Source organism: Pinus tabuliformis, chromosome 5_2 (assembly GCF_031772625.1).
Source record: "Pinus tabuliformis cultivar Carrire ecotype Pingquan chromosome 5_2, CPIR1, whole genome shotgun sequence".
Taxonomy (NCBI): Eukaryota; Viridiplantae; Streptophyta; class Pinopsida; order Pinales; family Pinaceae; genus Pinus; species Pinus tabuliformis.
In genome coordinates this window covers 635767622-635839710 of record NC_142306.1, presented here as the reverse complement: position 1 = coordinate 635839710, position 72089 = coordinate 635767622, and the positions used below count along the sequence as shown (strand labels likewise).

Genomic DNA, 72089 nt, shown 5'->3' with positions numbered 1-72089 from the left:
ATTATTATCGGTAACTGATGCCCTGAGAAAAGAAAATGCAAACACCTAGTAAGGAACTTGAAATCTCTAGCATGACTCATGAAGAAGAGGAAGAAATGCTACATGATATATCAAAATTACAAGAACAAGTGCAACACATGTCACGCTCACAAAAGCTAACAGAAGCTAAGATAAGTGGCATGGAATCTAAGATAAATGGCATGGAATCTAAGATAAATGGCTTGGAAGATAAGATGGATGATTTGAAAATAGAAAAGAAAGATCCACGCCTTAGAATTCAGCCTCTTCGAGGGGGCAACCTCCTTTACATTACATAAATGAACAATTCTTGGATGATACAAATGACAAAACCTCCTTTCTATATATAGGAGTCTAAGCAGTCACAATATAATCCAGCCGACCTAATAATAATAATATAAATCCACAAAAATAACAATAGATGGATTCTATGGGGCACAGAAATAACAATATGGGGGTAATAGGGGCACAACAATATAAATAAGGGGTATAACTACAATAGTAATGGGGTAATCACTAGTATTATAGGGACCCAACATGCCCCTCTCCTTCAAAAAAGTGTTGTCCTCAACGCTTGAGTAGTTCTGGATACTTCTGCATAAAATTCTCATCCTCCCATGTGGAATCTTCAGCGGATAAGTTCTTCCACTTGATAAGATACTCTGAAATTCATCGATTTTGTAGCTGTCGAGTTCTTGTTTCTGTGACTGCTTCCAGTTCTAATATAATTTTTCCTTCCTCGTCAAGTTCTGGCAATATTGTTTGAATTGGGAGCTTGTCACCTATAACCTTCTTTAAACATGAAACATGGAAAACTGGGTGCAATCGAGAAGCTGTAGGAAGCTCTAATTTGTATGCCATAGTACCAATCTTTTGCAACACCTTGTACCTACCATAATACTTTGGTGATAATTTATTATCCTTCTTAGCTTGCTTGAGGGACATTTTCTTATATGGTTGTAGCCGTAGGAATACCCAATCACCTACACCAAAACTTCTTTCACTGCGATGTTGATCTGCCTATTGTTTCATTCTATTTTGTGCCAGCACGAGGTTATCCTTTAAGAGTTGGAGGACTTGTTGTTGATGTTCGATGTGATGTTCCACTGCCTGAACCTTAGAATTTTCTCTTAAATATGATGTGATGGATGGTGGTTGATACCCATAAAGTGCCATAAATGGGGTCATTTTTGTTGCTGTATGGAAGGAAGTGTTATACCACCATTCAGCGAGAGGCAACCATTTGACCCATTGTGTCTGTTTATCAGATACAAAGCAACGAAGATATCCTTCCAAACATTTGTTTACTATCTCAGTTTTCCCATCAGATTGAGGATGATAAGATGAGCTATGAGCTAACTGAGTACCAAGACAAGAAAATAATTTTGTCCAAAAATTTCCAGTGAAAATGGGATCTCTGTCACTTACAATAATCTTTGGGTTTCCATGTAGCTTTTGAACTGTTTCCATAAATGCAGTAGAAACTATACTGGCTTTAAATGGATGTGATAATGCACAAAAGTGTGCATACTTGGTAAGTGTGTCAACTACCACCATGACGACACTCTTTCCCTCAGACTTGGGTAAACCTTTGATAAAATCCATTGAAACCTCCTCCCAACGTTGGCTTGGAATGGATAAAGGTTGTAATAGACCCGGTGTCTTAATTGTTTCAACTTTATTTTGCTGGAAAACCAAACATTCCGCCACAAACTTTTGAATATCTGATTTAAGGCCATCCCAAAAAAATTCCTTCTTAACCCTGTGGTAAGTTTTTAAAAATCCTGAGTGCCCTCCTAAGGTAGAAGTGTGCAATTCGATAAGAATCTTTTGTTTTAGCTGGGAATTCTTACAGAGGTATAAGCGATCTTTGTACCATAACGAATCAATTTGCCAGCTAAATGTATCAGAAGTAATGGAATCTTGTTGTAGCTTTTGAATAAGTGCCCACACTTCTTCGTCATTCTTCCATTCCTCCCTTGCTTCGTTTATCCATTTAAAAAAAAAAAAATTATTAAATTATACATTTTATCTAATTATTAAAGTAAACCCCTTCTTAAATTATTTCATTTATATAATTATATATTTATATATAGGTATGGTCATTACTGTCTTCCTTGAAATAATCAATTTGACCTTTTTACTGTCCCTAAGTCAAAGCTAGCCATTAATCTAGATAGCTGTTGGAGGCCCTGCTCATACTATTTAACACGCAAAGCTGGATCTATTTCTTCAACTTGTCCTGACGATGAGCCACACTTGCTGTCTCGAAACGCGTCGACAAAGGTCTTTCTATATGTGATTTAAGCCGAAGCTCTTCTTATAACTATTATGGATCACAGAAGTATCAATTCAACAATTGATATGTTCTGTCAGTTCCATTTCATTAAGGTCACTAAGGAAGTTGAATCCCTTATAGTAGCCTCTCTCGTCGCATGTTTAACCCAGCTAGACAGTTTCTTGGGTGGACATGGGGGGGTGTTACACATATCTGATGGCATTGTACATGAAAGTCTTCTTTATTTTTATGGGAGATTTTACCAGATTCACATTTCTATGGGAAAAAGGGACAAGAAGGATCTATGAAGTTTTTTATTGTTTAGGTTTGTCATAAGAAGGAGTATGAGAAAAGCCCCTTTATTTTCGTGTGGCCAATGTGAGTATGACCAGTAGGGTCCCTAATGGTTTTCACATACCCTAAATATTTTTCTCTTTACAATTTAATAGATTGGAATTTTCCTGCTTGCATGGATATGGTGGATCCAAGGTCGATGGAGCTCCATTGAGACTGATTCAAAGTAGATTAGGCAACAAATATTATTAATATAAGTTTTTATGAATCAATGGGGTTTTTGTAATACCCACTTCTAATGGATAGATTTTCATTCTCTCCTGGGTAACGTATGGGTGTTGCCATTAACTTTAAGACTATAAAATATTACAAAGGTCATTGAATTAATCCTCCCTAGATCAAAATACCTCTGAATGAGAAATTGGATCCAGAGAATAATTTCCATATTTTTGTTAAAAACCTAAGTGGAAAATCAATCCTCATATGGTTCAGGGTTCAAATCTATTGGAATATTTTAAGAAGATCATTCAAAATAACCTAGGTATACTAGTGTTTTTGCAAAGCTTGATTTTTTATTGAAAATTACTACAAGAGGCCATATAGTTGAAATATTATGGTGTAAAGAGTAACTCCACCATATATTAAATATGCGACTAAGTGGTAGGGTTCCAAGTATCAAAATATCTAATGGAACAATCTTGTTCAAGGATGTAGAGAAAGGAAAATATGCCTCTCCTATATTTTGGATCCAAAATTTTCCAAGACCTTATATAGTTAAACAAGTGGAAAAGCATCAGTAATGGATGTTAAACCCTCATAGGAAAAATCTATTTTTACTGATCTACAATATAAGGAATTAATATGTAGGTTTAATGGCTTCTCGGCAAGGTCGGAAGACTTAGATCAATGGGTATTTTCTTCTTAAACACCCAACTGTGATCTCTACTTATGTTCCAAGGGTTTGTTCATAGTTCAATTTGCACCCAAAAATATATGGAGAATGTCATAAATGAGAAGCCATAGTTATGAGGTAGAGATGGGATTTGTATTACATCATAATTTCCAGAATTTGATGCTACAATCTCCCTCCCTTAAACATAGTCCTAATATCCATGTTTCCAACTAAATCCCTCAAGTTTCCCAGTCTAGAAGAAATACTTAGTTTTATTCATTGATGGATGAGAAGGGATCAATTAATCATTTTATTATTATTATTATTATTATTATATGTTTTATTTAATTGGTTGTTTTTGGCATTATCATGTATTTTATTTTTTGCAGAAAGGATCTAGTTTAAATATATAAGAGGATGTAGGAGCATCCCACTTCCAAGTCAAAATCCATTTTGACTAGAACTAGGGGTTTCCATTTACCAAGGGAGTTGGTTCCCTAATTGAGTGTAATGATTTATTTAATTGTATGTTTTCATGAGGAATGTACATATTAAGTGATGAGAATGAGGAATATTGTAACTATATCTCTCTTTTAGAAGAAAAATCTCGAGAATATTTTAGGGAGTTAGAGAAAAATGAGGGAAGTTATATTCTTGAAATATTTTTGGATCTAGGAATCCTAGAATAGGGGGTTTAGGTGAAGATTTTGTGGATCTGAACCAGAATATAGTTTAGAATCCTTATGTATAAATATGTAGCTAAAATAGGATTATGTAGAGGGGTATGTGTGAGAAAGAGATAGTGTCGAGAGTAAATTTCAGGGAAAGTAAGGCCACAAGGCTGAAAGGGATTTTACTGTAAATCTCGCTTAGAGGGCCTTTTGTAAATATCGTTTGCACTTTAATAGAGTTTAATCAGTTTAAGTAAATCATGTTATTGTATGAGATGATTCTTGTGATTTTGTTATTAGATGCATTGCGGGTATGATCAAAGCTCATGAGGGATCAACACACACACAAAGATATATATATATATATATATATATATATATATATATATATATATATATATATATATATACATATACATATTCTAATTGTTCCAGTATCAAAGTAGTGCACAGGAAGCATGGAGATTGCATAGGATCAAAGGATTCAATACATTTGAAGTGATATAAATTTTTTATAATGGGAGTGAGGTTGTTCATCATTGGTCAACTGTATGATCAATGATCATGAGTTAACTAGAATCAGCAAGGAAGAGTAATATTGACTAATGAATTTATTATAGTTTTACAATATAGGCATAAGAGAGGGCACACTAGAAGTGTATAAGATATGTAAGAATGCAAAAATATAGTAGAGGAAGTAGATAGAGAAATGATAATGGAGGAATACATAAAGGAGACACAGAGGAGCTAGAAGCTACAAAACTAAGTTAGAGGTGGAGTCAAACGTAGAGGAGCCCAACACTTAGTCAATTTTCATTTTTCGGCGAAAATCATTAATTAACGAAACTCGGGACTATCAATTGATGAAAAGCATAACTTATATTACTAGAGATAAGAATTCTTGTGAGGTTTATGAATTTCTATTTTTAAAAATCATCGAACACTAGGGATTCAACTGCTGATGGAAGCTGTAGGAGACAAGTAACTTTCGCCTTACCCTGTAATATCAAACCTGAAAGCGAATTAAATTGGATGTTGGGAGTGCAAGTGGGAACAAAAAGTGAAGGTTCATTACAAGTGGTTGACAGGTGGATAAGTGGGCCAGCTAGAAGGATAACAAGCGTAGAGGTTTTCAAAGCTTGAAGTCTTAAGGTCAATGGGTTCCACACCCAGAAGCCGAGAGGCCCAGAAGTCTAGAACCTATTTTAATTGTGTTGGGTATGAAAGGGACTTGACCAGGATGATGGAGCATAAGGTTATAAGGAAAGGTTCAAAGGCAGTGAAAGAGGAGAAAACATCAGGCTAGAGTGTTGGGAATTGATAACATCATCAGTCTCATCATATTGAAGTTGTGGCATTATCTTGGCTCTGGTGGCTGTTAGATAAAGGAAAAGGTCTTAGATAAACGTATGTGCACCTATTTAAAAAGCTAAGGGCTGAGGCTATGAGACTTGGATATATAGGAAGGGTTGATACCCTTCAGCTCCTCCCACTATTATCTAAATCCTTCAACTGTAATTTATATAAAGGGTTTTGTAATCCCATAAAGCGATGGTGAGTAAGGATTGAAGGAGTCTCCTTCGCAGAGTAGTTGGAAACTATGGGTTTTTAAAGAAGGCGGAAAATTGGGGGCATCATAAAACTAAAGTCATAAAATACATTTTATATTTTAAAGGTTGATTTATTTTTTTTATTTTATATTTAATATATAAAAAATAAAAAAATAAATTAAAAAAAAAAAATTATTAGAAGGACATTATTAATTTAATTGAATTATATTTTAAAATAAAATCATTATAATATGAAAAAAGAAAAAAGAAAAAATGTTGTAATATTAAAAATAAAAATAAAATATATATTTTTTAACAATATTTGCATCGAGAGGCACTCTTCAAATAAATATGGTATAAATGTTGTAATGTAATGTAAACATTTTGACTCAGTCAAATTACATTAAAAAATAAAAATAAAATATATAAATGTTGTAAAACATAAATTATTTGTGTTTGTACTTGATATTTTTTAGTGTTGTAATCAACTTATGAGAATTTGCATGATTCACATGTGTTTTCATATTAAATGAGCACAAATATTGTATGGTGTTTTTTTAATATAGTCATAAAATCATACTAATTCATTTATGTAGATTAATAATGAACACAAAGAAAATGAATATACAATGACTAAATTAGTTGTTTATAATGATTACTAATGAAAGCAAATGGAATGAAATGAAATACACTACTAAATTAGTCATTTATAGAATGATATGAAACCACAAAAATTAGATAAATGGCTATTGGAAATGATAAATTTGTGAATATGAAATATGACTACAATTTGCATATAAACAACTATTAGTGGCTAATTTACAATATTTTATCTCACGTCCAACATTTTGGTCATATTTATTTGGTCACTAATTAGTTGCAAATGATGACATAAATTTGCATGTAAAGGACTCTTAGTGGCTAATTTCTAGTATCTTCTCTCACGACTAACATTTTGGTCATATTTCTTTGGTCATTAATTGGTTTCATTGGGTAATCACGTAGTAATATATTTGGTTGTGTTTTTTCCATTAAAAGTGGCAATGAGTGACTAAATCAGCGTTGGGTGTGGAGCTTGATTATCTTCTTTATTCAAACGTATCGTCGCATTGGACCCCATTTAGTAATGGAGCGGCAACATTGCATGTTTGTTCACCGCCAAGGGGGTGACGATGATTTTTATGACCCCCCTGGTGGGGGTTCAGGAGCAGTATCCCGGAAGCTAAAAATAGATGTAAATTTTCCTTGTAAAATATTGTAATTTCATAGTCAATGTGGGTCGTTCATTAAGCAGATGATCTGACGGTAGAAGTTATGTCTAATTTAGGGTTTTTTCCCTAGAAGGCAACCCCTCACTACATATGAGGGAATTGTATTGTGTCTGAATATATGTGTATTCTGAGAGAGAAAGAGAGAGGAGACTTTGTGAGAGCGAAGAGGAAATTACAGCTGATCGGTTGTAGGTTGTATCTCTTCATTTTGCTAGATAATATAAAAGGAAGGATTGGTTGTTTCTCTATGAACGTAGCCCAATTAGGTGAACCACTTATATCAGTGTCTCTCTCTTGTCTTATGCATTTTCTTTGTTTGTGTTTTTGCAATATTTTATGTGTTCTATTACTTTGTAATATATCATTTTTGAGCAATCAATGACTAATTCAATGACCAAATTCATGACTAAATATACTAGTAGACGTTAAAATTGAGACATCAAATTAGCAACTAAGTCGAATATGGCTAAATTGGTCACAAGGATAAGATACTATATATCAAGCACTAATGGTCACATGACCAAACATAATCATTTATATGTGATTTTTATTAGTTTTTTTAGTCACTAATTTCTATTTTTCTACTAGCAATTGAAATTTTCCATGAACACAATTTTAGTTATTCAAGGCATCTTAGATTTACTACTAATTGTTTGTGATAAAACACCAAGAAAATAAATTGTTATAAATTCCTTAAGTTGAAAATCCTATTGATATAAATAGTAACAAACATAAGCATCACCTAACTTCTTCATTGATTACTCACTAAATTAATAAGAAAAAATAATCTACTAGCATAAAAAATTGAGAAAAAATAATAATGGGTGTGAGGGTGAATTAAGCATAAGTACCTGAGATCGTTGCGGAAAATAATGGGTGCCTAATGGATTCACAAAATATTGAATAGGAATAAAAAGAAGATGACCTATAGATGGGTATTTATAGTATTAAACTGAGATAATTCATGTGAATGGTGGCGTGTTTTACTAACATTGACCAATGCACTAAGAAAAGTACATAACTCAATACTTCAATGACATTGTGGTGGCACACTCCTACTATGGATTTAATTATGAGTGTGAACACATATTGACATCAATGGTTATTTCTACACTTCTCTTAGCATACCCAATGCCTCAAAAAATTCAAACATTAACTAAGGGAGATAATACCCAATAAGGAAATATATTTTTAGAGATAAATTACTATTATGTTGTGATAACAAACAAAATATTATGCAACCTTTATCCTACAATTTTCTAGTAACTTATGATGGACCATTACTTTTACTAGAACACAAATAATGATTCAATTTAATCAAGAATTCAAAGTAGTTGAACAAGATAGCTCAAATCCTCTCTTCCTATAGACTAACAAAAATATTCCGAACTACAAATCCAAGGCCTCGCCAATGAAAGCACAAGGTATGACCAATATGGGCCTATTTTATAATTGTTTTGATGCCATTAACATCACTTCTTCCAAGGATCATTGTAGGTAAATTTACATAATGGAAATAATTGAACCAAACATGATGAACTTACCAAAAATCCAATCTATATGCATGTCATCCAACCCATTGGGCCTTCCCTGTGAATTACCTTTTCAAAATCTTCTAGATATATCTTTTACCTTCCCTCTTCAACCCTTATACACCCACGTCAACTAGGGAAATAGGAATTCATAACACCACCCCTATATAGAAGAGAAATGTTGTAGCGAATATGAAAGATAAAGGGCCATTGACACGGCTTAACTATGATGATAGTAACAACAACCTTGAGCCAATTACTCTCGATGAGATATCACTAGTCTTCTCTATGTGTTGTGTATAACCTGATTCCCTCGGTTGTCTTAAAATATTTCAGAAAATATTATTTGACCCTAATCAAAATGAATATGAATGAAGGCATGAATGACACCATAGGAAAGAACCATTACATATACAATTACATCAGAAAAAATTAGGAACCTTATGGTGGTGTTTGTTTATCCCAAGGAATTCATTTGAAAATATTGTCACAAATAACTAGGATCAAAAGATCTTGTATATTAGATATGATGAGCATTTTAACCCATATAAATCGATAGTATAAATCCACTCCACCTTTTCCCCCCTTACAAAAGGAATCATTGATATTAAGCTACACATGTAGTATGTCACATAACTTATAGCTTAATGCATGCTCAGAGTTTGTCACAACTAGAAGTTAATTAATCAGTGGATTTATATTATTTAGTTTAATTAGTTTAGGATAAAATGTTACACAACATATTAATATGTAGTCTTTTATATTTCTCATGGCCTAACATGCAGTAAAACCCAACATTTGTCAATATTCTTTTGAGGTTCTAGTTTTGGAGTACTAGGGAAGGGATTAATTATCAATCAAACACCATGTTCTAGGTCCAAGTGTAATCATAAAATCATTAGAGATCATTTTAATGCATTTTCCTATATTGGGAGATCAGGAAGAGTCGAGCAACTTGTTGGTTAGATCTCCTTCATTGAATTGTTGTTGTCAACCTGACTACATCCACGGTTTCACAAATTTTATGGATCCATGGTGATCTAAGTTGCCATGAGTTAATGGTTTTTTCCATCTTATCACATTAATCAATTGGATTATAAGCTTACGACCATGGTTGTGCACACTGATCCAGGTGGATCTTTAAAAAGTACGAGTGGCATGGTAAAAGGCTCAAAAATTCAAAGTGGCAGAATTTGGATAAACCTAGAATCAGATCGAAGTGCTTGTCATCCTGATTCTAGCAATGCCAATGACACTCAAATCCGAGTTCATATGAAGAAGTTAGAGCAAGTTAAAGTTTATGTTTTACTTGTACATGTGGCAGGAGGAGATGACGTGGCAGATACTCTCAGCGAATGGGAAAGCGCCAAGTGGTAGGCTGCCACTGATTCTAGATATTGCAGATCGAAGAAGGAAGAGGTGGCAGCTTAAATAAAATCGGCCTAAGAAAGCCTTCATTGCGATGCGATATATCACAATTGCATAATTATGTTGATATTTGAGAATTGCGATATCTCAATCGTGTTTCACAAAGTGGATGCAATTACATGTTGTACTACTTTTGGTTTCCGCCGATTGCGATTTGCAATATGGACTCTCGAACCCAATATATTATATCTCACGATTAATAGTTCATCGGGTCTGTGGTTATTTGTTGGGTCCCTATAATACTAGTGATTACCCCATTACTATTGTAGTTATACCCCTTATTTATATTTTTGTGCCCCCATTGCCCCCATATTGTTATTAATGTGCCCATAGAATCCCTCTATTGTTATTTGTGTGGCTTTATATTATTATTGTTACGTCGGCTGGATTATATTGTGACTCCTTAGACTCCTATATGTAGAAAGGAGGTTTTGTCATTTGAATCATCAAAGAATTGTTCATTTATGTAATGTAAAGGAGGTTGCCCCCTCAAAGAGGCTTAATTCTAAGGCATTGATCTATCTTTTCTATCTTTTCTTAAGCTGGTTTCATAACATTTGGTATCAGAGCTTTGGATTCTAGGGTTTCGCTGCTCCAAATAGGTCATCGTGGCATTTTCGCTATAAATGTTTTTCTGTGACGTTTCAGAAGTCACAAAAAAAACCCATTTGAGAAGAAATCGTGCTGAACCTTGGGTCCGAATTTCAGAGCTTTTTGCGTGATATTGTCGGAGATATGATTTGAGGAAGTTGGTCTTTTTGAAGACTCCTGAATTACATTCAAAACAGGTGACTTGGGGAAAATCGTCATAACTTTCTCTCTAAGGATCGGATTGAAATTTCGTAAGAAGGTACAGAAAGAGGACGGACTGTAGTTTCTTTTATGCATTTTTTAGATCCATAGGTCGAAACAATGACTCGTGGCATGTCGTACAAGTTTGCTCTACTGAACTAGTCTATAAGCAAGTCACTGTGGGAGATTTCGTATGACTCTTCCTTGGAGAAACCAATTTGGATCAAACTTGTGGCATTGGAAATAGGACTCAGAAGGCTACTACAAGTCAAAATTTCAAAACTATATGATCTGAAATTACAGAGATACATCAGATTCAATATCAGGCTTCTACAAAGTGAAAAAAGGTGTGTAGTTTTTTTTTTAATTTTTGCATAAGCTTGGTTTGAAGGAATTCAAAGGGAATAGTAAAGCATTATTATCGGTAACTGATGCCTCGAGGAAAGAAAATGCAAACACCTAGTAAGGAACCTGAAAGCTCTAGCATGACTCATGAAGAAGAGGAAGAAATGCTACATGATATATCAAAATTACAAGAACAAGTGCAACAAATGTCTCGCTCACAAAAGCTAACAGAAGCTAAGATAAATGGCGTGGAATCTAAGATAAATGGCGTGGAATATAAGATAAAGGGCATGGAAGCTAAGATGGATGATTTGAAGACAGATTTGAGGACAGATTTGAAGACAAACATGGCAGATTTGAAGACAGATTTGACAAATTTTCTACAAGAAATACTTACTAATGGTGAAAAGGTTGTAAAGGAAACTCATGATGTGAACAAAAGAAATTTTAATCATGATTCCATAGACTCTAATGTTGGATGGAAGACCCACCATATTCCAAAAATTGATATGAGGAAGTTTGATGGCAAGGATCCCGCCACATGGATTTTACAGATGGAGCAGTTCTTCGATCTCAATAATGTGCAAAACACACAAAAGGTACGTATGGCAACTTTATATTTGGAACCAAATCAGTTTGTATGGTATCAATGGCTTTGCTCTCGTAAAAAATTTATCACTTGGGCAATTTTTACGGAATAATTGATAGCACATTATGAGGATACAAAAAGCAACACTTTTTTTAGCCAATTGATAAGTATCAAACAAAAGGGTTCAATAATGGAGCACATTGAGGAGTTCCAAAAATTAAACATAAGGGTACAAAAGATATTCCAGAGGAGCATAGGATTGATGTGTTCATAGGGTCTTTAAAGGATAATATCCAACATGATGTTCGCCTTTGGGAACCTGATTCATTAGAGAAGGAATTCAGGTTAGCAAGAAAAATGGAAAGCAAAATTATGGCAACCAGGAAGCATGCCACTCACAACTATAAAGACAGAAGTGCAGTTGCCCCTAGTCTTCCACAACCTATAAGGTTGACACCTCAACAATTGGAAGAAAAAAGAGCAAAAGGGCTTTGTTATAGTTGTGATAGCAAATACACTAAAGGTCATAAGTGTGTTGAGATGAAATTATTCTACATAGATTGTGAAGAGGAAGAAGAAAAGGAGAAAGAAAGGTCAAAAGAAGAGGATATGCTCCAGGAACAAAGCCTAGATGAAGAACAAATAAATCTGATCATATCTTGTAATGCATTGGCGGGAATTACCACTCAAACCATCAAGATAGAAGGACAAATCAAGAAGAAAAAGGTAATAGTGTTGATTGATTCAGGAAGCACCCACAATTTTATTCACTGTAGGGTAGCAAAAGAATTGAATTGCTTCCTATATCCAGCACCATAGTGTCAAGTGATGATTGCAAATGGAGGAACAATAAATTGCTCTGGAAAGTGCCATAATATCAAGCTATCCATGGGATAATATGTATTGACTAGCCCAATGCTTTCCATTCCAATGGGAGGTGTTGATGTTGTACTAGGAGTCCAATGGCTACAATCCTTGGGTACAATAGCTTTTAATTTTCAAGAACTTTTCATCAAATTTTCTACAGAAGGAAAGGAAGTTGAATTAAGGGGTATTGCAGGGAAACCAGGAAAAATAATCAGCTCTAATGGTATGACAAAGCTTCTAAAAAATGAGCAAAGGGGTGTAATTGCACAATTATGTTCGCTAGATGTTTCCACATTAGAATCATCTATTTCTCCAGATCTCCAAAAAGTCTTGGACAATCATTCCAAGGTATTTGAGACTCCCAAAGGTCTCCCACCTATGTGTGATCATGATCATGCTATTCATCTGATTCCAGGAAGTGTTCCTCCAAACATCAGGCCGTACAGATATCCCTATGTCCAAAAAAGTGAAATTGAACGTATGGTTGCAGAAATGCTAGAGGCTGGTATAATTCAACCGAGTCAAAGTTCTTTCTCTGCTCCAGTAGTATTGGTGCACAAGGAGGATGGATCATGGCGCATGTGTCCGGATTATAGGGAGCTCAACAAGCTCACTATTAAAGATAAGTTCCCCATTCCTGTCATTGATGAATTACTGGATGAATTGCATGGATCAATTTACTTCACCAAGTTGGATCTTCGTTCAGGATATCATCAAATCAGAATGAAGATTGAAGACATTCCGAAAACAGCATTTAGAACTCATGAGGGTCATTATGAATTTTTGGTCATGCCTTTTGGCCTTACTAATGCACCTTCAACATCTCAAGGTTTGATGAATTCAATTTTCAAACCATTCCTTAGAAAATTTGTGTTAGTATTTTTTGATGATATACTTATCTACAGCAAGTCTTGGAAGGATCATGTTGAACATGTTGACAGGGTGCTACAACTATTGGAGGAGAAACAATTATATGCAAAAAGATCCAAATGTTTCTTTGGAGTCCAGGAGGTGGAATATTTGGGTCATATTGTATCTCATGAAGGAGTTAAGGTAGACCCTAGCAAAATTAAAGCCATTAAGGAATGAAAATCCCCACATCCATAAAGCATCTGCACGGATTTCTTGGGTTGACAGGGTATTATCGCAAGTTTGTTAAGAATTATGGGAGAATAGCAGCACCTCTAATGACATTATTGAAGAAAGATGCATTTTCATGGACTCCGGAAGCAACAAAGGCCTTTGAACATCTTAAAGAGGCAATGTGCCAAGCACCGGTCTTAGCTACACCGGACTTCACAAAAACCTTTATTGTGGAATGTGATGCTTCAGGAAATGGAATTGGTGTTGTTCTAATGCAAGATGAAAGACCCATTGCTTTTGAAAGTCATCCAATCAAGGGAAAGTTTTTAAGCAAAGCTATTTATGAGAAGGAAATGTTGGCAATACTCCATGCACTTAAGAAATGGCGACCCTACCTAATGGGAAGACACTTCAAGGTAAAAACGGATCATGATAGCCTTAAATACTTTTTAGAACAAAGATTATCCTCTGAAGAGCAACAAAAGTGGGTCACAAAGATGTTGGGTTATGACTTTGAAATCATCTACAAAAAAGGGAAGCAAAATGTGGTGGCAGATGCACTCTCAAGAAAGGATGAGGATGTGGAAGCATTGTTGTGCGCTATTTCTATCATCCAACCAGATTGGATAAACGAAGCAAGGGAGGAATGGAAGAATGACGAAGAAGTGTGGGCACTTATTCGAAAGCTACAACAAGATTCCAGTACGTCTGATACATTTAGCTGGCAAAATGATTCGTTATGGTACAAAGATCGCTTATACCTCTGTAAGAATTCCCAGCTAAAACAAAAGATTCTTATGGAATTGCACACTTCTCCCTTAGGAGGGCACTCAGGATTTTTAAAAACTTACCACAGGGTTAAGAAGGAATTTTTTTGGGATGGCCTTAAATCAGATATTCAAAAGTTTGTGGCAGAATGTTTGGTTTGCCAACAAAATAAAGTTGAAACAATTAAGACACCGGGTCTATTACAACCTTTATCCATTCCAAGCCAACGTTGGGAGGAGGTATCAATGGATTGTATCACAGGTTTACCCAAGTCTGAGGGAAAGAGTGTCATTATGGTGGTAGTTGACAGACTTACCAAGTATGCACACTTTTGTGCATTATCACATCCATTTAAAGCCAGTATAGTTTCTACTGCATTTATGGAAACAATTCAAAAGCTACATGGAAACCCAAAGATTATTGTAAGTGACAGAGATCCCATTTTCACTGGAAATTTTTGGACAGAATTATTTTCTTGTCTTGGTACTCAGTTAGCTCATAGCTCATCTTATCATCCTCAATCTGATGGGCAAACTGAGATAGTAAACAAATGTTTGGAAGGATATCTTCGTTGCTTTGTATCTGATAAACAGACACAATGGGTCAAATGGTTGCCTCTGGCTGAATGGTGGTATAACACTTCCTTTCATACAGCAACAAAAATGACCCCATTTATGGCACTTTATGGGTATCAACCACCATCCATCACATCATATTTAAGAGAAAATTCTAAGGTTCAGGCAGTGGAACATCACATCGAACATCAACAACAAGTCCTCCAACTCTTAAAGGATAACCTTGTGTTGGCACAGAATAGAATGAAACAACAGGCAGATCAACATCGCAGTGAAAGAAGTTTTGATGTAGGTGATTGGGTATTCCTATGGCTACAACCATATAAGCAAATTTCCCTCAAGAAAGCTAAGAAGGATAATAAATTATCACCAAAATATTATGGTACGTACAAGGTGTTGCAAAAGATTGGTACTATGGCATACAAATTGGAGCTTCCTGCAGCTTCTCGATTGCACCCAGTTTTCCATGTTTCATTCTTAAAGAAGGTTATAGGCGAGAAGCTCCCAGTTCAAACAATATTGCCAGAACTTGACGAGGAAGGAAAAATTATATTGGAACTGGAAGCAGTTACAGAAACAAGAACTCGATAGCTACGAAATCGATCAATTTCATAGTACCTTATCAAGTGGAAGAATTTATCTGCTGAAGATTCCACATGGGAGGATGAGAATTTTATGCAGAAGTATCTAGAACTACTCAAGCGTTGAGTACAACACTGTTTTGAAGGCGAGGGGCATGTTGGGTCCCTATAATACTAGTGATTACCCCATTATTATTGTAGTTATACCCCTTATTTATATTGTTGTGCCCCCATTGCCCCCATATTGTTATTAATGTGCCCATAGAATCCCTCTATTGTTATTTTTGTGGCTTTATATTATTGTTACGTCGGCTGGATTATATTGTGACTCCTTAGACTCCTATATATAGAAAGGAGGTTTTGTCATTTGAATCATCAAAGAATTGTTCATTTATGTAATGTAAAGGAGGTTTCCCCCTCGAAGAGGCTGAATTCTAAGGCGTTGATCTATCTTTTCTATCTTTTCTTTAGCTGGTTTCATAACATTATCGCAGGGTGCCTGATGTATGGGCTTTTAGTGTGTCCGCCGATTGGAAACACCAATGGGAAAAATGCCAATAGTAAAATGTCGTCAGGTTAAATGCATGGTTAATATTTTTTCCATATTTATAAGGTTTTTTACCACATATTATGTGGAACCGAGACCCTCGATATTAAAGAAAATTGACCCACCTGCTAAACTTGTCATTCATTTAGAACTGCCTTGGAATTGAGAGATTTATCGCCATCATATATAAAGGATTATCTGATTCTGCATTGGAGAAAGGGAGAGGATTAGCAGAATAGTTCATAAAACATCATGAACAATAGTAACCTGACCTAGGAGCAGGTCAGGACCTCAACTTGAGCAGGAGAGAGATTCCGAGAGGGTGTAGAAAGCCCAATTATCCAAATTGGGTGTTCGGATAGGCATTTTTGCATGACTTCCTACCAGGATTTCGGTGATACTGACTATTTATGAAGACGAGCTCTCCATTATTCGTCCATCTTCCAGCTTGGAGGTATAAGGATTGTAGTTGAATGTTTCTTGTACTTTTATCCCTTTTTATGCCACTTAATGAAAGAAGGCCTCCCCACTACTGAGCAAGGCCCAGAGACGTAGTCCAAATTGGACAAACTCCATAGTCAAATCTTTGTGTCATGGTTTCTTTCTTATCATGTTATTCCCACATTGTTTTATGTGATTTTAAGCTCCATGGTTTATAATCTTTGTTTCATGTAATTATGATGCATCTATAAGTAAAAGATCTTGGGTCACACACATAAACAAATTCCATTGCACCATTTGACAACAATATCAAGAAATATTCTCCCCAACCAAAGAACTCAAGCACATTATCATTCGTTGGGTTGAATCGCCGCTTGAAGGTAAATTAATTGGCTTTGTTGTCGCTGACCATTCTGTAGCATAACTCTAATGGTATTTATAAGTTCCAAGGCTTCTCACTTTCATGTGCTTATATTCATATTTTATTTCTCCATCTTTAAAATTCACGGCAATATTTTGTTTCCATGAGATGTCACATAGTTATTTGTATTTCATCTAATCTCAACAAGTTTATCAAAGGATTTGAAGGAAATTTTTTCCTGCAAAACCTTGAAGTTTTAAATGCTCCACTATCTTCCAAACTTTAATAACTCATTAAATCCTATGAAAACCCTTTTCCGTGACTTCCCTAGCTATTTTGTCTTACAAGAACATTAAAGGTTTCCTTATAATTTAATTCGCTACTTCCATATCTTACCAACAAGTTCATTTGAAAAACTAGGGTTTCACTCAATATGCATGTTGTTTTTCCGCCCATTGAAACAACCTAGGTCATTACTACAACAAACACTCCAACCAGATGTTATACCATGGCTAGATGGATGATATATTTTAAGTCTTTTCACCGTAGTGATTAACATATTATTTTTATTTTATTGCCTCGAAAAGTGCAAATTCATTTATTAAATCGTCCCTGACCATTTAATAAGTTGATTCCCTTTAATCAATCGTCATCTCAAAACTATGTCGATACCAACCCATGCATCACTATGTCAATGCCAATCCATGCATCAATGTTGACTCACATGTGAAATGGTTTTCACTAATAGTTCTATTGTTTCTTATCTTTGTTGTGGTATTTCTATTAAATACTTTTATATTTGGGTCAGTTTGTGGACCAGTGGGATGTTAGGGTGCCTCACACAAAAATGATCTAGGTTCATTCCCTACTTGAAAAATGGTTGTATTGAAACATAGAAAGTGAAGGAACACGTGTTTTGGGGCTCTGCTAACAACATGTTCATAACTGAAATTCAACAATTAGGTTATGTTTTTTCAAATCTGATAAATCTAGAGATTTTTTTTTTCTCAGCAAATGCTAATTCTATTAACTGTAAAACAAAGTAAAAATACAAGGGGGCGAAGCCTCGGGAATCATCCTCCGAGAGCACTCAGAACAACATAAACTATCCCTTGTGAGGTAAAAACCAGATACATAAGCAAGAGAGCAGATATAGCCACCAGGAATCAACCAAGGAAACATGAGGACGAGGTGAAAACCGTCTGTCTAGAGCATATGACTAGAGCACGAGACCATTACATTGCTCAAAATTCCAGAGACCATTACAATGCTCAAAATTCCAGAAGAGTTTTACATTACTAAGCAACATAGAGAAAATTAAGTCCGCCTGTCTGAAGATTTCCGACCCGAGCTGCGTCCAAAACCGCTTGAGCTTGATCATGTTAGTCATCCTAAAACAAAAAAGGGAAGGGCCCAGATGGCCTCAAAATGCAGCATCCTCATGCTGAGGTTCCTCCACCACCAAACAAGCGTTATCCTTCCATGCATCCTCATGTCCAACATCTTCATCACCTAGATGCCTCATCAGGGGACGTGTGTCACTATCCATCTCTTCCTGAATCCTCGAGACAGCGGTTTCCAGAGGCCGAGAGGCACTGGGAGCCTCGCTCCTTTCAAGTCTCTCCCCCTGATCTTTCACTAGACTTTCCTCTGCAGTAACTTGTCTGTTGCTCTGACTACTGGCTCTTTTGAAAGCTTCCTGAGAAGGCTCAGACATCAGGCGCACCCGAATTGGAGGCGGAGCTTCTTCTTTAGAGAAGATAATGGTGATATTGGCAGTGATTACAGGTCTATTCAAATTGCTCTGAAAAGTGAAATGAGTTGTTTGGAACCCATGATACGGAATTGGATTGTGAGCAGGATCCACAGAGCTAGAAGTCGGTCGTTTTCCACGCCCTCCGCGACTTCCCTCGGAAAGACTCCTCTTGCTGTGGTGCAGCATGATGAGGAGAGTCCGCAGAGGCCAAGACCGGAGGGTGATGAAACAATCCAGAAAACTGAAAGCAGAACCCAGAGAGAGGTTACACAACACAAAAACCAACTTAAGACACAGACGGCAAGACTGTAAATGCAGGGAGAGCGACGTAGGAAAAGTAGCAAGGGAAGTTGAAAGCTTTCCAAAGTTTCCAGAGACCAGACCGCTATCTAAACTCCACACTTTCCCAAGCCAGAGGTGAACAAGAAACGAAATACACAAAGAAAACTCACCGTTGTTTGCAGAGAACAGCCAGCCTCCGAAACCCACTTCTAGCTTTAACCAGAGACACGAAGGCAGGGCGCTTACAGTGGTAATGAAATCCCTGAACGCCATGGATAAAATAACGAAAGCCATACCTTGGATGGGACGAGTAGTAAATGCAGAGAGCGTGCCAAATCTTTTGCTCTGCAAATGATCCCTCAAGAACCGAGTGAGCCGCTTGAATGTCACACCCATCAACCAAATAAGCTTCTGGAGAATCGCGCGGGTCTACATATGGAAGTACCAAGCGCCTCCATCTGTCCTGTGAAACATTATGACACATTGATTTCACCCGCATTCGGGTCTGATAAATCTAGAGATTGAATTTAATAGTTGGGTTTTATTATTTCAAATATGAAAAATCAACAATTTGTTTCCTTTTTTCACTACACTTTTCAATCAACATAAATTCAAGAAATAAGTTCTCTTATATCTCTCGTATGAAATTAATTGACATTTGAGTTGTATTATATTTATAGATGGATGCTAATCAACGACTCGATTTAACCAAAATTTGTGTTTTCTCTAATTTCTTGCAATCAATAAATACAAAAGAACGAGGAAGGGTTGTGGCTTCTTAACTAAAATATTGTCTAAAAGATCTTCTCATTTGAATTTGTACTAGTTCTTCAATAAAAATTATATAGAAACATTTACTAGACAATTCTTCCTCCCTGGAATAAGTTAATAGGGTGAATTCATCCTTCATTCTTTGGTGCGCTCCTTTGTTTTATGCTATAATATTATTATACATTGATGAATTATTAATATAATTGATGATGAAGTAGTGTATTTGTGAAGCAATGGATTAAAGGGAAAGCTATGAAGTAGGAGAAAAGATGTGGAGAACATGTGGCATCAGGGAAATGGAAGTGGAAACATGCTCGAATATGGGTAGGGATATAATTAAATACTTTGGATATGAAAAAATAATTAAATACGAAATATGTATTCACGAACATTGGATATGCTAAAAAGAAAAGAAGAAATATTCCTAAAACTTGAGATTATCTGAAGTATGCAATTTAAGGACATGGGAGATTTCTAATAAGACTCCAAATTTTAATGGGCCAATAAAAATCAACATAATAAATTATCTATAAATTATATAAATAAAATGCCAATAAAAATCAACATAAAAAATTATCTATAAATTATATAAATAAAATATCTTAGTTACCTATATCAAAGATTTAAAAAAAAAAAAAACATTTTTCCTTAAACAAATTATTAATATGACATATGCATTCACGAAGTTTAGATATACGGAAAAGAAAAGAAAAAATATTCCTAAAACTTGAGATTATCCGAAATATATGCAATTTAAAATAACAACAAAACTCCAAATTTTAATGAACCAATAAAAATCAACATAATATAATATTTATAAATCATATAATAAAATATATTAGTTACCTATATTAAAAAAAAAAAAACAAACAAACAAACAAACACATTTTTACTTAAACAAATTATTAATATTTACTTATAAAAATTGTATACCTTATTAATACAATTAAGAAATCTTAAACATATTTATTTTGACTCTTAAACATATCAACTTTCACTTTTGATTCAAGATCATCAAAATAGGACAGATATAAGGGCCACAATCTGCGCATAATGATGCTCACGAGAAGTGAAATGGGCAACTGAAATGTGGAAATATTTAGAGAAAGGCCCTTGACATGTTTATTAATAATAGAATATCCCTAATCTAACCAACATGACTAACCTTTGAAACTCCATTCGATAATTTAATTTCTCTTTATTAATATGGTCAAAATAAATGTTAAAAGTAATAACACTAATTTTAATTTCATTCATTTTGAAAAGAAACATGGAAAATAATATAAAATATAAATATGATCCAAAAAAATTAAAAATATGAACACTGCTTTTAATTGTATTTTACATTTTTATTTAGCAAAGGGGCAATATATGGTCTTTTCCCTCCTTCAATAATTATTACAATATATAGTTTTGGAATCACTTTTCCGCTTGATCACAAATTCTTGATATATTGAGAGAGTCATTTCTCATGCCATATATATTGGAAAATTATTTAAAACATGATTAAAACTATATCACTTAAAATATTTACTCATTTTAGTGTCTTCTTGAAAGTCTTTATCCAAACAAACCTAATCACTATAATAAGTTTTAAAATAATTATATTATTGATTAATTAATATTCTATAATATTTAATTAATAAAAAATATTATTATGAAATGTTTATTTATAATTATTATTAATTAAGTTTTATAATTAAAATTAATTTTAATATTATGAAAAAAAAACATTTCATCAGCCATAATAAAATTATAATTTATATTCTTTAAAATATAATTTATAAAGGAATTTAGACTTCTGTGATCCATAACATTTTTTAGATAATCTTCAGCAAAATCACATAACCAATCTTTTGTCGACGCGTTTCGAACCAACCAGTGTGGTTCATCGTCAGGACAAGTTGAAGAATTGATCTGGCTTAGCGAGATTAAATAGAGTGTGCAGAGACTCCAACAGCTAAATCCTAACGGCTAAATTTGACCTGGTCAAACCACTAAATTAGTTAATTAATATTTCTCGAAAAAAACTAAATTAAGTAAATCAAGGAATTCATAAATGTTAATATAAAAAATAGGTATATTAATATTATTATCCCAAATATTAAGAGAAATTAATATTTTAATTATAATGGTCATAATATATATTAATTAATCTATATTCAATTATTATTCCAATATAAATTACAAGTAAAGATAATCCATTACTAATATTTTTAGAATTTAGTTATCCTAGGTAATTGAGTCATAATTATTTAATGGTCCTTGGTAAGATAGATCTTGTTCTTTAGAATATATCATATTTATTGTTTAAATTAAATGGTCCATTAAAATGATAAGTTATATAAAAATAATAATAATAATATATGTTTATTAAATAATCTATATCTACTAATAATTAATAATATCAAACAAATTGTTAAACCATTATTAGTTACATTAGGTAAACCCATAATCTAGGGTCGTTAAAGCTAGGTCTATTAATAATAGTATAATAATTTAAACCTAATGGTCAAATCATCAATATTAGAACTATATTTATTATTCCAATAAAATATTAAAGTTAACTAAGACTATAGGTAAATATATTATTACTTATAAGATGAATATCATAATTTAGGGTTGATATATCATAATTTATCCTTTAAACTTAATGGTCAAAATTCTAATAATAATCATTATCTAATCAATATTTATTTATTCCAAAAATATTACAGTTAACTATGTCATTAATATATGTGAGGTTTAAAGCGGGTCTTTTCTAGTCATTAGATAAAGGGAAACTTAATTTTAAGGCTAAGAAATATATAAAGTATAAATAATGAAAATATGGAAAAAACAAATCTAATTATAATATGCCCACTAGTATCATAAACAAGTAACGTTAATACAATAATTAGCCCGAAACTCAATTATTGTATTAACCTTACCTGTTTATGATACTAGTGGGCATATTATAATTAGATTTGTTTTTTCCATATTTTCATTATTTATACTTTATATATTTCTTAGCCTTAAAATTAAGTTTCCCTTTATCTAATGACTAGAAAAGACCCGCTTTAAACCTTACATATATTAATGACATAGTTAACTGTAATATTTTTGGAATAAATAAATATTGATTAGATAATGATTATTATTAGAATTTTGACCATTAAGTTTAAAGGATAAATTATGATATATCAACCCTAAATTATGATATTCATCTTATAAGTAATAATATATTTACCTATAGTCTTAGTTAACTTTAATATTTTATTGGAATAATAAATATAGTTCTAATATTGATGATTTGACCATTAGGTTTAAATGATTATACTATTATTAATAGACCTAGCTTTAACGACCCTAGATTATGGGTTTACCTAATGTAACTAATAATGGTTTAACAATTTGTTTGATATTATTAATTATTAGTAGATATAGATTATTTAATAAACATATATTATTATTATTATTTTATATAACTTATCATTTTAATGGACCATTTAATTTAAACAATAAATATGATATATTCTAAAGAACAAGATCTATCTTACCAAGGACCATTAAATAATTATGACTCAATTACCTAGGATAACTAAATTCTAAAAATATTAGTAATGGATTATCTTTACTTGTAATTTATATTGGAATAATAATTGAATATAGATTAATTAATATATATTATGACCATTATAATTAAAATATTAATTTCTCTTAATATTTGGGATAATAATATTAATATACCTATTTTTTATATTAACAAATGAATTCCTTGATTTACCTAATTTAGCTTTTTTCGAGAAATATTAATTAACTAATTTAGTGGTTTGACCAGGTCAAATTTAGCCGTTAGGATTTAGCTGTTGGAGTCTCTGCACACTCTATTTAATCTCGCTAAGCCAGATCAGTTCTTCAACTTGTCCTGACGATGAACCACACTGGTTGGTTCGAAACGCGTCGACAAAAGATTGGTTATGTGATTTTGCCGAAGATTATCTAAAAAATATAATTTATAAATTAATAATTTTGATTTATTTAAATTTACAAAATAACACTATGAAATCACTATGTTTTATATATGTCTTAAAAAAATATAAATATATATGTATTAAAAAAATATGAATATTTAATGAATATTTGATATCATTATATTTTTATTTATTTTTATTATCACATTTACTTCACTGCATCTTTTTTTTTTTTGTTGATTTAAATGTTATTAGTGTGAGCGAGTTCCTTTTATATTGGGTTTGTATTTTTATAACTTGTATCACTTGTTTAATCAAATGCATACCTTTCTTTTAAGTGAAAGATTTGGGGGTGGGATTCAATCTACTTATATTTTTACAAGCCATCAATATAATTTCTATAGGTACAACTATGACTTTGACTAGTAATTCAAGGTTTCTCTATGGCTTTCCCCAAGTCTACCAGGGTAAGTGTCTCGCACGAGAATTAAACCTTTTCCAATGATTGTCTAACTCATGTGGTTTGGAAAATTTCTTATGATACTCGTCACCCAAGTTTTTTCTCTTGTAGAGTGACATATTGGCTTATTCTAATAAAGTTAGAAGAATAGACACCCCATGTGGGATGCCTCAACTCTTACCAAGTTGCAAATTTCTTATTAAGTGTCACCTTGCGAATTGTTGGAACTACTCTAGGGGTTATAGTGGTAGTCAAAATTGAAGTGATTAGTTACTGATTCCTCTCTATAAAAACTAAAATACAATAATACTCTAGGATCACTTGTTTTCTACGCTCCAAGGTATGTAGAGCAAAATTTTCTTTCTTTTCTATAAACTCATGCATGGCTTGACGAAAATACGCTGTCCTCTATGGTGACACATAACCCCCATATTTGCGTGTCGGCCTTTTGATTCAACCGCTTTCATACAAATGGATTTTCAGCTTATATAGGCATGCTACGGTTGCTTTTATTCTTTTCTCTCGATCCACTGTGGGCCTCAATCACTGTTTTACACCGTAATACTCATTTCCAAATGCGCCATAGCTCTATCGCCAAATTCTGTAGCAGTCGAAGGGGAAACATCGTTCAGTCTCGGGCCCTTGTGATAATATGTACATCATGCCTACTCTGTCCCTTTGTCCACAGCTCATGTGTAGCGCTTCAGAACCAATAGCTTAGCTTTCTCCTCCTTATCGTTGGGTTCCTTTAGGTTAAAATCATTTAGCCCCAAACCATGCCCTCATTTCTCTTCTGCAAGATTCAATTGGTCAGGATCGAGATGAGTTCGGGTTTCCCTCGAAAAATGCTGGCAAAGGATCCACTGTGAAATTGGCTCTTTCGCAGTGGATGTTACGCTATTCGGGCCTTTCGAACTTACAATTAAAACAATGAAGGCCGATAGAACGTTGAACACTTAAACCAACCAGCTACAACCCCTGGTTCAGGTTTGAATAGTAAGTTCAGGTTTTGAATAACTTATAACTGTCTGGCTCCAGAGTCCAGGGGGTCCAGGGTTTTGGCTAGAATATTCTTACTAAGTTTTCTTTTTTATTTAAGTTTAAATTTCTGGATGATTTCGTTGATCAAATGAGCTGGTGTTCAGCCCCAATATGATTTCTCCATTGTGGTTCCTGCCCTTCTCATTGGCACGAACCCCTTTTCAGGCTTGTCAAACTATAACACATATAGATTTGGTTTCCCAGATCTCTCTCAAAACTATGTATTTTTGAGCTATGTTTGTACCTCTGACTCCTGGAGCTGCTACAGGCACATTTTTTCTCAAAACTATACCTCTGAGAGCTGCTCCAACACATTTTCTTCCATTAAAACAAATCATCTTTTCTTTAAAAGTGTAATACTGCTGCAGTTCCTAAACATTCAGGTTCGACTTTCATAACCACAATCCAATGGTTACTTACAGATATTTGGTTTCCCAGGTCTGGGGTCTAATCTCTCTTAAGACTATGTATTTTGAGAGCTGCTCCAAGTATATTTTCTTATGAAAACTATGTACCTTATGTTTATACCTCTTACTCCTGAGAACTGCTCCAGGCACATTTTCTTCTCAAAACTATATACCTCTGAGAGCTACTCCAAACATATTTTCTTCCATTTAAAAAAATAATCTTTTCTCTAAATAAGGTGTAACATTCCTGCATGATCCTAAACGTTCAGGTTCGACTTCCATCTCCACAATTGAATGCAGAGATGGGCCCCTTCTGTCAGCGCTCAACACGTATTCAGCCACAGAAAACTTCAATTCTATTTTGGTAGCCTCAGCTATCCTCCTACGGAGCCCTAATCCCCAAACTCTCTATCTCTCTCACCTCTATATGCATTTTAAAATATTTTACTTGAAATTTTCAACTTAAAAATAAAACGGTAAACTATAACTATGTGAAACATCATAGAATTACATATTGGTAATGTTATCAAGTGCAGTAAAATAGACAAGTTCTTATATGTAAAAAATTATTAAAAATCTAGAATAATTAGAAACTCAACAAAAATAATTTTATATTAAAATATACCAAACTCAAAACCTAAAGAACGGCATCCCGGTAAAACAGAACAATGCGTTCCGTTTGGTTCTGAATTCTGCATTACCTTCCGAATTAAGTTATAATTTCTGCATTACTTATAGACCATTTAAATTATGTTATAATTTCGAGATCATTTACGTACAGATTTCAAATGATTTCTAATTTCTTACTGCATGCCTTACTGACAGAGCTGATGCCTGCATGCAGGTTCAAAGGACGATGCCTCCAACATTTTATGATTGGATTTCTAATCTTCCACCAACGCCGGCTTGGGAGGAATCTCAATCAGACGTGGACATTTCTTCTCTAGATTTCGCCGATTCCCCATACCTGACACTCACAAGTTCGCTTCCCCACAACAAGAAAATCAAAATTGATAAATTTGTTATGAAAAGAGTTGATGAATCAGGGCTGCTCTACTTGCAAGTGGAGATGTCATTCTACGAAAACATTAATTCTCCCTTTGGACTAATCTACAGTCTGGGAAGTATGCCTCTCGCAAATTGGGATCATTGCAACATCAAGCCCCTCCACTTCTTAGCGATTATGATAGAATATATATTTTCGGATACATATAGGATTTCCAGGGTTTCTATACTTGAACTCCTCACCCATTCAGTCGTTCTGCAGATTCAACGTCTTTTCAGCTCTGCGTTTCTAGCCGCATGCACCATCGCCCACAGGAAAGAAAATTTGGTCGGAATGTTACAGTTTCCCGAAGAAGAGCTGGACAGAGCCATTATGGGAAGCAAACTCGATTTTCTGACAGCCATGGGCAACGATGGGGTAGATGAGCTCATGCTCATGTTAGCATCCACTTTCACACAAGACTATTATGATGGCAACCCTGACGATGAGGCACATGCAGTCATGAAACCATTTTCATTCTCAAAGAGCTTAAAATCTGATCCTGGGTCTTGGATGATAAGAACCTACACTCCCCTTCTTCTCATGGATTTTATGGGATGTAACAAGGAGTCCTGCGACCAGAAAAAGGACAAGTTGCTTCACTATGCCTTAACCCTAAATCATCTGCAGGCCGTTATTCAGCTCCGATACACCGTTGAAATATTTCCAGATTGGATAGATGTGGAGATTCACATCCATAATGTGGAGTGCGACATTACTCCATTTTCATTTCATCAGTACCCAGAGAGAGAGAAAGAACAGAAAGAGTTAGGGTTAAAAAGCGAACGCCATTTTCCGTCACAGATCTCGCTATCAATTTCTCCCTTACTTGACCAATCCAATATCCTAAATTTTTCGCGGACTAAATCGTGCCAAGATCCTGGAACCATTAGATATCAGTCTGAGCAATCCATGGGAATCCGGAACTGCAGCTGGAAATTTTACCAGTCAGAGGAAAAAGCAAATAGTACTGGAAAGCTTGGATGGGCTCTCCACGATAACGGTACAGGACAGAAGATTGTGTCCATGACAGAGCCAAATATGGACAGCAAAAATTTGAACAGGTTCAAACGAAGCCATGCATGGTTCAGACATGAGAATTGCTCCTCTTTGACAAAGAAAGTGGGTGTAGCGTTCACAGATCATTGTGGGCATTCCTTCACGTGGAGGGTGAACAGAGATTTAGAAGGGCAGACATTGAGATGGCTCTTGAGCGGCTTCATTTGTTTGACTTACTGGCCGGTTCAGTATGATACTTCTTACTGCGAGAATATATGCCATGAATTTTCTCAGCACATTGAATTTAAACCGGTAAGAAACTCATTTTTCTATAGTTCTTTGCACTGTCTGCTCCAGATGTATATGAAATTTTTGAAGAGCATTTTTCTTGCAATGCACACCGACTGTTCTCTTTACAATGACCTTTCAGCATAGGCAGTGATAATTTTTACTTGTCAAGAAAATTTTTAATTATTATTTTTTGTTTACTGTATTTGATAGAATGGAATCTCATGTTTGCCAGTAAGTCATTTGAACACATCGTGAGAGCAACAATCTGTTTAATTTATTGGCCTGCCTTCCTTTCCCTGCACAAGGAAGCTCAACATTTGCGACCTCTTAGTTTTTTTTCTTAAATAACATGGAAATCAAAATTTAATATGAAAAAGGAGAAGGCAAAAGCTGAAGCAAAGCAGCAATCTGTTTAATTTATTAGCTGCCTTCCTTTCCCTGCACAAGGAAGCTCAACATTTGCGACATCTTAGTATTTTTCTTAAATAACATGGAAATCAAAATTTAATATGAAAAAGCAGAAGGCAAAAGCTGAAGCAACATAAATATAAATGGTTGAAATGTTTGGACGATAACAACTAACAATTTTAATTTTAACTATGTAGCCTTTTTCACACTTTATTGAATAATTTGAGGACCCATGGTAGGAGTGTTTGAGTGTTAATGCTGACTTTTTCTTGGATTGGTTTCAGGTACAGGTTAAGCCTCATTTTTCATTATCACTAGCTACACCAAAATCCCTTGCAACAACTCCTCTTCTTGCATCCAATGTGATTGTACCAATCCACCCTATTACACCTCCCCTTGTTTCATCCATTGTGGTTGCACCAACTCCCCCTACCACAACTCCCCTTATTTCATCCAATGTGGTTGCACGAATCTCCAATACCACAACTCCCCTTGTTTCATCCACTAGGGTTGCACCAGCCCCTTGTGCTACAACTGCCCTTGTCTCATCCACTATGGTTGCACCAGCGCCCCCCACTACAACTCCCCTTGTCTCATCCACTTTGGTTGCACAAGCCCACCCTATTACAACTCCCCTTGTTTCATCCACTTTGGTTGCACAAGCCCACCCTATTACAACTCCCCTTGTTTCATCCACTATGGCTGCACTAGAAACCCCTACTACAACTCCACTTTTTCCATCCACTTCGGTTGAACCAACCTCCCCCACTACAACTCCACTTTTTCCATCCACTTTGGTTGAACCAACCTCCCCCACTACAACTCCACTTTCATCCACTTTGGTTGAACCAACCTCCCCCACTACAACTCACATGATTTCATCCATTTTGGCTGCACTTGTTGACCCTGCACTTTTTGACAATATACCTAATGACCCTACACCAGTTGTTGCCTCAGAGCAAATTATCAAGTCTAGTGCACAGTCTACTAGTCAATCTCCATCATCACCTAAGTTAGCCAAGGTGAGATAATGTGTTAATGAAATATTTATCTATCATGAATGGAATTTATTTTAGGATTTTTTATTAAATTTCATGCTTTGATTATTGTAATTGTAGGAGGAAAACATTGAAAAGAGGTTAAGGAAGCGAGAGGGTGCAAGAACCTCACAACGTCTAGCTTCATCTATAGTAAGTTTTCTTGGCTTGAATTATAAAATATCATTTTGTAAGCGTGTTAATTTATTGTGGAAAAATATTATATGAATGTTCTTTCCTTTTTTTAGTCTCTCAAGGGATAAGTATCTCCATTATGTAGCAATATTTAAATATTTATTAGGAGTGAGAGGAGGATAATTTTCTTGGCACCTAGTAGCTATGAGGGCGGAATCAATCAATGAGTGACCTATTATGTATCTTAGCCATGATGTTCCACTTTTTCCCATGAGGTGTAATTTTATATCTAAGGTACTGAATGCCATCCTTCCATGTTTGGGATATATGTGTAGTACGGATATCTATGAACAAATATGTGTTTTGATTGTTTGGTGGAGCAATGATTTGGATCAACAAGCAATAAAATATGTTTTTTTTTGTTGAATACACATGTATATTTTATGGTTTCTACTCATGTCTTTAAGGAGGTCATTTGGCTTAAAAACATCATTAGAAGTGGGGCTAGGTCATAGAGTTGTTATGTGGTTTAATGTGCCAGTAAAAGTGCATTTCTTCTTCTAAGAATTTGAATTTCCGTGCAAAGAAAAAAGCATATGGCTATCCAACACCATTTCATGAGGTACATGGTATAGGATAAAAATGTGATATTAGATAAAGTTGGCACTTTATAGAATTTTTCATATGCATTGATGAAATCAATGTGTACATGTAAATTCAAATGTTGATGTGAATCCAAACGTTGTCCCCCTAGAAATTATCTCATAGTTTCATCCATTCTCCCTTATCCTCATGAAAGGTATATAAAAAATGGGATTAGGTTGTGACATGTGTCACACACCTTGTACTTTTGTAGAAGATAAATTAATGATTACTAAGTTGTAGCATGTAAAAAATGCTGATTAGTAATAGGGAATAATTGTTTAATGATGGGGAATAAATGTAGATTGTTACCAAGAAATGAATATTAAGTAGCATTAGTTGGCCAAATAAACTGTACTAGCTTCCATCATCTTGAATTAGAAAACCATAAATGGTTTATGGTTTTGTAATTCTTATTTATTGAGTGCTAGGGCTTGAGGAAAACAAAGTGTGTGAGTTTTCACTTATTATTATGTTGAAAAAAAAATTCTTCATAATCCTTATGTTGTTGCTAAAAAATGTTGGTAAGAGCAAAGTAACCTGTATCACATTATAACCATTTAGTGGCTAAATAATGAATTGGGCATGCTTTAAAGTGTGCAATTTTTTCCTCTTTCGAAGGTATTTCTCTATGAAAACATTGTATAATATTTCTCTATTTATTTCATTTGTTTTTTACATTTCATTTGCAACTATTAATTTAAATTTTCACCACATTCTTCTCTCTCAATAATTAGTGTAAATGGTATATTCCTCCTGCTTCCTAAAAAGTATATTCCTCATGCTTCCTTTCAACGTATAAACATTAGTAAACACTACCTTTTAGTAATGAAAGTATATTACTTTAAACTATATTGGTTCATTGCACAGGCATAATCAAGTTAATATTCTCAAAGTTAATGACGAATCACTTGACTTCCATTTGTGTAGATTCATTCCAAAATTCAAACTTTCTCATGGTAGTTGCCATATACATCTATATTATATTTGGTGAGCCAAATAGGTTGACTAAATTTCCCATGGTAGTGGCCATATACATTGATCTTATAATTGGTGAACCAAATACAAGGTTGACTTTCAATTGGTAGAGTGCCTTTTTGAATTTTCAGTGGAATTATATCTAATCAAATAAATGGAATTATATGTAATCAAATAAATAAAAGAAATTATTGATGATTCATAACTTGAAATGGAAATTTTTTTTTTTTTTTTTTTAAATGAATTAATAAATGGAAAACTAAGTTTCGTTTACAATTTTTTTTTGGTAAAGTTAAATTTTGGTTTGATTTATTTATTTTCGAATGAGTAAGTAAATTTTCTTTTGTAAATTCAATTTGGAAAAAAAAGTCAACATATTGAATTAATTGAATATATATATATATATATATATATATATATATATATATGAATGAATGATTAATTACTTTCTATATTATAGTTTATTCTATGTAAGAGTCTTCCTAATATATAAATCATACTTTTTATAAAAGTTATACCTTTCACTAAATTCTAGGAATTTTAACAATGTTCATATCCACTAAAAATTACCACCCCTCCTTTTTTGTTCTCTAGAAAAACAAATAACTTAAATATGTAAGAAGATTTGAGTTTTTTTTTTGGAGTAAAGAGTGGTTGATTTTCTTGGGGATCCTTGGGGATGCACCTTGTAGCTCTGACGGTTGAAGCAATAAACGAGTGGCATTTTATGTAACTTTTTCATGGTGTGCTATTTTTCCATGACATGTTATTTTGTATCTAGGGTACTAAATACCATTCTTCAATGCTTGGGATATATATGTGGTATAAATATTTATGAGTGAGTATTTACTTTGATTGTTTGGTGAGGCAATAATTTGGATAAAAAAATAATCAATTTTCTTCATAAACTACAAATTTAGATTACATGGCAATTACTCATGCCTCTAAGGAGGTCATTTGGCTTATGAAATCATGTTTAGAATGTTCATAAGTAAGGCTAGGTGATATAGTTGTTATTTGGTTTAATGTGTGGTAACAATTTTGTTCCTTTTGCTAAAAAATGAATTATCATGTGAGGAAAAAAATATAGATAACCAATACAATTTCATCAAAGGACATGGTAGATGATAGAAATGTGACATTGTATAAATCTCACACTATTGGAATGTTGCAACTGCATTGTCAAAATCAATGAGCACTTGTGAATTCAAGTGGTGATGTGAGTATATGGACCTTATGGTCCCTAGAATTTAGCTCAAGTTCCATTCAATATATGTTATAGTTTGAGAAGGTGTATGACAAGGGGCAGAATGTTGTGATATGTTGGTCATAAACCTTGTATTTATGTAGTAGAGAAACTAATGATTACTAAGTTGTAGTAGAGAATAAATATTAAGTAGTACCATGGAATAATTTTTCAGTAGTGGATTAGAATAAATGTAGATTTCTAGCATGAAACAAACATTAAGTAGTAGACTTGTAGTTTTTATCTTGTGGAACTATAAAACTATAAATGGTTTATGGTTTTGTAATTCCTGTTTATTGAGGAAAACAAGTGTGTGAGATTTGACTCATCCTTATGCTCATAAAATTTATTTACAAGCATTATGTTGTTGCTAAATAATGTTGTTGAAAGAGTAGACACTCTATAACCTACTATAACCATTTAGTCACTAAATAATGAATGGGGTATGTTCTAAAGTGTGTGTCTTTTTTTGTTTTTTGTTTTTTATTAGAAGTGTTTTCTCTATAAAATCATTATGTAATGGTTTGTTATTTATTTCATTTGCTAAAAATATTTTTTCATCAAACCACTCAAACTAAAATCCTTTAACCATTTTATAATATTTTAATTGAAAAATCTTTATATATTTTTAAAAGTAAAATTGAAAACCTAGTGTATTAAAGGAAACTTCTGCCTACTTAATATATGTAAAAATGAGAGTTTATATATTTCTTAAATAGTTAAAAATCCTTATAATTATACATTGTGAAATAAATATCTAATATTCTAATAAATTTGGAAAACATAATTTACTTAATAAAAAAACATAGTTTTTAATTGTATCTTCCAAACCAACATAAGGGAATAAAGTCCTTATTTCCAAGCTCCATATCCTCAATCAATTAGTGAACTATGTCTTTCTCCTTAGAATCTTCTCGAACCTATTGGATTAGTATTCTTATTCTTTGGTTGAAGGCTCCTTTACTCAAATTGACAACCATATATGAGTTACTTTGTTCAAGTTAAAAAATTTAGAAAAAAGTTATTCATCATCTTTATAACTTTTATAATGATTAAAAATAAATTGAATAAAATCTTATTTTTCTCATTATTTCATGGTTATATGTTTTATTTGTTAGTTTATCTCTCACTGGTAAGATTAGTTATTGGTTAAGATGTCAAAGTCACTAATATCATCTATCAAAAGATAATATGATCAGATATTTGAACCTTAGATCACTTATCTACAAATTACAAATAACTTTCATATAAAAAATATCTTAATAAAACAACCTATCACCAACTTTTTATATATATATATATATATATATATATATATATATATATATATTTTCATTATTAAATCAATACATCTCTATATTAGTTCTCAATTATATTATTTTTAAAATTATAAAAAATTTACTATACCATTTACACTTTCAAATTCCAAATAAATTATTTTAAATTTACAATTATTTAGTTAAAATAATATTTTGTATATTACAACATATTTTACATACTACAGCATTCCTCGGACAAAACTATACGCCATGAATTTTCTTAAACATAATGAATTTAGACTGGTAAGGACCCCATTTTTCTAGTTATTTTTACCATGTACTCCAGATGTATATGAAAACCCAGACGTATAAGAAATTGTTAAAGTGCTTTTTGTCATGATATTGTTCTCTTTACATTGGAATTTCGGCATAGGCCGCGATAAATTTTACTGAGAGGGAATAATTTGAATTATCTTCTGTTTACTGTATTTGTATTTGATGGTACGGAGTTTCCATGTTTATATTTTATATTTGAATTATTTTTTGTTTACTGTATTTGTATTTGATGGTACGGAATCACGTAGTCTAACTACGCTGACGAGTTTTTCGGAAATTTTTGGAAATTTCGGATATATTTAGAGAAAATTTGACAAGGATTTTTGTAAATTTAAGTTATTGTTTTTAAACTTCAAAGGTTTTTAAAAAAATCTTGTAAATGCATTTAAATTTTGTAAATGTTTTTCAATTTCGTTGTAAATGTTTTTAAACAATGAATTTACAAGATTTTTTTAATTTTTTTTATCTGAATTCAGTCACTTTTAACTATCCAGACAATTCCTCCACCTCGTTAGATGATTCCATACAAAATTTCCATGTTTATAATTTTTCTTTTGTCAGTAATTTATTCCAGGCAAGTCGTTTCAAATCATCATGTGAGGAGCACTCTGTTTAATTTATTCGCATAACATATTTAAGTTAAAGAAATCATCACTTTTTTCATTAAATAATTTAGATATAAAAATTACAACGAAAACAGAAAAAAGCGTCTAATTTATTTATATAAAAATAAATTATATAGAGGTTATAGATTTGTCATTGATATAGATTTTATAGAATAATTAAATCTAGAAATTTTTGGAGTCTTTTTAAGAAGTTGATGGATAAAATTGTGATAATGAGTTCCCCAGTGTTACACATTGATAAATATAAGCACATTCATGATTTGATAAGCATTCTTATAACCACTACACAAAGTTGTTAACTCAATGTGCATAGATACAATTTAAGGGTTTTCAAGAACTTCCATTGTTACTTAACCATGTAGGGTGTTTTGCAATTTATTCAATGATTTGAAGACAAATTTTAAGAATGCCAGTGTTGACTTCTCTTTTTGTTGTTCCAAGTCCCAATTGAATCTGCTATCGTTCCCCTTGTTTCTTCCTCTATAGATACATCAGTGCCCACTCCTATAACTCACCTTCATTCATCCATTGCAATTGCACCAACCCCCCCACTATAAATCCCCTTGTTTCATCAAGGATGGTTGTACCAATCCCCTCTCATACAAATCCCCTTGTTTCATCCATTATTGTTGGACCAATCCCCTTACTACAAATCCCCTTGTTTCATCCAGTGTTGTTTTGGCTATTGACCCTACACCAATTGTTTCCTTATAGAGTCTTGTCCAACCAAGCACTCCTAGTTCTAGTCAATCTCCATTACCAGTGAGATCATTTGCTAATAATTTATTTTTTCTATCATGAATGGAATATATATTATGGAAATTGATTACATTTCTCGTTTTTATTCTTGTAACTATTGTAGGGGATCATTTGCTAATAATTTATTTTTTTTCTATCATGAATGGAATATATATTATGGAAATTGATTACATTTCTCATTTTGATTCTTGTAACTATTGTAGGGAAGCAGTGCACATAGTTTAAGGCCACAGAAGAAAGCAAGACACAAATGATATATACTTTCATCTTTGGTGAGTTTTCTTGACTTGAGTTATAAATTATCATTGTGTAAGTGCATTAATTCATTGTGGAAAAACTTATATGAATTTACTTATATGAATTTTGTTTTTTTTTTTTGCAGTCTCTAGAAAGACAAATAAAGACAAATATCTCAGATATGTAAGAAGAGTTGAGCTTTTGTTGGGAATAAGAGGATGATCATTTCCTTGTGAGATACAATTGGTAGTTGTCACAGTGGGAGTAGTGAGTGACCTATTATGTACCTTTAGATATGATGTGCCATTTTGGCCATGGGGTTCTATTTTGTATCTATGATACTCAATAACATTTTTCTATGTTTTTGCACACACTGTGATTATATATCCTAGGCATGATGAGCCATTTTTTTTTAAAATGCATAGTTGAGCCAATTTTGGATGGATAAAGTTCATGAGACATTTTATAAATCATCTTTTCAATTTTAATACTATTTTTCATTTATTGAAGTGTTTTTAATTTCAGGTTTATGAATGATTATGATGGTGATTACTAAGGTATTTATGTTTAAATACTTGCTTGTTAACTTTAAGATTTATTTTTTCATGTTTATTTGCATTCTAATAACAATCTTTTACTCAAATATTTTGAAAAATATATTGTGATACCTCCATAGTGTCATGACGGCCAAGGTGAAGGATGATACATCCATAGTGTCATGAGGGTCAAGGTGAAGGATACCTTTGATTAAGTCAAGTGTCATTCTATTTTGAATAAAGTAGTTGACTTCTCTCCTCATGACATGCATGTAGTCAACAACCGCTCTTTTCCTTTTGGAATCTTTGCCATCATTGAGATCACTACAAAACAACCAACATGCCTTTTAAGGCATCCTTTCCAACAACCACTCCCATAAGGATACACTTTTGTCTACATCATATGGAGCATAAATGTTGGCTATGCCTAGGAGATGGCCTTCAAAATAAAATAGGGCCCATATGATACAATTTCATGTATAAGGTTTTAATCTTATGTTGAACAATATGCTATTCTTCTGGATAATATGGTATGCCAACCCCACCTTTACCTTCAACATAGTGATAAAAAATCAGTATAACCTAGCTTTATAATATGAATGACTAACTTAAGTATAAAAACAATTTAATATCTTGCAACTAAAAGATATCAATATCACTAATCACGAATTGAATAACAACTCCATCGGCAATTCACACTTTGCTCTCTAAAATTAGGACCCTCTAATTATTCTTAAGCCCCACTAAAACTACTGTATTGTTTGAAGGAAAAATATTCATAAACTACCAGGGAAAAATAGGCTCCCCTTCTCGTGGAAAATTTGAAGTTGAACCACCATTATGTAGAATAAGTAAAGCTTCAATCAAAAAAAGCCAATGTTAAGAGCTTGGAAAATTAAATCATGTCCTTTAAGTAGTTGTACTAAATACTCTAAATGAGTTAAACAAGAAACCAATTAGATCAAAATAAGGGAAAAAGTGTGACAAAATGAAAATGTTATTTACATTTGGAAATGTTTTTAATCCTCATGAGGGGAAGCAATATTAGACACAATATTAGAAAAATTTAGAAATAATATCTTTATAAAACGATAAGATGGGGAAAATGTATATTCAATTTCCAAGGTTAGGGTTAAAGTCATAAACAAGAATGTGCATTTTTTATGGAATATTTTTTATGGTAATATTATAATTTGAGCTGAGGTTGAGGTTAACTCATTACTTAGACTACTTGATTAAAATAATTCACCAATTTATTATCTACAGTTTATGAGAAAGTATTCAAAAAGTTTTCACTTCCGGAATTAACCATCCGTCCATCATGGAAAAGTTGATCCCCTAGCATATCAGTGAGACGTTGCATGAAGCTTAGGTGTATAGAGACAATGCAGTCTCCAACTTTTTACCAATTCTTTTGGTATCAAAAAATGATTAAAGAAAAACAATTACTCCTCAATGAAAAACACATCTATAAGTTTAGATCTGTGTTTTGAGAGTTACTACATCAGTATTGACTTTTGGTGATTTCTGTTATATGGCATAGTTGCTTTGTTAAAAAGTGCAGGTTTCCATAATTGGTATTCTTCCTAAAGAAAGAGTGTTTCGGATATCAAACAACTCTAGACTCCAAGGTATGTAACATGAAATGTTCTTACTTTTGTATAAACTCGTTTATGGGTCGACGAAAATACGATGTCCTCTGTGGTACCGCATAACTCTATATTTGCGTGTGCTCCTTTTGATTCAAGCGCTTTCAAAATGGCTTTTCAGTCTATATAGCCATGGTACCGTTGCTTCAGCGATGGCATTCAGGTAAACAATGAGCGCAGATTTGCACCAATGTAAGAAAAATCCTTTGCTGGAGAAATCATATATCAAACTTAGGATCCATGCGTTTCTAACCAATGTATATTTAATGTTGTGTTTGGTTTTGATAGGGCTTGTTTTCAACCCAGATAGAGTGTGCGCGAACAACAAGCAATACTTCTGGTAAAGCTAAAAAAAATACCATACTACACAATACATATTACCACACAATACATATTATCAGGGGTTAAATTTGATGGGGACCCTACCTATCAAAGAATTTTTTGAAATTTTTTTTTTTTTTTTTTTTACTATTTTACCTTTAAACCACTTTTTATGTGACTTTTAATATTCACTTTTGCTCTGCATAATAGTTTTCCAAAACAACAATCGGAAAAGAAAAGTAATCTGGAAACAAGATGCATGATGGTTTTACTAACTTAGTGGGTATGTTGGCTGGCATCTATCATGAACTACATTTATCCTTGTAGCTTTCCAACAAATAGCCCAGATTTCACATTATTTTAGCTACCAGCTTCCCTTAATATTTAAGATTGATAATTAAAAAAGAACTATGAATTACCGTATCTTCTCCACGTTATGCCATTCTATGCCAGATTGGACGTATTAGGCACTTGGATTAAGAACACCCTAACACAATCAAGATTTGGATAAGAACGCCTGGCTTCTTGCACTGGTCAGAACAACCTAGATTTCTTGCGAGTTAAATTCATTTAGCGAAACTGATATAATGGACACTAAATAAGGTTTTTTCTCTAGATAGAACCAATATTTGGAGATTTAATTTTTAGATTTGGAGATTTTATTTGGAGATTTGGAGATTGAGGAATATTTGATGTAAATAATGGACATTGAATAAGGTTTTTTCTCGAGATAGAACCAAGATTTGGAGATTTAATTTTTAGATTTGGAGATTTTATTAGGAGATTTGGAGATTGAGGAATATTTGATGTAAATTCATCTAACAGCCACATATCAATATTAATGTGTCAGGAAAAATATTTTGAAGTCTTACAGTGGCGAAGACAAAAGATATGAAGGATCAGCCTTGAATGCATTATTATTCACAATGATACATATTTATACAAGTCTAGTGACACTTGATTTCACATTCCAAGTGGTCTCTTGGACTCCCCTTAACTGTTTAACTTCCACACCAACCCTTAGAGGATTACGTGTCCAACATTTCCCCCCTTAATCTGAAGGGGTATGTATGAGTCCAAGAAGAGCGCTGTAATACAAAATGTGCAAAAATGTATGGCAACATTACGCTGAATGTGCTCTCTGAAATGTTGGTATAAGGTGATGGTTTAAAGATGACCACCAACATTGGAACACTTAGTGGAGTTCCTGGAACTCTTCCAAATCTGGCAAGAAGTTGAAGCTATGTTGCACAAAGCTTCTAGGGACCCGACGTTTTGAGACATACCCGTACTTGAAGCTTCGAAACACGACCATAATGTAATCATATATGAGAGTCAATATAGACTTGGTTTTCCTTCTAGATTGTCATCTATGGGTCTTATTACCTTTTTTCTTGCAAAATATTATGTTATTCACTTATATATATATATGACATTTCAACCAATGTTTCCTTTTTTTGGAGATGACGTTTCTAAACATACCCGTTTCGGAAACTTCGAACCATTTTCGCGCTTCATGCAACTTAGAGCTGAAGTGTTCTACTAGAGGAAGTGTCCCTAATGCTTTGGAGAGGGAGACCTTCAACTTGGAAGAAGGGAGGTCTACAAACCGCGGTGGTTTAAGGATGACCACCAACTCTAGAATGCTTAATGCAATTCCTGAAACTCTTCCAGAAATGGCAAGAAGCTGAAGTCTTACGCTGGAGGAAGTGTCCCCAATTATTTGAAGAGGGAGAAGCTCAACCTGAAAAGGGAGGTCTCAACCCCACATAGATGGTTTAAGGCTAACCACCAACCAAAGGTATGATTAAGGGAATCTCTGTCTCTGGCTACAACTCTGAATATGGTATGGAAAGTTGTGGCTCATGCTCGCTTGATGTGGCTTTGAAGCTTGTATATGACCATCACTCCCCCCCGTCAGAGACAAGGTGAGAAGATGGAGAAAACTCAACTGCAAGACTGTTCAATACTCTAGAACAAGTTCTGACATATGACCGAAATATCTTCTTGGTTGTTGAAGCCCAATGCCAAGAAGCGATCCATCCAAGATGAATTTTTGTTCTTGCAGGATGCTTGTTTTTGAAGCGTCTATTTGAAGAATGAGTGGTTTTATGATAGTGCTCACATGGATGAAGATCAAAACAATGATCTTTCATATGGCCAACTCTGTCACAATGTTGACATTTAACAATCTGTTGTGGCTACTGTGGAAGAGGACCAGAACCTGGAACAACTGAAGGTGAACTGTGATGAATAAACCCAGCACTATGGAACTGGATGGGCTTTGAGTAATATGGAATATGAAAGGACACATCCTTGTGATACCCAAGACCAATTATGTGCTTGTTATGCACAAGCTCTTTCCAAGGACTGATGATTGGCTTGGGAAGTGAACGTTGAATTTCCACACCTGTATGCAAATTTGCTTCTAAAATGAGCACTTGATCTAAATCAACCTCAACTTTACTGACAAGATGACTTGGTTGCTGCTGATAGTATCCTGTTTCGAAGTCAAATAGAGGATTGTTCTGAACAAAAACAAGTTCAGAAGGATGCCTTTTCTACCATAACTCATCTTGCTGAAGCTGAGACTCCAGTTGCAAAAAATCAATGTTTTCTTGTGCATTTTGTAAACAAATTTTGATGTCAAAAAGAGTTTCCTTACTGACTTTTACCATCCCCTCAACAGTGGAATAAATTAGAGTATTCAATAACTTTAATGCATCATCAATTCAATCCATTTGACAATAATGCTTCAACTACAAATGCACATGCTTAGAATGTAAAGTGAACTTATGAACATATATCTCAGATAATGCCAAATTGCTGCAACTTTAAAGAATATAAACAGTGCCTAATGCTTATGAAAGTTGTGCACCAAGATCATTAACACGTGGGGTTCCAGGATCACTAATAGGAGTAACAATCTCACATTGAAATACTTACTAAACTTGTGGAAACTTAGAGGAGCATTAATATTATACTAGTTAGACAAGCTTTCGAGAGTATCAAATTTGAAAATTCGGCTTGTGCGCAATATGGTTGCAAGTAGAAACTTGAACTCTGTTGTTTTTTGTTTCTTTTGTCTTGTTTTAGATCGGAGTTCAATTTTGAATTAACCTTTTAAAGAAACTGATATGCCTGTTGTCCCATTCATAATTGTCATTGGTGTCAAATTCTGCTTGGAAATGTTCTCATAATATTGTTGGTTTCTATGCAATATTTTTCATAAAATGCTTTGATATTTGTTTCACATTTCTTAAAACTTTTTGTATATATTTAATATTACTAATGATACCTCTTTTGGTGTGTAGGGTTTCGTTGGTTGGCCATCACACATTTTGGGGTTGGGGTTGCAGATGAGTGTCTCTATCTATTGTTTCTCTTTACATGATTTCTTTTTGTTAGTTTTGTATTTTTTTTTGCCATGGTTGATTACTATTTGGTGTAAAACCCATATCTGTTTTTGTTTAAATTTGGGAAGTGATGATTGTGGGCATTCCTTCACTACAACACCCCCCACTACAACTCCCCTTACTTCACCCAATGTGGATGCATTAGTGTCCCTTGCTACAACTCCCCTTGCTTCATCCACTGCTACAACAACACCCCTTGTCTCATCGACTTTCGTTGCACCAGCCCACCCTACTACAACTCCCCTTGTCTCATCGACTTTCGTTGCACCAACCCACCCTACTACAACTCCCCTTGTTTCATCCACTATGGCTACACTAGAAAACCCTACTACAACTCCCTTTGTTCCATCCACTTTTGTTCAACCAACATCCCCCACTACAACTCACATTATTCCATCCAATGTTGTTGCACGAATCTCCAATACCATGACTCCCCTTGTTTCACCAACCTCCCCTACTACAACTCCCCTTGCTTCACCCACTGCAGTTGCAATAGTGTCCCCTACTACAACTCCCCTTGCTTCATCCACTACTACAACAACTCACCTTGTCTCATCGAATTTGGTTGCACCAAGCCACCCTACTACAACTCCCCTTGTTTCGTCCACTATGGCTGCACTAGAAATCCCTACTACAACTCCACTTTTTCCATCCACTTTGGTTGAACCAACCTCCCCCACTACAACTCACATTATTTCATCCCTTTTGGCTGCACTTGTTGACCCTGCACTTTATGACAATGTACACATTGATTTAATGTAATCAATGTGTACATTGTCATAAAGTGCAGGGTCAACAAGTGCAGCCAAAAGGGATGAAATAATGTGAGTTGTAGTGGGGGAGGTTGGTTCAACCAAAGTGGATGGAAAAAGTGGAGTTGTAGTAGGGATTTCTAGTGCAGCCATAGTGGACGAAACAAGGGGAGTTGTAGTAGGGTGGCTTGGTGCAACCAAATTCGATGAGACAAGGTGAGTTGTTGTAGTAGTGGATGAAGCAAGGGGAGTTGTAGTAGGGGACATTATTGCAACCGCAGTGGGTGAAGCAAGGGGAGTTGTAGTAGGGGAGGTTGGTGCAACCGTAGTGGATGAGACAAGGGAAGTTGTTGCAGGGGGGGCTAGTGCAACCATAGTGGATGAAACAAGGGGAGTCATGGTATTGGAGATTCGTGCAACAACATTGGATGGAATAATGTGAGTTGTAGTGGGGGATGTTGGTTGAACAAAAGTGGATGGAACAAAGGGAGTTGTAGTAGGGTTTTCTAGTGTAGCCATAGTGGATGAAACAAGGGGAGTTGTAGTAGGGTGGGTTGGTGCAACGAAAGTCGATGAGACAAGGGGAGTTGTAGTAGGGTGGGCTGGTGCAACGAAAGTCGATGAGACAAGGGGTGTTGTTGTAGCAGTGGATGAAGCAAGGGGAGTTGTAGCAAGGGACACTAATGCATCCACATTGGGTGAAGTAAGGGGAGTTGTAGTGGGGGGTGTTGTAGTGAAGGAATGCCCACAATCATCTGGGCAATGGTCAGGGGAAAGGAAGCATGCATCATTAATTTTTCTTTCCATTTATTTGTTATTTAGTTTATTATATTTTTTACTTTTGGTCTCATACTAAAATATATTTGTTTACTTTGTATAGTGTGTGATTACAGCTGTACAATGTAAGGTGGTCAGGTGGTGAAGATAGTTTATACACTTTGCAAATGTAGTAGAGAGGATGGGTAAGTCATGCTTTCCTCTTAATAATTAATCTTTTTCTTCAACCCATTGAAATATCTGTTTTTCGTACAATGATTTATCCTTTTGTCATGGTTTCATGGTATATCATCTTGTTAGTGGGTGTGATATTATTGTTTCTCTTAGTACTTTGATTAAAAATAAATAAATTAATTGGGGTTCACATTTTCAAGGTCTATTATTCATCGTTGTCATTGCTATAATGTTGATAAATCCATGATGAACCGTGAGTATTATCATTTGGTTAATTGTTTGAGGTTGAAAATTACCATGTAAACTTGTTAAAGCAGTGTTCATTTTCAAATATGTCTAAAATTTTTAATCCTTGGTGCTGAAACAAATTTGTTCAATGGACTTTCAAGAAAATTGGAATCTACCCAATACTATTTCTAGGAAATCTCTGTTCAATGGACTTTCAAGAAATTGGAAATCTGCCCAATACTATTTCTAGGAAAACTCAAGAATGTAAGCACGCCAAAGACTTTACGCGTACACTATTCCGGAGCCCCTTAAGGAAAGTTCTATCTTAATACACAGATCTGAAAGTTACTTTTATTACAACGGAAATATAATATTGACAATTCAGAGCTTTGAAAAGCGTAGTTTTAAAAACTAGAATCGCTGACCGGACCAGTCCACCTAATAAACCGGGTTTCAAACCGCAACTGGTCAAACTGGGACTGGTCAGATCTCAATGAACCAGTTTTAAAAAAAAACATGAAATAATTAATTTTTAATGAAAAAACTTAAGATTTAAAAATTAAAACCATGATTCTAAACCAATAGAGACAAAATATGCAAAATTTTCTCATCTATATACCATGTAAACGTGAATATACCAAAATGACACCCAGTGCAATGCATATCATCGACAAAATACATAAGCAATGAGGCTCTAAATGGACTATAAAGTCCAAAATCAATGCTACAAGCTATGGGACCATTGGCCTACAGTCTACTACAAGTCTTCATATATGATATTAATGATCAACATTATCACTTGAAAGTTGAAACTTCTCATCATGATCAAAATCAATTGTTTGAGTTTCTACTCCCAAACTTTGCAATTGCTTGAGTCACAAAATTCTTTGCTAGTTCAGTGACTTGAGTCTCAAACTTCTGAAGGTATTCTGCCTTATTACTTCATTTGGTGCTCCACATGGCTTTACATGGCCTCCTATCCTAGCCAAGTGTTGCTTGAACCTGTTAATACCCCCTCCTTCAATAGATTTTTGGCAATATTTGTAGGTCATTTTTCCATCAATCATATCACCATGAGCCCATACAATATCCTTGGCTTTTGGAGGCATGGTGGCTAGTACTTAGCTCAAAATCTTTGTTGTTCCACTACTCTAGCAAAAACTCAACACTTTCCAAGCTCCCAATGAAACTGACAAAAACTCCAAATGAGATGTGTGAGACAAATGAGGGGGGTGATCTCCTTTTAAAGGCTTGGAGAGGGTGTTTTTGGAGGGAAACAACCCTTACTTTTCCTTCAAAACACCCAGGAAGCTTCCAAAAAGAGTTTGTGTGGGTCTGTCACTGTCCGTCGCGACCTTGGTAATGAGCTATCCAGTTTATGACAGAACCATCCGGTTTGAACATAAATCGATTGGTTTCGTAAAAAACCGGCCGGTTTGGTCTGGTTGTTGTGATTTTTTGGCGAAGTTAGCCATTAAATTGAGTTTTTTACCTGGTTCGACTTGGTTGCCTAATGAATTGGTCAGTTTGGTCGGTTTTTGATTCGTGCCGACCGGTTTTAAAACTATGGCTACAACAACATAGGGATCAACTTCGCTGTCCCAATAAATTAGCATACTAAAACAACCTTTACAGTTCCTCCTCGATTCATGAGAAAAATCAGACCAATGATGACAATTATAGCACATGAATCAAAAAATTAGACCAATGATGACAAATATAATACAACAATGATATGCCACCTACATTGCAAGGCGTGACAAGACAAGATAGACTTATCCAACCTTCATTACACACACGGCCAAACAACTTGTCGCATGAATGAGAACATAAATGTGGAGCAGGTAACCATATTAATGCTTTAACCAATCAATTAGTATGGTAATGATTCACTTACTTTTCTCTATGGCTAATGATTCCATGGGTGTGGGCAATGGTCATGAGAAGGGAGGCATGCATGGTTAATTCGTCATTCCATTTGTTTGTGATTTAGTGTATTATATCTTTCATTTTCGGTCTCATACTAAATTATATTTGTTCACTTTGTATAGTGAGCGACTATAGTTGTATAGTGTGAAAAGGTTAGGTGGTGAAGATACTTTATACTCTGTGTAAATGTAGTGGACAGGATGGGTAACTCATGCTTTTCTCATAAATAAAGTACTTACATTATCAATCCTCATATATCGCTTCAATCATCAAAGTAGTATGATTGATAGAAAAAATTTCTATTTGATGAAATTCTTTCCTATCCATAACTTTATGGAACTTGGAAATGAAACACCGGAAGAATATTTAAAGCCTTTCTCTCAAAATTGGTTGAGATTTCCGCATCTTTTACTATCTTCCTTCAACCCGTTGAAATATTTGTTGTTCACACAATGTCATGGTTTCATGGTATTATCCAATGTTGCATGTACTCGTATAAGACTCGTCTGGCTATTGACACAACGACTCGTATAAGAATTGGGAACAACCCATATAAAACTCTTATAAGACTCAACAAAATACAGACTCCCTCCATTTTCCCTTTCCCTCCACCTGATCTTGTTAAACACAACTGTGGCGAAGACAAAAGATATGAAGGATCAGCCTTGAATGCATTATTATTCACAATGATACATATTTATACGAGTCTAGTGACCCTTGATTTCACATTCCAAGTGGTCTCTTGGACTCTTGTTAACTGTTCAACTTCCACACCAACCCTTAGAGGATTACGTGTCCAACATATCCCCCCCTTAATCTGAAGGGGTATGTATGAGTCCAAGAAGAGAGCTGTAATACAAAATGTGCAAAAATGTATGGCAACATTAGGCTGAATGTGCTCTCTGAAATGTTGGTATAAGGTGATGGTTTAAATATGACCACCAACATTGGAACACTTAGTGCAGTTCCTGGAACTCTTCCAAATCTGGCAAGAAGTTGAAGCTATGTTGCACAAAATTTCTAGGGACCCGACGTTTTGAGACATACCCGTACTTGAAGCTGCGAAACTCGACCGTAATGTAATCATATATGAGAGTCAATATAGACTTGGTTTTCCTTCTATAATTTCATCTATGGGTCTTATTCCCTTTTTTCTTGCAAAATATTATGTTATTCACACATATATATATATATATATATATATATATATATATATATATATGACATTTCAGCCAATGTTTCCATTTTTGGGAGGTGATGTTTCTAAACATACCCGTTTCAGAAACTTCGAAATATTTTGGCGCTTCATGCAACTTAGAGCTGAAGTGTTCTACTAGAGGAAGTGTCCCTAATGCTTTGGAGAGGGAGACCTTCAACTTGGAAGAAGGGAGGTCTACAACCCGCGGTGGTTTAAGGATGACCACCAACTCTAGAATTCTTAATGCAATTCTTGAAACTCTTCCAGAAATGGCAAGAAGCTGAAGTCTTATGCTAGAGGAAGTGTCCCCAATTATTTGAAGAGGGAGAAGCTCAACTTGAAAAAGGAGGTCTCAACCCCACATAGATGGTTTAAGGCTAACCACCAACCAAAGGTATGCTCAAGGGCATCTCTGTCTCTGGCTACAACTCTGAATATGGTATGGAAAGTTGTGGCTCGTGCTCGCTTGATGTGGCTTTGAAGCTTGTATATGACCATCACTCCCCCCCTGTCAGAGACAAGGTGAGAAGATGGAGAAAACTCAACTGCAAGATTGTTCAATACTCTAGAACAAGTTCTGACATATGACTGAAATATCTTCTTGGTTGTTGAAGCCCATTGCCAAGAAGCGGTTCATCCAAGACGAATTTTTGTTCTTGCAGGAGGCTTGTTTTTGAAGCGTCTGTTTGAAGAATGAGTGGTTTTATGATAGTGCTCACATGGATGAAGATCAAAACAATGATCTTTCATATGGCCAAATTTGTCGCAATGTTGACATGTAACAATTTGTTGTGGTTGTTGTGGAAGAGGACCAGAACCTAGAACAACTGAAGGTGAATTGTCATGAATAAACCCAACACTATAGAACTGGATGGGCTTTGAGTAATCTGGAATATGAAAGGACACATCCTTGTGATACCCAAGACCAATTTTGTGCTTGTTATGCACAAGCTCTTTCCAAGGACTGATGATTGGGTTGGGAAGTGAACGTTGAATTTCCACACCTGTATGCAAAGCTGCTTCTAAAATGGGCACTTGATCTAAATCAACCTCAACTTTATTGACTTGATGACTTGGTTGCTGCTGATAGTATCCTATTTCGAAGTCAAATAGGGGATTGTTCTGAACAAAAACAAGTTCAGAAGGATGCCTTTTCTACTGTAACTCATCTTGCTGAAGCTGAGACTCCTACTGCAAAAAATCAATGTTTTCTTGTGCATTTTGTAAACAAATTTTGATGTCAAAAAGAGTTCCCTAACTGACTTTTACCATCCCGTCAACAGTGGAATAAATTAGAGTATTCAATAACTTTAATGCATCATCAATTCAATCCATTTGACAATAATGCTTGAACTACAAATGCACTTGCTTAGAATGTAAAGTGAACTTACGAACATATATCTTAGATAATGCCAAATTGCTGCAACTTTAAAGAACATAAACAGTGCCTAATTCTTATGAAAGTTGTGCACCAAGATCATTAACGCCTGGGGTTCTAGGATCACTAATAGGAGTAACAATCTCACTTTGAAATACTTACTAAACTTGTGGAAACTTAGAGGAGCATCAATATTATACTAGTTAGAGAAGCTTTCCAGAGTATCAAATTTGAAAATTCGGCCTGTGCGCAATATGGTTGCAAGTAGAAACCTGAACTCTGTTGTTCCCTTGGACTTCAACGATACAATAACCAATGTTGAGATGCGAGCTTATAAAAGCCTGAGATCCAAGCTTATGAAACGAGCTTGTCTTCATTGAAAATACTTGCACTGTATATAGTAAGTCGACTGGACATACTCATTGCATTTACTAGAGTTTAAATGCTTCATAATAAACGATTCTTCATAATTAGGTCGACGTAAAACCCTTTCTAGTAGAGGGTCTGCATAGTAGTTTTCAGTTGGCACGTCCACTATCAGCGTTTGATACTCTGCCTCTAACAGTAAGTCTTCAAAAATTGATCGCTCACTAGTCTCACCTCAGAGCTCTTGGCTACACCCTCCTAGTTGTAGCAAAAATATTGATCGATATATTAAACACAAAAAAACATTGAAGCTGATTTTAATTCTCCGAAGGAAAGTCCACGTAGCTTGCTACCTTACTTTGTGATATCATCAATGATGTGCTGCTTAAAAATAGGTTGCTCTCAAATGGTAAAGCCTCGTGAACATGCAAATCCCTTGTCACCAAATTCAAGTGGTTTATTACTGGAAGTTCAAGCAGACTATTGTTTCAATGCTTCCAGTAGCGAGAATGTTTATAATTTCATCGCCGGATGTAGATGGAGGCGGACAACTTCCACCGATGTGCGGTGTGACCTATTCGTGCACTTTATGTGCGCTTTGCCTGCTGCATATGTGTTGTGTGAGTTATGAGCGCGCTCTTAGACCATTAATGCTTGATGTTGAAGGATTGGAATCTTCTGCCGCTACAGCCAGGGACACACTAAAATGTCAGAACATCCTACTTCTCTTCATCAAAATATTGAAGCTGAAAGAGTCCCATTTTTGGGATCAATATCTGCAACATCTACACAGTCACTAGTTCACGAAGTTGAAGAAATAGTGCCACCCAGATTAGTTAGTTCTCTAATAAGGGAACAAGACGAATTTTCAAGATCTTTGCCATCGGTTGTCAATATCAGAGTTTCCAGGTCTCCGCCACTAGCACCAAGAACTAGTAGAACATCTTCACATATGATGGTTGATGGAGTTGAAGAAAGAACACTGTTGCGATTGGAGACTTCTCTAGAAAAACACACAGAAGCAATGGTAAGGCATTTGGCATTTCTTTGGCATATTAGAGCAGATAGGTTCCCATCACTGGAAACTATTTGAGCATGCAGAAATAGCGACATTGACAACATAGAGAAAAAGAAATCATTTTAATCCTAGTTACAGTATTCAACTTATTATAAGGTAAATGCATAAGAACAGCTTGAAACTTTGCACAGAGAATATGAATCGATGCACAAAGAATGAGGACTGCGTGTGTACATTGTCTGAAATCAAAATCGATTTTAGCTATCCCTACCTCAGTCGCATAGAGAGGAAACAAATGGATTTCCTGACAGAGGCTAAATTGATGGAGCGTTATGAGGTAATGGAAAACCTGAGAAATGAAAGGACTGAGCTTATGCCAAGATTGATAATTATCAGGTGAATTAATATGTCACCGTTGGCGTTTCTCAGAGCTGCCATATAACTGGACAAAAATCGCAACTAGAATATAACTGACATTCGCAACTAGAATATAACTGACAGGATTTGCTCTGAGGTAAATGTAACGTTTCTGCAAGGAGGAGGACAATGCAGAAGGCAGAGAGGGCAGCGAAAATAGTGCACAAAGGGTCAGATATTTAACGGTCGAATGGCAGAGCACCTAGTTTGAAAAAGACCACACAACTAATGGTGGGAAAAGGCCACAAATTGTGGCTTTGATACCATGTTAAACACAACAATGGCGAAGACAAAAGAAATGAAGGATCAACCTTGAATACATTATTATTCACAATGATACATATTTATACAAGTCTAGTGACCCTTGGTTTCATATTCCAAGTGGTCTGTTGGACTCCCTTTGACTGTTCAGCTTCCACACCAACCCTTAGAGGATCAACACGTAGAAGATTACAAGTCCAACAAATCTCAAAAAAAAAAAATGAATTTTGTTGCCAGGGATAGGTCTTATATGGGTTCATATGAGTTCGCTGCAAGTTGTATGCGAGTGAATGGGTCAACACGAGTCAGCATAGGTAAGGGTCTTATGTGTGGGTTCTATGAGAGTGACTCGTTTTGGCCTATGAATTGTCAAGACCCGTGAGTCTCGAAGGGTCATGCTTCACTAGTATTATTATCTTGTTAAAGGGTGTGATATTCGAGTTTCTCCCATAACTTTGATTAAAAACAATTATATTGCAATTCACATCTTTAGGGCTTATTGTTCTGTTCATGGTTGTCATTGCAATAATGTTGATGAATCCACGACGATCCCAAGTATTATCACTTGGTTAATTGTTTGACGTTGAAAATTACCATGTAAAGTTGTTAAAGCAGTGTTTGTTTTCAAATATGTTGAAATTTATTGAATTTTACCAATCTAAAATGTACAGCTCACCTCTATGAGGTCATGGTTCTACTTCGAGATTTTTTAATCCTTGTTGCTGAAAATAATTTGTTCAATGATAATCTTTCAAGAAACTTGAAATCTGCCCAATACTATTTCTAGGCAATCTCAAGAATGTAAACACGACAAATACCTTCCACGTACATTATTGCAAGATCGTTCACCCACCAATCAATGGCTAGATCTGTAGTTTACCACATCTAGTCCAAATTTGAGAGCGTGGGAGTTTATCACAACTGGCCCAGGTTCTATCCTCAGTGCATTGCTATATGGGTTTGGGGGTTTACCTGAGAATCACCTAATCCACATGCCCAAGAAGTTTCAAATCTTCGGTTAAAAGAAATGGTGTTTTGATTTTTGGTATAGAATGACTAGATTGGTATTGCAGAAGCAGTACATGCTTCAGTTTTTGTGATCAATGTATTGCAGAAGCAATGTATATGTATTTAATGCTCAAGCAATATCTTTCTGAAGACAGGAAAATGCATTGCTCATTTTGATTTATTTTGGATATGGAGGGATTAACAGAGACAACATATTACTATATTAGCTGTTATTGTTGGTGTTGCTGTAAAGCTGATCTCTTGTTTTGAATTGTTTTTGTAAAGCAGGTTGGAGCTGTGAATTTCTTAATCTGTGCTTGTAGGTTTGCATATTGTCCCTGAAGGGTCTAGTGGAGCTATAGTGCTTAAAGCTCTTTTGGGAAGACTATGGGAAAAGAGAGGAAGAAACTAGCGGTGGTAGGCTGGTGATGTTGGTTCCTCACACTTTTGCTGAGTGTTTCAGGGCAATATGATGGGATGATTGTCACGCAGCAGGATAATCAGGCTTGCCGAGTGTTTCAGGGCATTATAATGGGATGATTGTCACACAGCAGGATAATAAGGCATTTCGGGCCTTCAAGCGTGCCCTTGATGATCCTCGAGGTGTTTAGAAGAGCTGGAATGACAGTGGGATTGGAGCATGCTCTGAAGGATAACTTGGAATCAAATGCGTTAATGGCCAAGTGATCTCTATACAGATTCCATGGAGGGGTTTGGGAGGTCGAATTACTGAGCAAGTGGGTTAGCTCACTATGAGAAAGCTGAATCTGCATGACAATGTCTTAGCCGGTGCAGTGTCAAGTTCCATGGCTGTTCCGAGGAACCTAAGGGGCGTGTAACTCTTTAACAACAAGCTCTCTGGTACCATTCCACGAGGGATTGGTAATTCTCGTCCCCTTCAAGCTTTGGATCTGAGTAACGATTTATTTAGTGGGGCTATTCCTCTTGGATTGGAAGTTCAAGCAACCTATCTAGAGTTAACTTGAGCATCAACAACCTCACTGGATCATCTCCTGTAGACCTGGCTCAGAATCCTTCTCTGACATTTCTAAACCTCCAGAATAACGATCTCCAGGGCTCATTGCCTAATACATGGGGTGAAGGAAAGCAGGAGTACCAGCTCCAGTACTTGAATGTCGAGAACAATGCATTTGCTGGAAGCGTTCCCCCTCACTGGGAAATCTGATGATGGGATGATGGCATTATGATGGGATGATTGTCACACAACAGGATCATCAGGCTCTTGGGGCCTTCAAGCGTGCCCTTGATGATCCTCGAGGTGTTTTGAAGAGCTGGAGTGACAGTGGGATTGGAGCATGCTCTGAAGGATGGCTTGGAATCAAATGTGTTAATGGCCAAGTGATCTCAATACAGATTCCATGGAGGGGTTTGGGAGGTCGTATTACTGAGCAAGTGGGTTAGCTCACTACACAGAGAAAGCTGAATCTGCATGACAATGTCTTAGCCGGTGCAGTGCCAAGTTCCCTGGCTGTTATGAGGAACCTAAGCGGGTGTAACTCTTTAACAACAAGCTCTCTGGTACCATTCCACAAGGGATTGGTGATTTTCCTTCCCTTCAAGATCTGGATCTGAGTAACAATTTATTCAGTGGGGCTATTCCTCTTGGGATTGGAAGTTCAAGCAACCTATATAGAGTTAACTTGAGCATCAACAACCTCACTGGATCATTTCCTGCAGACCTGGCTCAGAATCCTTCTCTGACATTTCGAAACCTCCAGAATAATGATCTCCAGAGCTCATTGGCTAATACACAGGGTGAAGGAAAGCAGGAGTACCAGCTCCAGTACTTGAATATTGAGAACTATGCATTTGCTGGAAGCATTCCCCCTCACCGGCAAATCTGAGAAAGCTTCAGCAACTTAACCTGAGTCACAATCAACTTCAAGGACACAATCCGAATGAGCTTGGCAATCTTAAACAGTTCCAAGCCCTTGACCTATCCTATAATAGATTGAATGGAAGTTTCAGAACACCTCAGCAATCCTACTTCTCTTAACCAATTAGATTTAGGTCACAATATAATTAGCGATACCATTCCCAGCAAAATAGGAAATCTTCAGAAAATGGTAGCCCCTGTGTCTGAGACACAACAATTCGACTGGACAGATTCCACTGTCCATTGGAGATATCACTGGCCTGTCATTACTTGATTTATCAATTAACAAGCTGAATGGCGTCATACCATCTACTCTAGTAAGGCTGAGCAATCTTAAGAGCTTCAATGTCTCTGACAATCGGTTTCGTGGTCCTGCCCCATCGTATTTGCCAAGAAAATCCAATGCTACCTCTTTTGCAGGGAATTTGGGTCTGTGTGGATACGATATTACAACCCCTTGTAATCAGTCCTTATCACCAAGTGGGTCTCCAGCAGTATCTCAATCGAACTAACCGTGAAAGAAGGGAAGAATACTTAAAATTATATGGCTCATTTTAATTATTATTGGGAGCGTTCTTGGCTTGATGATGATCATTGGTTTAGTTCTCCTCTTCTGTTTCTTGGGTCGGAATTCTATTGGCAAAGTTGTGGGAGAGAAGGGCACTGCTGCTGTGGTCGAAGGAGGAAAGCTTATACACTTTGATGGTTGTCTGGTATTCACAGCAGATGACCTTCTTTGTGCAACTGCATATATAATGGGCAAGAGCACTTATGGAACTGTGTAAAAGGCTGCTTTGGAGGACAGGAATCAAGTTGCAGTGAAGAAGCTGAGGGAGCGAATAGCAAAGAGTCAAAGAGAATTTGAGACAGAAGCTAATGCTCTTGGGAAGATCAGGTATCTTAATTTGCTTGCTTCTGGGAGCTTATTACTGGAGACCTAAAGATGAAAAACTCTTGGTCTTTGACTTCATGCCTGGTGGAAGCCTTGCAACATTCCTTCATGGTATTTTTCTTACTCAAATAAGAGCACAGTTTGATAAACTTAGGTTTGCATTAAAATGTGGTTTATGCAAATGAAATTAGTTCACTTTTTATTGATATATGGCCCAATCCTGAGGAAATGCACCCCGAACGAATTGTGTTTTATATCACTCAAAATTACTTGGGAATCTCTGATGGATACTGTTTTCTTGTTTTCTTCTCCTTGGCAGCAAGAGGCTCAGAGACACCTTTGAATTGGCACACAAGGATGGAAATTGCATTTGGTGCAGGGCAAGGACTAGCTTATCTACGCAGCAATGAGAACATCATTCAGGGAAATGTCACTTCCAGCAACATCCTGCTTGATGCAAACATGAATGCCAAGATTGCAGATTTTGGCTTGTCTAGGTTGATGACAATTGCTGCTAATTCCAATGTGATTGCATTGAATGCCAAGATTGCAGATTTTGGCTTGTCTAGGTTGATGACAATTGCTTCCAATTCCAATGTGATTGCCACAGCAGATGGTTGTCTGGTATTCACAGCAGATGACCTACTTTGTGCAACTGCAGAATTAATGGGCAAGATCACTTATGGAACTGTGTATAAGGCTACTTTGGAGGACGGGAAATCAAGTTGCAGTGAAGAAGCTGAGGGAGCGAATAACAAAGAGTCAAAGAGAATTTGAGACAGAAGCTAATGCTCTTGGGAATATCAGGCATCTTAATTTGCTTGCTTCTGAGAGCTTATTACTGGGGACCTAAAGATGAAAAACTCTTGGTCTTTGACTTCATGTCTGGTGAAAAACTTGCAGCATTCCTTCATGGTATTTTTCTTACCCAAATAAGAGCACAGTTTGATAAACTTAGGCTTGCATTAAAATGTGGTTTATGTAAATGAAATTAGTTCACTTTTTATTGGTATATGGCCCAATCCAGAGAAATGCATCCCAAACGAATTTGGTCTTATATCACTCAAAATTACTCAGAAATCTCTGATTGATACTGTTTTCTTCTCCTTGGCAGCAAGAGGCTCACAGACAAGACACCTTTGAATTGGCACACCAGGATGGAAATTGCAATTGGTGCATGGCAAGGACTTGCTTATCTACGCAGCAATGAGAACATCATTCATGGAAATTGCAATTGGTGCATGACAAGGACTTGCTTAGCTACGCAGCAATGAGAAAATTATTCATGGAAATTGCAATTGGTGCATGGCGAGGACTTGCTTATCTACGCCGCAATGAGAACATCATTCATGGAAATTGCAATTGGTGCACGGGCAGGACTTGCTTATCTGCGCAGTAATGAGAACATCATTCATGGAAATCTCACTTCCAGCAACATCCTGCTTGATGCAATCATGAATGACAAGATTACAGATTCTGGCTCGTCTAGGTTGATGACAACTGCTGCCAATTCCAATGTAGTTGCCACAACAGATGGTTGTCAGGTATTCACAGCAATACCACAGTGGATGGCCGACTTTGTGCAACTGCAGAAGTAATGGGCAAGAGCACTTATGGAACTGTGTAAAAGGCTACTTTGGAGGACGGGAATCAAGTGGCAGTGAAGAAGCTAAGGGAGCGAATAAGAAAGAATCAAAGAAAATTTGAGACAGAAGCTAATGTTCTTGGGAAGATCAGGCATCATAATTTGACTTCATGCCTAGTGGAAACCTTGCAGCATTCCTTCATGGTATTTTTCTTACCCAAATAAGAGCACAATTTGATAAACTTAGGTTTACATTAAAATGTGGTTTATGTAAATGAAATCAGTTCACCTTTTATCGGTATATGGCCCAATACTGAGGAAATGCACCCTAAACGATTTGGGTCTTATATCACTCAAAATTACTCAGAAATAATGATTTCTTCTCCTTGGCAGCAAGAGGCACAGAGACACCTTTGAATTGGCACACCAGAATGGAAGTTGCAATTCGTGCAGCGCAAGGACTTGCTTATCTACACATCAATGAGAACATCATTCATGGAAATGTCACTTCCAGCAACATCCTGTTTGATGCAAACTTGAATGCCAAGATTGCAGATTTTGGCTTGTCTAGGTTGATGACAACTTCTGCCAATTCTAATGTGATTGCCACAGCAGGGGCTCCTGAACTCACAAAACTGAAGAAAGCCACCACCATGACAGATGTATACAGCTTTAGGATTGTCTTGCTGGAGCTTCTGGCTGGCGAGGCACCACGTGAACCCACGACCGCAGACTGTGAGATGGACCTTCCTGATTGGGTTGCTTTGAAAGAAGAGTGGACTAATGAAGCTTTTGACCTGAAATTGATGAATTTTTTTTCCAATTATGGTGATGAGTTAACGCTTTGCAACTGGCTATGCATTGTGTGGACCCTGCACCTTTTGCAAGGCCAAGGCCAGACATGGATGAGGTTGTCCATCAGCTGGAGGAAATAGAACCTGAATTTTGTCACTCCACAGCAGTAGATATAGGACTCATACGTATGATATCATAGCAACAATAATTAGAAAAAACGGATTATGCTTTACCATCGCTACATTCAAAGTATTAACAAAGGGATTGATTAACAGCAAGAAATGTAACATGTAATAATGCGATTGGTTTAGCTGAGTAGTTTTTGCTTAACCATCGCTACATTCAAAGTATTAACAAAGGGATTGATTAACAGCAAGAAATGTAACATGTAATAATGCGATTGGTTTAGCTGAGTAGTTTTTTCCTTATTGGCTATAAAAGATACTGATATTTTCCCCTTATTTGCTATAAAAACTGTGATTTCAAAAAGATCAAAGATGAATGCTATGAGGTGATCAATTGCCATGCCTACTAATGAATCTTTCCTCTTGAACTCAACTTCATATTCGTTTAAAATTGTATGAACTAAATTGGAGGCTATAAAAACTGTGATTTCAAAAAGATCACAGATGAATGCTACGAGGTGATCAATTACCATGCCTACCAATGAATCTTTCCTCTTGAACTCAACTTCATATTCGTTTAAAATTGTATTATGAATGAACTAAATTGGAGGAAAGAGAGGTTCCACTTCTAGTTGATCAGATTTGGTACTATCTTCAACTTAAATTGAATTCTGGTATTATTATTATTTAATCTCAGGTTTAATAGTTTTAAATTTTATCATTTGATAATGTTATATTTTTTTGTTTTTAATTTTTGGTTTTGTGACTCACACGCATAAAACCCTCATACATGATATCATATAATAACTATACAATACAATACTTTACTATTACTGTATGCTGCTTTTGGGTACACAGTCATTCGTTCATTCTACAATATAGTACTGTACGCTGCTTTTGGGTACACAGTTGTTATTCGTTTATTCTTTTGATTTTATGGTCATGTATTGTAGCATTTGCAAACAGTAAATTATTATTCTGCAGATTCTTTTCAGCACTTCCACGGGCAGTGGCAAAGATGTGAAAATTTATGCTGTGTTATAGTCTCCTGAATTTATTTTGGGTACACAGTTGTTATTCGTTTATTCTTTTGATTTTATGGTCATGTATTGTAGCATTTGCAAACAGTAAATTATTATTCTGCAGATTCTTTTCAGCACTTCCACGGGCAGTGGCAAAGATGTGAAAATTTATGTTGTGTTATAGTCTCCTGAATTTAAATGATTTAGAGTGTGTTTTTTTCCTGTCTACCTAGTTCAAAAGAAGAGAAGAGCAGAGCATTTGGTCTGTTTTTTTTCTTTAATGGAAGGCATATTATTATGGAATTAAAATCATTAAATTATGTAAAAAATTAAAATCATTAAAATCATATAAAAAAATATTTGTATTCAGGATTGGTGGTTTATTTTTTTTACATATATCTATATGTAAAAATAAATCTTCGAAACTTTGTTATATTGTTTTTTTTTCTTCAATAAAAGTATTATTATTGAAAAAAATCATGTAAAAAATTATTTGTATTCATGATTGGTGGTTTATTTTTTATATGTATCTATAAATCTTCGAAACTTTGTTATATTTTTTTAGGTTTGGAGATGTGCAAAGAATAGACTTTTGTTAGTGATTAATCATTTTTTCAAATTCATTAAACTTAAAATGGATCTGTTCTAGTCATTAAATATACACACATTTAATTGATATCTAGGTTTCGAAATTATAGAAAAATTCATGATGTCAAATTTATTAAATTTAAAATTGATCGATCTGTTCTAGTCATTAAATTTACACACATTTAATTGATATCTAGGTTTCGAAATTATAGAAAAATTCATGATGTCAAAATTATAAGAAAATATGTGTAAAAAGTAGAATTGATATCTAGGTTTCAAAATTATAAAAAATTCATGATTTCAAAATTATAAGAAAAGATGTATAAAAAGTAGATTTTCGCTCGGGAATAATTACTTTTTCAAATTCATTAAATTTAAACTTGAAATAGATCTGTTCTAGTTATTAAATTTACACACATTTAATTATCTACTTATCAGAATTATAGAAAAATTTATGATATCAAAATTATAAGAAATATAGTGTTGTATTTAGAAAATAATGGAATAATCATATTAAAATTATAGAAAATTCATCATATCAAAATTATAAGAAAATCCAATGTTGTATGTAAAAAATTATGGAATAATAAAAATGATTAGAAATATAGTTTTAAATATATTAAATTTCAAATTATTCAATATATATTGAATCTATATGTAATTTTATTGATTTTTAATAGATTTATTTATTTATTACTATGAAATATCTGTAATGTAATGTAATTTAATTTAATTTGATTGATTTTTAATATATTTATTTATTTTTTACTATGGGTAAACTAGAATAATGGTTTTTAGGGTAAACAGGATTGGTCAAGCTTTTGACATTTGAATTTTTTGACATAGGTTTAAGCCCTAAATAAATAAAACATGTAGAAAAATCATATAAAAATGATATTATATAATAAAATAAAATTTATTAAACAATTATTATTATTATTATTATTATAGATCAAGTATTACATTGGCCAATTGACCATTTGAGTGTTGTAATAATGAGTTGAGGATGAGATGATGGAAAAGGCGTCGCTTACGAAGCAAAGTATTGTCCTTTGGAATCCCCCTTCTCATTGACGACCCTGCAACTTTGTCCATGGAGTAAAGCATCTGATGGTGTCTAGCTATTCTACGTAGAACCTGCAACTTTGGCCATGGAGTAAAGCATCCGATGGTGTGTAGCTAATCTAACTATCAGATCGCTCACAAGTGTTGGCCTCTCAGGTGCCTGATCTGTGACAAGTGTCGACCTCTCAGCTGTCCGATATTCCTAGATGGAGGGCACAGGTTCAATCCACTCCTGGCATTGTTTTTTCTTAGTACAACGCATTCGGCATTGTTTTTTCTTAGTACAACGCATTCGGCATTGTTTTTTCTTAGTACAACGCATTCGGCATTGTTTTTTCTTAGTATAATGCATTCGACTAGGTATTAGTTTGTCTTTGACCAAAAAATTAAGACGCTTATCCATAATTTAACATTAGAAATTCAAATTTTATTATTATTGAAATTTATTTATTTGTAAGGTGATTGGTTGAGCTCTTATTATTGGTTGTTTAGTAATTTCCATTTCTAATAGTTACTAATTTTTGTTTATTGAATTTAGGGTTTTGTGATCCATGTAAGTTTTTTGAGAAGAGCCTTTGGCGGAAATCACATAATAAAACATTTGTCAACGAACCTACAAATGTGGTTCATCGTCAAAACAAGTTGTTTTTAGTTTATCTATTTATTTTTTTCCTTTTTCTATTTTTTTTATTTTCATGAATAATAATTTTTTCACCATATTTTCACTTTAATATGATTTATTATTATATTAAAAACATATTTTAATAAATTTAATTATATACACTTTTATACATATATATATATATATATATATATATATATTAAAACGAAATATTTATTTTTATTATTTTTTTTCTCCATTAAAAATCTGTATAGCCATTGTTTTTATTACATTTTCAAACATAAAGCAATTCCACTTTACTGCACATCCACCTTAGTGCTCAAGTTGCAAGAGATTATTAAATTTACAGATATAAAACAATTCCATTTTACTACGCATCCAGCTCAGTGCTCTATGTTGCCAGAGTTGAGTTATAATTTATTTTTCAGTTAATATGGTCGAGTGGCCAAAGTTGATTTCTCGTGCATTATTCTCTTCAAACGGTTAAGGCGCTAAACTCTGGATCCTTCGATTGAGGGTAAGTCGCCAGACTTGAGTTGTGGTCATCCAGTTTTGCTCCTTAACTGAGGGCGTGGACTGGACTCAAATTGCACTCTATATTTTCCCAATTTTTATTTTCACACTCTTGCGGATGAATTGCGTATGCGTTACAAGTTAAGCGCAACAACGATCAACAACTACCAATGCTGTATGGGGGTAGTTCTAGAGTAGCATATCTACGTCCTTGCCATTCCAAAACCCCAGTGGAACAACAAATCAACAAATAAATACGTCGACATACGTTACGTTGTTGCAGAAGAATAATGAAATTAACAATGCAGATGATATATCCCACATGAGAATTACTATATGATTAACGACTCTTTATAAATCTGTCGGTGCAATGAAAATATAGTGTTTTGCGTTAATTTGTCGGAGAGGCTACCACTTTTCAGCCATCCGATTACCAGATCGGGCGGGTTAGAAGCCAACACTTGTCGAAGATCTGTTGGCCAGATCCGGAGCCAGAGAGGCCGCCACTTGTCATAGGCCTGATGGCCATATTGGCCGCCACTTGCCACAGATCTGATAACCAGATCCGACGCCTCACAGGCTGCCACTTGTCATAGATCGGGCGCGAGAGGCCGCCACTTTTCATGCCCTCCGGTGGGCTCCAGTATTGTAGCAATAATGCTACAACTCCTGGAGCTTCCTTCTCTAATTTTATCAACCCGGTAGTTCATAACAAACTTGGAAGCGACGGTGCTGTATGCACAAGTACTAGCTCTTGTCTCAGCTGTCACTTGGTGAGCTGGCACAAGTCCGCTAGGGCTCAAGCCAAATTCTATATGTTCTCAGAAGAAGCTTTCTAAATGATGAACGAAGGCTATCTCAAAGGAAATTAACCTACTTTGCAAGAATGAACTGAAAGCCAACCAAACATGGAAACCCTAGTAAACCCTAATCTCACTAGCTTAATCTTTATGATGCAATGGTGGCAATGCAACTTCTAGAAATGATGCCATTACTTCTTGTGAGATGAGATGCATGAATTTAAACTACTTCCATTGAAGAGAACACGTTTTTGTATTTTTGCTCAAATGGCTGGAGTTATTGTGATTGTGCTTCTTACTGGGTCTTGACTGTGCAGGGGTATTTCAAAGGGGAGGAAGGCTTGGGAAAGGTCAGGAGGACTCTGAGAGGTTCCAGGGGATCCCTCACATCATTCCACAGAAGTCCACAACGTTCGGGTGCTTGGAAACCGTGTTTGCAGGCTTCTACAGGATGTCTGCAGGGGATCCTACAGGAATTTCGGGATTGCTACAGGAAGTCTGCTAACTTCTACAGGATGTTCTGCAGTCGGAGTTTTGGGTGATGGAGGAGTGAAGGAGCTATGTGGGTGGATAGGTAAGATGAAAGAGGAGCTTGTGATGACCTATGGACAGAGAGATGAGATGGGGAAGGCGTGTGTAAAGCTGGATGGGCGATAGAAGGGTAGAGTAGTGGAAGGTCAAAAATATTGAGCAACGTGGACAGTAGAAGGGTTGGAAGGCAAATGAGCTGAACAGAGGATGAGTAGGTGGCTTAGGCACGGTTCAGAGGGATAAGAACACGATGAAGTGGTGCTCCGCAGTGTAAATGAAACAAATCACCCTTATCTTGCATGTAGACGAAAGTTCACCAACCTATTCTAACTGTTTTATTAGGAATCAAAGAACAGCAATGTAAGCTGAAGGAAAACCGTGCATGATGCTGAACCAAAGAGTCATTACTCAAGATATAATCTTATGGAAAATTCTTCAGCCGAAACCATTACATCAATACTTGCATGCACATGTTAAAACAGTGTTCTTGGCAGTTGGCACGGTCTACACTTCCGGTCCCCAAACAAAGGTGAAAGTGAGCATGCATTCAACCTTTTTTTTTTGAACTTCAACGTAACTTCAATCTCCCTACGCTAATTCTGAACTACTGAAACAACTGCATTCATGAAACTAACCTACATAACCAAACCGAAACAGTCAACTCAGCAAACTGTATTTTTCAAGTGCATGTAAAGGAAAGAAATGCAATGATAAAAGAAAGACAAGTAACAATACAAAGAAAAGGAGGTCTATTGCTCTCAGGTTGGGCCCTAACCTAAGAGCTATAGCTCCTCTAAGAACTCAGAATTGACTCCAAATCTGCCTACCTTTTATTAAAAGATCATAATCATGAGTCTAACAACATGCCAAAATTGGCTTACAAAGAGCAAAAACAGAGCTACAGCTCGTGATTCGAAATATACAACAAAAGTTCAAGAGTCTCATCGAAGGCTACAACCTCAATATTTATACATGATGAGGGCCAAGCTGGCCTCCTCAATTAGTGGGGCTTGGCTGTCTAACTAAAAGTAAACTGCTGTTCCTGTAGAATCCGTTGGCTGCCTTCTAGCTCGGTGGTGATAGCTGTTGGAGCTCGGAGTTGGGGTGGAGATCACGAGGAAGGTCATTCAAGGCTGTGGACAACCTCCCTATAAACCCGCAATGCCACCTTGGCTGTCTCCTTGTCTTCATTTGCGTGGTCTTTGCTCCATTTAATGTCAAAAAACCTGAAATCATCATGTATTAGCCACATAGGCATAATGACTGCCCTTCTTCCTACAAATAACACGAATATACTAAGAAATGATGCATAAGTGATAAAAAATGAAGGGTTGAGCAAGGTAAGTAGGAAAAATGAGCCCAAATTGTTACCAAAATTTGGGGCTCATCAACACCCCCCAGCTAAAATATTTGCTCATCCTTGAGCAACTAGTCCAACTCTTCATCCTTCATTGCCTTTACTGCTACCCTTACATCCCAAGCCTCTGTAGTAGTGTCCTCCTTGCTGATATGAAACCCAGCCCTTCTGTTTACCTCTTCCCACTGTTCATTATCATTTGTCTCTATGTTGCCTTCCATCAAGCCTAGCAACAGTGGTGGGCTGAGTTTAAGGCCAATCCAGTTGGCCTGGAGGTTTTGCATGGATTTCTTATAGAGGGCTACCCGTACCAGAGCTTCCCTCATCCGAGTTGGGGTATGGTACTATCGGATTTTCAGACTGTGTGCCAATGTATTCCATCTGCGTGTGCATGCTTGGACAGCGTTGTCTCCTAACAGTCTCTCCATGTCCTCAAAATGAGCTATGGATTGGGCCTGTTGATCCATATATCTCAATGAAGCTTGAGGGTCAGTGGACAAATGTTGGTGTGCCGAGATTAGTGTAACTGGATCTCCTGGTTCTGGTCTGATGAGCAATGGCTCGTTCAGCTTTCAGTTCGTGATTGCTTTGGCTTCTACTGCTCTTTTGTCCTCATGGTTCAACCATGAGGCAAATGCCAATAATTGCATATCTCCCAAGGCCGTATTGGGATCCAATGAAACTACATTAGGCAGGGCCAGATTATGGAGGTAGAACTCCGCTAATTTGGCCCTATCCTCTGATGAGCTAGTACTGCAAACTTCAGTGAATTGCTGCGGGTCTTGGAGCTGAGAGATACCTTTTTGCGCCAAGGTATTGATCTGAAATTGCAACCATTGGTCTTTCAAGTACAAGCCATAGGATTTGGCTGGTTGTCTGCATTGGATAGCATCCATGGCCCAGCTGGCCATGCAGACCAATTGTGATTCTTTCTGCTGCAGCTGTTCTCTGAGAGCTTGCACCTCAATTTGTGCTTGATGTTATGCTTCCTGTAGAAGTGTGGTTGGCTCCCCAAGACCGGTGTTCAGTTCCTTTTTGCCTTGCTTTTCCTCTATGGTGTCCTTGGAGGATGTACCTGTCCCTGCCCTCAGCTCCTGTAGCTGCAATCTCAGCTTCTGGTTTTCTTCCTGTAGGAACACGCGTTGGCAATTTGCCATGTGTTTGGCCATGGACAATTCACTTCTGGCCTCCTTGAGCTGCTCCTGTAAGGGACCTATGTCCGCCACACCCTTTGACTTGGCTATTTTCATCCACGTGTGTGTACGGAATCTTTCTTTCTCTAATGCAAAAAACAGTGGCACAGTAAATTTCTGAGGTATAATCTTGCCAGCCTCTAAAAAGTTGTAATATGAACTCAGACTTGGCTGAGGGCTGGGCTCTGGTATATGCTCTTTCTCCACTTCCTTTGGTGGCTCTACTTCACCCTCCCTTGGTGGTGATAAGGGTGCTTCTCCTTCCATTTTCTCAGTTTCTTTAAGCCTGGCTAAGGTTTCCTGTAGAGCATTTTCAGCATCCTGTAGCCGATCTTTTTCAGTCAATTGGTCTAACTTTCCTTGCCACGTAGTTTTCTTCGGGCTTCCCCTCTCATAGGTGACTGATATCCTCGAGGGGGACCTTTCCTTGGGCGAAGTAGGGGAATCTTCAATGATGACCGGGCTGCTGGACGGAGGCTGTGTCTTGCCCGTCTTTATTCTCACGCTTCTTCGAGCTTTAAAGTATAGAGGGGTCTCCCTCTTTCTCTTCTCCTTTGGCTTAGGAGGTGTGCTGAGGGCGGCCAGCACATCTACTGCCTCCCTTTCAGGAATGTCAGCTTTCTTCTCCTTGGGTTTCACTTTTTCGCGGCTTCCTGTAGAAGACCCTGTTTTAGTCGATTTCGGGCTTCCTGTAGAAGACCCTTTTTCAGTTAATTTCGGGCTTCCTGTAGAAGCCGGTTTGAGCTTTCCTGTAGAAACAGGTGTCACCGCCTTGGTTTGCTTTGCTGCATGAGTTTTGCTTTTTGACTTGGTTGCGGTCGCTGTCGAGGCACTCTTGCTGATGTCGACCTTCTCAGCCTTGTCCACTCCGCCTTGCAACCTTTTCTCTCTTGCTGTCAAGATGGGTGTGTCATCTTTCTCCTTGTCACCCTTTTTCTCTTGTTTCTTTTCTTGCTTTTTCTTCTGCTCTGTGGTCGGGGTCTTTTGGCCTTTTTCTTTCTTCACTGCGGGCACGGACTCTTTCTCCTCGCTGCTAGATGAACCGAGCTCTTCGGTTAGCATATTTATGTCCCCATCCTTTGTCAAGTTTCTGAAGGCTTCCCATGAGAGAGGAACCTTGTATGTGTGGAGTGCATCCTCCACAAGGAGTTTGATGAGTCCATGGTTGGCTACCTGGTCTGGTGTGCCTTGTTTTAACTTGGTTGCACACTCAATCAGAGACTGTAGTAGAAAGTAAGGGAGACTAAGCTTGTTTTCTACAAGTAGATGCATCTGGTGCCGTAATTCAGTGAGTAACCGAAAATGATACCCGTATACAATGCTAAAACGGCCTTCGCAGGTGATGTACTTCATAATTTGTAGGCTAACTTCATTCCACGATGGCAGTAAACGGGTTCTACGAACCCCATTTCTGTCTTCTGATAATTCCTCCTCTGGTGGAAAGAATTCTTTCTTAGCTTATTGGCCCAATTTCCTTTCTTCTTTATCCCATGGTAATCCCATTGGGAGCTCCGTAACTCGGCTGATGAATTGTGGGGTGAGTTTGAGGCTTAAACCCCTGAAGTTAACGGTGGCCAATGTTTTAGATTTCGGCCTCAGAGCTTGCAAAAACTCTTCTGCCACTTCGTCGTCATAGCCCTGCAATTTGTCATAGAAGGATATCCATTGCGCTCATGTGAAGAGCTCCACCACCTCAGGATTTTCTCTTAACTTAGCTGAATGAGTGGGCTCCCTTCTGATGAACCCACCCGGCATGGTGAAAAACTGCTGCGTTAGCTGGAGGTGGCAAATGTGGAAGAAATTTGGTCTACTGGGACAGAGCATAGGAGTACGCCTCTGTCATGCACATAATTCACACAGCTTATCCCCTGAGAACCTTTAACACAGCTAATTACACTGACATCCTGTAGGACGACAGTTCATGCACGACAGACAACATTTGCAACAATTTTCTACGACCAGACTGTAGACGACGATTCTGCCACCTTCAAAAACCAATTGCATGGAGAGTTCAGGCTTACCTTTTTAATCCGCCACCTTTTGACGTGAGGAACCTGACTTCCTGTAGAAACAGCTTTCCTGTAGGAGCAGCGCGCGATTTCCGGGGAATACTGCAGTGGGTCTGCGCTCTTGGTGTTGCTTCACAGGCGTTCTGATGGCCAAAGACTCAGAGTATCGAACTGCAGAGGGATCCGGATGATCACTCAAGTCTCAAACGGTGAATGATAAATGCATGGGGTGGCAATCTAGCCGATTAGATTTGAATCGGCGGAATCCGTGGCGCAGGGGTGAGCTGTCCCTGCCGGACCGTTGGACGACATCACACCATCATTCTTCTGCAAGTTCCCTTACTGCCGCATCATTCCCCACAGATCCGCCGTCGCCATTCTCGTTAGAACTCGTTTCTCCCCGAGTGGACGGTTCTCACGTGTCCACTACCCGTTTTTTCCACGGCCACCATTCACACATCCGGCTCGACCAGCTGACTGGTCGACGTGGCCAATCGATTGACCATACAACCGCTCAACCCATCCACTTCACACTTGCAAACATTTTCAAAGTAAAATTCATGCAATTCGACGGAAGAAAGGGTCGAGGCACTTACCTGTGCGGCCGCAACACGATTGTTCAGGCTCTTGGACGACGATGAGTGGATTTGGTTGCTGCCGCTTGATTTGCACAGGCCCGGAGGTTCACATTCATAGGCCGCCGACGATGGATCTTATGATGCGGCTGCATGTGCCTGCGTGTTCATTGCATGTGGCAAGCACTGTGAATAGTGTACACTCTAGCGGGCTCAACTGTTACAGGACTCCTGCAGGATGTCTTGTAACAGTTTTTCCTCCTCGGGTGCATGCTGCACGACGAAGGCACTGGCCTCACGATCACGCTCACAGAGCTCATGGATGGCTGGGATGGATATGGTATGACATCTCAGCGTTTTTCCATCTCAAAAATTGCTTTTCTCTTGATAACTCAATAATCTGCTTTGATGGTGCAGGTAACTTCATTGCATGTCGACAGGGATGGTAGAAAGAGGTGACAACAGTGTATAAGGGTGACAACAGTAGCTTGCATGCGTCCAAACCGCTCCTTGGTCGTTAGATCTCCTCATAAAATGAATTCTGGGCCGTCCCGAACTTCTACAGGAAGTTTCCTGTAGAAATACAGAACTTCCTGTAGAAGGTTTGCGTTTCCTGTAGAAAGTCTGCACCTTCCTGTAGAAAGTTTGCATCTTCCTGTAGAAGACTCAAGCCGAGATGAAATTGTGCACATACCTTGGAGAAAATGAGTATTCTTGGAGGAGGTGCTAGTGAGGTCTCTTGGCAGCATGATAAGGATCTCTTGCTTTGCGTTAAAAGACCTCCTCTCCTTCACAGAACACCTGCAACCTGCATGCATTTTCAAATTATAAACTTGTTGTCCCTATCTTTTTTCTTATTGTCTTCTTTTCTCTTTTCTTTTTCTCTTTTTTTTTTTTTTGAAAAATAGCAGGGGCGCCTCAATGAGGTTTTCACCGTTGCCATCTGCCTTAAGCGCCTCAGAGAGGTTTTCACTCAAGGATCTTTTTCAAATCTCCTTTTTTTTTTTGAAAGACAATAGGGGCACCTCAATGAGGTTTTCACCCCTACCACCTGCCTTGGGAGCCTCAGAAAGGTTTTCACCCAAGGATCTTTATTATTTATTATTATTATTATTATTATTATTATTATTATTATTTTTAAATCTTTCAGGGTATGCCCAAAGCAGAGGCAGAACCCTTCTCTATGACCAACACTGATTTCTCCATAGTTTTGATGAACTCTTGTCTTGAGAGAGGTTTCCTGTAGATCTCCAATCGATGCCCATTGACAAGCATGGGGATGGCTTCCTCATCAATGGTTCAAATAAGAACAGATCCATTGTCATGGCATTTTTCCACTGCATATGGTCCTAGCCATCTGGTTCTCAGTTTCCCCTTGAAATCTTTGTACCTGGAGTCATACAACAAGGCCCAATCTCCCGGCTGGAATTGCTTGTCATGGAGGTGTTGGTCATGCCACACCTTTCTCTGAAGTTGAACCACTTATGAGTGAAGGAGGGCCTGCATCCGGTGCTCGTCTAGTCCATTCAGCTGCAATAACCTTTCTTGTTGTGCATGGCTGAGATCTAGATCTAGCTGAGCTGCCATCCTCAAAGTGTTCTACTCAAACTCAATGGACAGCAAAGCTTTCTTCCCATAGACCAGCTCATAAGGTGTGAAGCCGGTGGTGGTCTTCCAGGTGGTGTTGTAAGCCCATGTGGCCTCAACCAGGCGATCTGCCCAATATTTCCTACTGCTGCTCACCACCTTAGTCAAAATCCCTTCCAATGCTCTGTTGGTGACTACCACTTGCCCATTTGCCTGTGGATGATAGGGGGTGGAAGTCTTATGCTTGATTTTGTGGTGAGCTAGCAGGTCTTCAATCAAGTTGGATGTGAACTGGCTCCCTTGATCGGTGACCAGCTCTCTTGGGTAGCCAAATTTGTAGAAGATGTTTTCTCTTAAGAACTCGGCCACCTTCTCTTCTGTTGCTGCCTTGATTGCTTTAGCCTCTGCCCACTTTGTCAGGTAGTCAGTGCACACAATGATGTAAGACCTTTGCCTCGAAGGAGGGTTGATTGGACCCACAAAATCCATACCCCACTTCTCAAATGGCTCAAGAGTCACTTGAGGTTGGAGAGGCATCTCATCCCTTGGAGCCGGTTTCCCCATTCTTTGGCATCGGTCACATTGGCTGATATATCTTCTGACATCTTGATGAAGTGTGGGCCAATAGTAGCCTGCCTGCAGGATTTTGAAGGTAGTCCTCTTTGCTGCAAAATGTCCTCCACAAGGCCCATCATGACAGGTGAGGAGGATATCAAAGACTTCCTCCTCCCTTACACAACGCCTTAAGATCTGATTAGGGCCAAGCTTGAACAGATTGTCCCCGATCCAAGTAAATGAGGCACTTTTTCTGATGATTCTGCTCTTCTCTCTTGAAGATAGGTGCGGAGGGAACTGTGCTGAAACAAGGTAGCTTGCTATATCAACAAACCATGGAGAAAGTACTGAGATAGTAAACAGATGTTCATCGGGCATCTGGTCATCCACTGTTCCATCCTCATCTGCAGACAAATCCAATCTAGATAAAAAGTTAGCAACAACATTTTCTTTACCTGGTTTGTCAACAATGGTGAAATCAAACTGCTGCAACAAAAGTAACCATCTAATAATACGGGCATTCACATCTAGTTTATTCATTAAATATCTAATTGCAGCATGATCCGTATCTACAAAGGTTTAATAGCCAGTAATATAATGTCGGAACTTGTTCAGTGCATGGACCACAACCAAGTATTCTTTCTCGGTTACAGTGCAATTCAGCTCGGCTTTGGACAAGTTTTTGCTAACAAAGTAAATGGAATATGGAAGTTTTTGTTCAACTTGTCCTAAAGCTGCCCCTATGGCTTTGTTTGAGGCATCAGTGTGGATGTGGAAAGGTAGGGCCCAGTTTGGACCTCTCAAGATTGGGGCTGACACCAACTTGTTCTTTAATTCATTCAAAGCCCTCTGACAATCGTCAGTCCATTTAAACTCCACATCTTTTGCCAACAGACCAGACAATGGCAAGGCTAGCTTGCTGAAGTCTTTAATGAATCTCCGGTAATACCCTGCTAATCCTAAGAAACTCCGAACATCCCTTACCTTTTGGGGAGGTGGAACCTTCTTGATGAGAGCAATTTTGTTAGGATCCACTTGTAACCCTTGGCAAGAAATGGTATGGCCTAGGACGGTCCCTTTAGTCATCAGGAATTCACATTTTTCAGGACTAACGGACAGGTTCATCTCAATGCATTTGGTTAGGACCTTTCCCAGACTGGACAATGCTTCCTGGAAGTTGGACCCATAAGGAGTGAAGCCATCCATATAGATTTCCACCGCATCATGGAACAACTTCGAGAAGATGCTCAAGACAACTCTCTGGAAGGTAGCAGGAGCATTGCATAGCCTAAAGGGAAGAACTCGGTAGGCAAAGGTACCCCAAGGACAAGTGAAGGTGGTCTTATCTTGGTCTTCCGGGATGATTTGGATTTGGTTGTACCCGCTAAACCCATCCAGGAAGAGAAGAAATTCTTTCCTGCCAGTCCATCCAACACTTGATCTATGAAAGGTAGAGGGAAATGGTCTTTTTGGGTAGCTTTGTTTAGTTCTCGGTAGTTCACACAGATTCTCTACTTCCCATTTTTCTTGGGAACCAACACCAGAGGGGACACCCATTCGCTATCTGAGATGGGGTAAATGAATCCGGCATCCAACAGTTTTTGCAATTCTTCCTTGAAAATGTCTTTAAGGGCTGGATTCATTCTCCTCTGAGGTTGCCTAACCGGTTTACAATCCTTTTTGATGTATATGTGATGGGTACAGACTGAGGGATGGACTCCTTTCATCTCCTTATAGCTCCAAGCAAAATCATCTAGATGGCTGGCCAACAGGCTACACAGCTCCTTTTCCTAGGAAGGAGATAGGGAGGAGCTGATCTTTAACGTTCTCTCAGGGCCGAACTCCACATTCTTGACTCTGGGAGTGACAGGGTTGGTGGCACAAAGGTCCACTAAGGTGTTGGCTTGGGCGTCCTCCACCAATTTGTCTAAGGATAGTGCGCTGGAAGGTGGATTCTAGATCAAAGTCTCAATCAAGTCATCCTCAGTTGGGAGGTCTCTTCTAGTGGTATCTAGGGGGCACAAAGGTGCTGAGTACACCTCATCCTCTTCTCCTTCCTCCAACCACAGTGGTAAGTCATGCTCTAAGGAGGGTTGGACAGGAGGGTATAGGACTAGCTGCTTGGACATAGGACCGTTTTTGATGGTCATGTTTCCTGCACGGCAACTTATGTAAGCATCTGCAGTGGCTAACCAAGGCCTTCCCAAAATAAGAGGGTATCCAGTAAGCTTTTCCTTGGGTTGCAGAACCACGAAATCTGCAGGGTATTCCCAAGAGTCGACAGAGACCAAGACATCCTCCACAATCCCTTCGGGAGTCACAGTGGAGCGATCTGCTAGTTGCAGTACTGTCGAGGTCTTCCTCAAAGAACCCTGAAGATTGAGTTTGAGCATGGTATCCCTGTTCATCACATTAATGGCAGCCCCGAGATCAATCAAGGTGTGAGGTATGATGGTGCCACTGATGTGGACATCTACTACAGGACTCCTAGGATCTAGATACTTTGGGTAGATGACTTGTCCTAACATAAGGTCAGACAGTTGTCCTAAGACATTGATGGTTGAAGCATCTCTCCTTCGCCCGCCTGGGTGTTTGAAACACTTTTCCTTAACCAGTTTGTTGTATATTGGCACATCCTTGATGGCTTGGAGAAGTGGTATTTTCACACACAACTGCTTGAGCTCTCCCAGAAGCTCATCCTCCTCTAGGTTGGGTTGTGTGGTGGCGGTTAGTCTCTCAGGAAAGGGTGGAATAGCCTTTGGTTCACTTTCCTGTTTTTCCTCCTCGTCCTCTAGGGGAGGAGGTTGGCGATCCGGAAGAGCCTTTCCAGATCGAAGATTGATCTCCTGGATTTCCACAGCATAGGTAGGACATGATGTTTCCCCAGTGTATACCTGCTGGGCCTGTCTATTGTTGGGGTTCGGGTTCAGTTGAGCAAGCATTTGAGGTTGCCTTGGAGGAGCAGGAGGTAATGGTTGAGGTTGAACTGGTGGTGGAGGCAAAATGGCTGGAGGAGTGTTGTACTGGGGCCTCCACCCCTACTGAGGTGCATTCCACTGAGGCTGTGGCTGGGCATGTGAATGATATGAATGAGTAGTGGGTTGAGTAGGGTACTGAGGTGGATAAGACGATGGAGGAGGCATAGACCAGGAAGGATGAGCAGGGGGACCCCAAGAAGCTATAGGAGTCGATTGGTTAGGGCTGTAATAAGCTTGAGGTGCCCCTTGCATCCCCTGCTGGTAAGGTCTAGGTCCTTGTGGCCTCCTTTGGTTGAGGAAATAGAGAGGTTCAGTGGGAGCTTCTGTCCCTTGGTACATAGCTTTAAGTCCAGGTAAGGTTGGGCATTGATTTGTGGGATGGTCCTCCTCACAAACGAAGCACACTTCGACCGAATGCAAT

The 72089-nt window shown here is 36.7% G+C and overlaps 2 pseudogenes; both read left to right on the top strand.

Moving 5' to 3' along the window:
- The first annotated feature begins 26409 nt into the window (after nucleotides 1–26409).
- On the top strand, nucleotides 26410–56503 carry LOC149160656 (uncharacterized; annotated as a pseudogene).
- LOC149160657 (uncharacterized) lies at nucleotides 51492–52220 on the top strand (annotated as a pseudogene).
- Nucleotides 56504–72089: the final 15586 nt, after the last annotated feature.